Below are 72,089 nucleotides of genomic sequence, written 5' to 3'. Positions count from 1 at the left end.
TAACAAATCTTATGCCAGCCAGGGAGATCAATTTTCAACCAAGTGTACAGATCCTGAACTGGGATTTTGAACATCTTGTTCCTTTGCTTGTAGCTGTTCTCCATCCTCATTTTGCTTCTTCTCCTCAGGAGTATCTTCTCATCCTTTGGTTCTCAGTTTAATCTTTGTTTCTCTAGGGAATCCTTCTCCTTCTTACTAAGCATGGGTCAGGGGACCTTCCTCTGGTGATCGCTCGTAACCTCTCATTGTAACCCTTTTCACAATTGTTGTTATTCTGTAATTATATGTTTACTTCTCTGACTCCTTTTACCAATGTGTAGGTTCTAGGAAGGAGAGGCCATGTCTGTTAGGTTAACCTCTAGCATCCTCAGTGCCTAGTACAAAGCCTACAATCTAACTATCACCAAGTGTCATTAATTGTTAAGTAAATTAATGAGTATTGAGGGTGAGAAAAGAAACGTCCATTTTGTTCTGGTTGGGAAGGGGCAGAGTTTAGGATACATGGCAAATATGATCTTTCCTCATTTAGGAACACAGTTCTACTACCAATGTGAAAACCTGCTATGTTTTTTAGAAATAAGGTAAAGAGCTCAGAATTTAGATTTAGATATAGCCTCTATTCCTTCATCATTCAACACATAGTAACTGATAAATATTTTTAATAAATATGGATGCCACATGTTAGTCAACATATAATTATACAAAGTGGCGATATAGCCATGAGCTTTTGAGCCACTTTGTCTGGATTTGAATTCTAGCTCATTTACTTATGCATGTTACTTAATGCTATATGCTTCAGTTTTCCATCTGAAGAATGGGATAGAAACAGGACATAGCCAGATGCATAGCTCAGGCCTGGGTCACTTGGGGCCAGGAGTTTGAGACCAGCCTTGGCAACATAGTGAGACCCAGTCTCTGTGAATAAAACATTAAAAAAATTAACTAGGTTTGTTGGCATGTGACTGTAGTTTCAGCTTCTTGGAAGGCTGAGGCGGGAGGATGGCATAAGGCCAGGAATTAGAGGTTACAGTGAGGTGTGATTGTATCACTGTACTGTAGCCTGGGTAACAGATTGAGACCTTCTCAATAAATAAATAAATAAACAAATAAATATTTGATTATTAATAAGTATTTATTTATTGCATAGGATTATTAATATGATTTAATTAATATAGGTAAACGAAAGAGCATAGTGAGTGCTTGGTATGTGTTGGCTATCATTATCCACTGAATGTGGGCTCCATGAGGGGAGGGATTTTTGTCTTTGTTTACTGCTGTCTTCAAAGTACAGCTTGTAATAAGTGCTCAGTGAATACTGAATAAAGTGTGCTTTGGAATGGATGTGCATGTTGCATGTCTTGTGCTAGAAATAGGTGACTGAAGGAGAAATGAGATGTTCTTGCTATTTAAGAGGAGTTTAAGTTCTTTTCTGCATATCCCCCACTCCTTAATATTTTTGCTCTGTACACAGTTGGTGGTGTTGCTGTCAACCATCTATGATCATAATGTTCTCTGATAACAGGACATACTCTTCCTCCACTCCATCTAGTAAAAAGAAGAAAAGAATGGGTCCAGTTTCAGAATTGAGGGAGTTCTAAATGGGATGGCTCTTACTTTTTCTGTGAAATACAAATTAAGCTACCCTGATGAGGTGGGTGATGCAAAGAAGTTGTACAAAACTGCTAGTGATTTGTGATACTCATGATTTTCCATCCTTTGTGGACACAGAGGTCCCAGCTTCTCTTATGGTTAGGTGGAACCAGGTATCTGAATTCTAGCCAATGTAAATGTGGGTGGATGTGATGTATGCTGACCCCTTTGACCTTCCTATAGGGATATCTTCAGATTCTCTCTTTCTGTAAATTACAGTCGAAGAGGTGTGTAAACATTTAGAGAAAGTTGTAATCATTGAGCTATCACCTCTCAGTTCCAAACCCACCCTTCTATGCACTGTTTTGTCATCCTGGACTAGGATCTAGCAAACTGCATGTCTTTTTGGCCAGGTGACTCTATTAGGTTCTGCCAATAGGAGACACCAAAGAGAGTCCAAAAGGACACTCAGCCTAAAAGGGAGGAAGACGGGATAAGAAACCTCCTCTTTTACATGCACTTCCTCTCCCCGTTAGCATTACACTACTAGAGATCCTTCACCTTACCAGCAGCAGTTGGTACCAACCTCCATGTTTTATTCCAGCATTTATAGAACAAATCTTTGCTGTGCCTTCTCAAAGGGGCACCCAGAACTGGGTTTCCTCATCCAACGGAGGCCCTGCTCTGTGGCATCTCCCCCAAACTTCTAGATTCTATAATCTCTACGTCTTATCTTTAGTCACCAATTTAGGGGAAATATGTTCTTTTCACTCATACTATCTCTGTATTTCATCACAGTTCCATTACTTTTTCTCAATTTTAGAAAACCTAACCTATTTCTTATACTAAATTCTTTCTGAATTTCTAATGCACCTTATTCTGATTGGATACTGATTCTAAATATGCATTCACAAAATAAGACGTGCCCATATTTTTGAGTTACTGTTTGGAAAAAAATGCTACCTGGAGCATTCACAAATGACAGAAAATTGATTAATTTAAGCGACAAATGGGTGCATTGAGGAACGCAGAAATAGTGTGAAAGTCAAATAACTTGAAAATTTTAGTACGATTATACAAGACCCTGTTAAAATAATAGTAAGTCATACTTTCCTCTGGGTGAATAGTGCTTAGCTGTCCAGATGCATTTGTTGAGAAGGCAGATGGAAGAATTGATCAAAAGTTGTATTTCAGCTGGATGAACGGCACGAAAAGAACGAAAATAATGAGGCATCAAGTTTTCTTTGAATAGTTTACATTTTAATTGAAAATAAATATATCTATTTTCTGGTCTCAGTACATTTCTTTAAATTCCCCTTCCATTCCATGTATTTTATTTGTAGGAAAGTTACAGAGAAAAGTAAAAACTTACTTTTTCAAAATCACATTTCATTTGATACTATTCAATAGTTGAGAGTACAGTATATCATTGTAGTTAGCTTTTATTTTTTTAATTAGGAATATATTTTAGATGAACTTATTTGAAATATAAAGGCAAGTCCTAAAGTATTGATATGCCTGACCAATCACAAATTTTAAGGATTTGTTAAAGCTCTTGAATATTGTGTCTAGGGTCTGTAAAACATTATTAATTTAGTTTAAGTCTATTTTTGTTTTTGTTACATAAATATCTTACTTTGAATTGATTTTAATTAAACTTCATGGAATAATTTATATCATGCCAACAAATTACATGAGAATATTAAAATGCAATTAAAACAAATGACAGAAGTAGTAACCCCAGGAATATTTAATTTTAACTCAGATATCAATTTGTACAGATACTGTGCATGGGAGTTGAAGTTTTGGTCTCTTCAGTAAACCAGATGGAAGGTCATTTTTCTTTAGTCATGAAGCAAAGTTATGAAGCAAAGCTGTCACACAGTCTTTCATCAGCCCATTAAACCACAGACGTTATGCATAATGCAAGACATCTAACCAATCTCATTGCACTGAATTTCATATATTTCAAGGAGAAGGAATTCAGAACATTTTTTGCTTTTCTTATGGCCTGAGAGCATACCAATAGCAATTCAAAGCAATAATCATGTTGTGAGTTGGTAATATATTGTGGATGTTTATATGAAAAAATTCCCATTACAGAATGTCTCCATAAAGTAAATTTTTAACAAATCTATCCAAAAAGAAAATATCCTGCATGACAATTAAAATGAAATGTTTAGAAAAACTCTGCCAACTACTAGTGGCACTAACATTTCTGACCCCTTTAAAAATCAATCACATGGTCAGCTATATTTGGCCATGTAATGATGTATGTTATTTTATATTTAATTCTTTGACAAAGATTAGAGTTCCTTGTAGCTGTTGTATATTTCAAGTATTAGGAACACAACATTTGTTTTGATGACAAAAATATTAACCAGCTAGTAAACTATTTATGAGAAAAAAAGCACAATATCTTTTTAATGGCCAAAATTTTTGCTAAATGTGGGAAGGAACTTGCTTACCTTTCTCAACACTGGTTTCCAAATGCTTAGCCATATGTTGGGGACATAGAATGGTAAATATTTGAGAATAAAAATTGAGCTAAATTTAATATTAAATCATTAGGAACAGTTAAACATTACAAAGTTAAAAAATACTAAGTGTTAAAACGCACACATCTTGATATGCAGTATCTTATATTTTGTAATGAATTCATTACTTCATTCATTTTGAAGTAATTAATTTATTGTATCCATCCACAGTTAAGTATGAACTATTAATGATTTCAGAATTACTTCCCTATATATTTTATATATTCGTTGCCTAACTTACTCTCTTTTTTTTGAGACACAATTTTTTTTTGAGACAGTAATTTCGGAATTACTTCCCTATGTATTTTATGTATTCATTGCCTAAATTACTTTTTTTTTATGCTGCCCTCAGTAGAGTACTGTGGCGTCACAGCTCACAGCAACCTCAAACTCTTGGGCTTAAGCAATTCTCTTGCCTCAGCCCCAAGTAGCTGGGACTACAGATGCCCACCACAACACCCAGCTATTTTTAGGTTGTAGTTGTCATTGTTGTTTGGCAGGCCTGGGCTAGATTTAAACTCGCCAGCTCCAGTGTATGTGGCTGGTGCCTTAGGTGCTGAGCCCTTACTCACTTTTAGGTGCTGAGCCCTTACTCACTTTTTAGAAAGAATTATAATGTTATGTGTTTTCACATCATTATTATTTTTATCATTGAGCTTTTGTGAACTTTCTTCAGGATCGTAGGAGTATTTATAAAGAGGAGAAGGTGGGTTGTTGCATATATTTTAGCTGTAATAAAATGATTATCTTGTTTACCACTAAACATCAGTGTGCTTTAATTACCACAATTTATGTTCTTCCATACATCATCTCAAGAACTCCTAGAATTCCACTGTGTAAGAAAAATATTCCACTTTATAACGTGTGAGGCTAGTTTGTGTCAGACATTGTGCTAGGTACTTTGGGTACATTATCCTTAATTTTCACAACATCTCTGCAAAGTAATTATTTTTGCTACAGTTTGCTATTAAACACACAAATGTTCCTAGATAATGAATATATTGCCCATGATCGCCTAGCTACTGAATGATGGGAACCCTTGTTTGTCGCCTGAGCACAGAGCCTCTTAATACCTTCTGCCTTCCACTTTTGTGACAAATACAAAATTATCCTACTCTTGCTTGTGAGCAGTTCTCTATGCCTTAAGTTGAACTTCTCTGAGAGCCTAAACCATCTTGGGGCATCTGTGAAACAGGAGGAAAATTGACTGGCCATCCCCACTTTGGTGTTTTTTTTTTTTTAATACTGTAACACGAGCACTTGGCAAGGTCTTATTATTTCTACAGTGTACTTAATCCTACTGGAGATTTTGCAGCTGATACTGCCTGGCCAACTTTAACATATAAGAAATTATAAATAGTTTGTGTTTTCATTATGTGATGGCTATCACCAATGACAGAGAGAAAGGGGAATGGAGAGAGAAAGAGAGAGTGGAAAAAAACCGAGAAAGAGAGAGAGATTGTTTGATACAAGGCAAGGTAGTTTAAAATCTGAGTGATCTTGCACTCATCAAACATTTCATTCCCAAAGAAATAAGAGAGAAAAACTTCTTTGAATGTTATTTTGGTTTTCAGTATTATGGAATGGTACAAATACAAGTGGTAACCAATAAAAAAATAGAGGCACACATGTAATGGAGACATTTAAATATTATCTTTCAAGTGACTTTGAATGCAGAATTAGATCTCAAAGTCTTTTTATACTTCATGGCCCTAGAAAGCCCTTCATCAGGTGGGGAGCACAGGGCATTGCTTATAAATGCCTTGTGTCGTTTTGGTAATCTCTTTGGAGACTTACATATGTAACACCATATATAATTCCACAGAGTATAATATATAATTTCACAGAAACTTCTCTGAACTTTGTATATAATTGTTTTTATACCTTGTTATAAAGTATATCCATGCCGAGTATTTTAAAATAAATTTTGACGGCCCCAGTAGATGTTTATAAAAGTGATCATTAACAATCAATGGTAATGACTTTTCTCATTTTTTCTCTTTGAGAAGTAAAATGTAGAAAGCTGTTGTCTATTTGTCTTTTCTACTTCCCAGCACACTTAAATTGGGATTAGAAAAACAAAGGATGTGGGAGGCACCTATGGCTCAAAGGGGTAGAGCGCCAACCCCATATGCCAGAGGTGGCCGGTTCAAACCCAGCCCCCGCCAAAAACTGCAAAAAAAAAAAAAAAAAAAGAAAGAAAGAAAAAGAAAAACAAAGATCCTACTTACAACTTATGGGACTGTTAATTTCTCTATGGGATCAGTTTCCTCTTCTATAAAATGGGGACAGAAATATTAATGCTGCTCAGCTTATAGGTATAGTGGACAGTATTATATTGCGGTCAAGTACAGACTTCTCAGTTAGACTGATAACTTAATAGCTGTGTTACCCTGGTGAATTGTGTAATCCATTGGAGCCATAGTAACATTATCTAAGAAAATATAGTTAATACCATCTTTCCACATCTTTATTGAAAGGATTAAATACAGTGTTTGCTGAGTTCTTAGTGCCTGGCTATAAAACAACAACAATATATATAGGACAAGTTTATAAGTAGTAATGTTTTGTACAAATTTATAACATGCTAATCTTAATTTCTAGTACTTTAGAATTAAATTATTTGGCTTATCAAAATTTTTAGGACTTCCAACTACTATACAAAAAGGAGCTATAATATTGGTTGGATAGTTTGGATAGTTTGGGGAAAAAATCCACTATGTGATCAATGTACTGGTAGTTCAGGACGAAGAAACTCATAGGCAACCAGCCAAAATAAGAGGGAGAATTTGCTTGAAAATTTGGAAATGCATATACTGGGTTGCATAGGGAGAATGTCTTGAATTTTGACTTCAATAGTATTTGTCTTCTCAAGGATAATAATAACCTCAATGGTTTTGTGCATTTATTCAGATAATACATAAATAATTATAAAAGTTTTAAGATAGCCTGTGTTAAGGTCCATTATTTAATTTCCAAGAAACATACTTAACAGCATCCTTTTCGATTCAGCCGTGCAAGGTTTGACTTGCTCACATCATTGATAATGCTGGGAGGGCTCCATTTGTTTCTGTCCATTTAGATTTCAATTTCTTTTTTTTTTTGCAGTTTTTTTTTTTTTGGCCGGGGCCAGGTTTGAACCTGCCACCTCCGGTATATGGGGCCAGTGCCCTACACCTTTGAGCCACAGGTGTGGCCCTTAGATTTTAATTTCTTGATATTTGTGTGTCTGAAAGCTTTTCTAATGACTCACATACATATGAATATCAAGCATGTTCTTGTCCTGTAATAACGACTCAATGGATCCTGTAATAACGAGCAAAATGTATTGCTTTCCTTGAGGATAAATTGCTTAGGAGGAAGGATTATGAATTTTGCTCTCTGATTCCCAAACATAGTACCTTGCCTAGAGCAGATGAGCTTCCTAACAGTTGGAGTTTATTCACCATTAGATATATTATAGTTGTTCAGGCAAGATATTTAATTTCTTTGTTATCTTAATTATTCAGTCATATTGTGGTAAACACCTACTTTGTGACAGATTCTGTGTTATGTATTAGGAACTCTAAAATGACTATGACAAAACAGTTTCTACTTTTACAGAAATAATAGCCTGGTAGAGAAAGCACATAACTACACAATTTATAATACATGTGAGGTAGTTAGATATAGCTTGATGTGGATACATAGAGTGAGTAATATTAAAATTATCAAATTTAAGGGTGGAGCCTGTGGCTCAGAGGAGTAGGGAGCTGGCCCCATATACTGGAGGTGGTGGGTTCAGATCTGGCCCTGGCCAAAAACTAGAAGAAAAAAAGAAAATAAAATAATAAAAAAATATCAAATTAAAATGTCACTCTGTTTTCCAATCTATCAGATACTTTGGGGATGGGAAGTTTACTTATCCCAGTAATTTTTTATTTTTGTTAACATAAAATGAAATACCCAAGATTACTCAAATATATTTATGGGCAAAAAGAACAGCACTTTCTTAGTGATTTCTATTAGCAGCATTAACAATTGTGAATAAAAGAAAACCACAGAAACTTCTGGCTCCTTAGCTGAACACTCCATGTTGTCAATGACTCTCTCATGGTTAAAGTCATTTGTTGTACCCTGGTTTCTTTTATTGAGCTCGAGTTGTTTGTTACTTTACAGTGTATTATTAGGACTACAACTTGCCTCTGTTGGATTTAGCAGAATATAAAATCCTGGTTGGTTTTGATTTATCTTCTTCATACACAAATTCTATTTTTTTTCCATAGGCATTTTTACAAATGCTTTAAAAAAAATCCAGATATACTATTTATACTCTTTTCAAGATACTACTTATCTGACCTGTGCTGAAGAAAATGCCATTGTCCTTTTGGGAAGTATGGAGAATCTTCAAAGAACTCAAATTAGACCTCCCATTTGATCCTGTAATCCCATTACGAGGTATCTTCCCAGAGGAATAAAACATTTTATGATAAGGACATTTTCACTAGAGTCTTTATTGCAGTTCAATTTACAATCACCAAAACATGGAAATAACCTAAATGCTCACCAACCCAGGAATGGATTAACAAACTGTGGTATATATATACTATGGAACACTATTCAGCCGTTAAAAAAGATGGAGCCTTTATAACTTTTGTATTAACCTGGATAGAGTTGGAACACATTTTTCTTAGTGAAGTATCACAAGAACAGAGAAGCAAGAATCAATGTATTCATTTCTAATATGAAGCCAGCAGACAATGCGATACATACACACATAAGAGAAAACGCGAATCAGTTCAAGGTGTGGTGGGCGGAGAACAGAGGCGTGGAGAGAGGGGAAGCATCAGAGACATGTGTGTGCGCCCACTTCATGGGCACAGTGTCAGGGTGTAGGGCACACCTCTTGGGGACAGTACACAATTGTAAGAGGGACTTTACCTAACAAATGCAAACATTGTAATCTAATTCTTTGTATCCTAAATTAATCTGAAACAATTAAAAAAAAAAGAAAATTCCATAGTCCTTTTGAAATATTTTCTTCCTATTTTGAACATTTTCTTAGGAATGATGTTTATTTATTGATACTTTATAATTATAGAAATTTATTTATAATTTTATATTTTTATTAAGTAATTCATACACATTATTTTTAAAACCCAAATTGCTAAAAGTCTTGTAATGAAAAACATTTGTCCCTTCTCCCAACTTTCCACTGCTTAATTCCTGCTTCTGAGCCAAATTCTGTTAATTTGTTTCTGTTTCTTCCAGTAACTTCTTCTATTTCTTAACAAAATGCTTTACTTCTTGATTTAATAGTTTTAAGATTACCTAATAATTTCTACTTAGAATAGTTGAAGATTAACCCTTTTGCAACTACACATTTTGTGGTAGACTGATTGCATTAATGGACCCCAGTTCTGTATCTTGCTATGTTTTGTACCCTTTGGAAATATCTTCCCATGTTGACTCTGAGATTGGCCACATGGCTTGCTCTTATGCTGAGACCCTGGTAGAATTGATGCAAGGAGCAACTTGAGAGACTTGTTGGGACACTCTTACTCCCTCTCTTGGTTCCCTGACAATGCCATGAAAACCAGTCCAGTTTAGCCTGTGAAGGACGAGAGACTTTGTGTATCAGAACTGAGTTGTCATGTGAAGGTCCTAAATTAGTTTCATAGTAGGGGTGAGTACATTGGATACTTTTTCTTCCATTCTCGAGATACTTTACTGAGAAGAATATGTTCCAGCTCCATCCATGTAAACATGAAAGAGGTAAAGTCTCCATCTTTCTTCAAGGCTGCATAGTATTCCATGGTGTACATATACCACAATTTATTAATCCATTCGTGGATCGATGGGCATTTGGGTTTTTTCCATGACTTAGCAATTATGAATAGGGCTGCAATAATGTGGTGCATCTTACAAGGGTATACGTGATGCTTGGGGTAAATGTGGAATGTAAATGTCTTAGCAAAGTAACTAAGAAAATGCCAGGAGGGCTATGTCAACTAATGTGATGAAAATGTGTCAAATGGTCTATGAACCAAGTGTATGGTGCCCCATGATAATATTGATGTACACAGCTATGATTTAATAATAAAAAAAAAAGAAGTAAAAAAAAAAAAAAAGAACTGAGTTGTCTTAGTTACGGCCAATCTTTTTTTTTTTTTTTTTGCTTTGAGCACCATTTTATTTTATAATTGTAATCTAAAATGAAATAAAGACTATATAAGAGAATATCCATCAATTATTCTACCCTTATACTTACCAATCTTGACCTCTTATGCCTTAGCTGACCTGAGAACTCTGTGAACACCCTTGAGTGAATGCAGGTGGTATTAGAATGATTCAGCCAACTTGTGGACTCATGTTCTTAGCTATTTAATCTTGATGTGAAATATACAACCTCCTTTCACTTTCCAAGTATGGTTTTATTATATTATCTCTTCTATTATAGCTCCTTCTTTTCCCACTAGCTTTTTTTTTTTTTTTCTTCTGGATTTTCCTGTCTCATGCTCTAACCTGAAATTTCTGCTTTCTAGCTCTGTGTTTCTTTCAGAGACTTCTACCAGCTCTTCTTCTAGCAAGTAGATAATTCTGTCATTAGAAGGAATCTAAGATCTTTTCCTTGGTTTCCAGGGCATAGTCTCTAATTCCATGAGAGAAAAATGTATATGCAAAGTATATATTCTGAATACTTTAATCTGAAATTATCTTTATTATACATTCAACTCATTTGATACTTTGATTTCCTAAACTATTTTTTTCATGAAAAATTTGAGAGCATTTATCCTATGTCTTTTAGGGCATACACAGCTATCTAGAAGTCTAACTATTATTCTTCTTCTCATTCCTTTGTATATAACCTGTTCCCCAACTCTCTGGAGGTATTTAGAATCAGATTTCTTCATTGTACCATGAAATAATGAACTGAATGCCCAAAATAATAATGTGAACTTGTTTAGGATGATGTTTAGAAAATTAGAACTAGGGCGGCACCTGTGGCTCAAGGAGTAGGGCGCCGGTCCCATATGCTGGAGGTGGCGGGTTCAAACCTAGCCCCGGCCAAAAAACAAACAAACAAAAAAAGCCAACAACAACAAAAAAAGAAAATTAGAACTATCCATGGGCAAAAGAAAGACTGGATTTAGGCTAACACTGTAGACTAGGGTAGAAGGCAAATAAAAGACCAAAATGAAAAACATAAAAATATAAATTTAATAAATGAAAATATAGGGAAAATACTTTGGTGATCTATGGAAATAAGTTCTTAAACAAAAATTCAAAGTAATAAACATGTAAATAAATAAAGTTGAATTTAATCACATCAAAATAAGAAATTTTTGTTCAGTAATGTATCCCATAGACAAAGTTAATAAATGAAAAACATAGAATCTTTGCAATGTATACATGAAATTAGAATATTAAATACCTAAGCAGTCTTGCATTCAACAAGATAATTCAGTAATCTCATCAAGAAATGGGAAATAGTGAGGAACAGATAATTTAATAAGAAAACAAAAAAGCTAATAAACAGATGAAGACATGCTAAAAATTATTAGTAATCAGAGAAACTGGATTTTAAAACTGTAATGCAGTATTACCTATAATTATTGGTATTAGGCCAGCAAAATTGAAAAACTGAATAATGCCACTTGCTGGTGGGGATGTTGGGATACAGTAACTGTCATGTCCCGTTAGTGAAAGTTTAGATTGGAATAGTCATTCTGGAAGCAGTCCAGGTAAGCATGCCAACACTGTTTAATCCAACAGTGGTAGTCCTTAGAATGGTAGTAATTCTAACATAGCTTGACAAAGGAGCTTCAGTAAGATGCCTATAGAGGAATTATTTGTACAGGTGGGAGCCCTGAGTTCCTGTAAGTCTTGATATGCACAACCTAGGATTTTATGTATTGGTTATAAGCAATACATTAAATATATACATTGTTATTTGTGTAAAACTTAAAATCATAGTTTTCAGAGTAAAAAATAGCATTAAATATAAAACAAAATAACTTTTCTTTTTGTACATCAATCTCATCTTATTGCATCTCGTTTCTAAGTCTCCGCTGTTTCATCTCATACCTTATCAAACTCTTTGGAGGTTCTATGTGTCAGAACTTGACTTTAATTTGTGTCTCTTTCTTCGTGTCTCTAGATTGTGTTTCTAAGAGACAAACAGTTTTATTTTCGTATGCTTCATAAAAACCACATTTTATATTTGAGCTTGTAGTATACCATAATGTAAGGCCATAAAAATTTTAATAAATATTTAAGGAGCATCTATCATATACTAAGCACTAGGACAAGGTCTGCAAGTATAACAATCCACAAGATAGGCATAAACTACAGCTTCCTGAAGGTTATGTAATAAATTAGCATGCATATATGTAGGTTGGGGGATTGTAATGAATTCTTATAAATTTATGTTTCCTCAGCATTCATTTTGAATATAATTTAAAATTTTATTTCAGATTAATATGAGGGTACCAATGATTATGTTACATTGTTTGCATTTGTTTGAATGCAAATTTAACTTTCTCATACCAGAAGCAAGACTCAGTCACCCTAGACAATCTTTAGTTCTATCTCATACCTAAATGGCTTAAGCTGGTGGTAAGAACTTAGAGCCATATCTTCTGCCTAGCAGACTGGGTTTCCCACCTGGAGGTGTTTGTAGTGAACTTAACCTGACCCACACCCTATTCCCTTATACAGTGTGGCCATGAAGTTCATGTGCAATTTTACGTTACATACTATCTTAAATTGTGCACAAACTTTATGGCCACCCTGTATATACTGCTTGTTCCCACACCTTTCTCTCTCTCTCTCTCTGCCTGACTCTTCATTTCTGCCTGTGTGGCCTGGGGAGGACGGCTTTTCTGACTCATTATGTTTTCTTTGCCCAGGATCTATAAGTAAAAAATTTTGAACTTGTTTCCTATGGTGGTAGTGTATTGAATTTGTGCGTTCCACCAGAAGAACAAGGGCTACCACAAGCTGGTCGGGTTTCCACAGGTCAGGTTTCCATTGCCAGAGCAATGGTCAGATAGACATAAATTGGACAGAGGTTAGACAAAAACTACAAGGCCATCTGCCATATGACAGGTAGCCTGTGTGTAGGTCAGATAAGTAGGCATCAGGTCATCTGCCAGGTAAAGGAAGTATCTTGTGAAAGGTACACCGTAAACACCCACATCTAGATATCCTTTATTTCCCAGTAGGGCAAATTGCTAGCTGCTATGGTACTAAGACCCCAATTCAGCTGGGGATTCTTAATACAGGGGAAATATAAATATGTAAGCATAGCAACATTTACTCAAGAAATATTTTTAACTATTTAGTATGGTTCTGGCACTGGGTTTACAACAATGAGCAAAAAAGATAGGGTTCCTGCACACTGAGCATCAATAATTAATTGATTACAACTTTTCTTGGTATCAATGAAAGTTATAATCTCTTTCATTGAATTCTTATAGAACTTTATTGGTAGTACTGATATTTCATTTATACTAATTGATACTATTGAAATCACCTTTTACAGATCCGTAGAGGAGTGCAAGCCAAGAATTATGGTAAGGGCCTAAAACTCTGTGAAGGCACAGACTGAGCTAAAAATAATGATAATAATCAGCCACTGCTCCCTCCTTTGCTTGATGATAATTAGTCACTGTCCCTTGTTTGCTTTTCTACAGTTACTACCCTGGAGTCGCACAGCTAGCTGATGGTCACAAAAATTCTTTGTTTTCTTTTAAATTTTTTTTTTTTACAGAGATAGAGTCTCACTTTGTCACCCTCCGTAGAGTGCTGTGGCATCACAGCTCACACCGACCTTCAGCTCTTGGGCTTAGATGATTCTCTTGTCTCAGCCTCCCATGTAGCTGGGACTACAGGTACCCACCACAATGCCCAGCTATTTTTTTGTTGCAGTTTTTCTTGTTGCAGTTTTTTTGTGGGTTCAAACACGCCACCCTCGGTATATGGGCCAGAGACCGACTCACTGAGCCACAAGTGCCACCAGGTCATTAAGGTTCTTAACTTTCTCCACACATAAAATCACTCTTGTGAAACCTAAGGCTAACTTCTCAGATATCTTCCAGGCTCTGCATTCTGGTAGAAGGGATAATCCACCCAGACCAGTGACCTGTACTGAAGAACTGACTCAACTGGTATTGTGACCTCCATCTCCAGAACCAACACAGCAAAGATGACAGTTTCTACACCCTTATGGTTCTGCCCTGAACCCAGCCAATTAGCAGTCCAAATTGCCTAGGCTTTTACCTGCTAAACTGTCTTTAAGAACCCTTTCTTCCAAATTTTCAGGGAGGCGGAGTTGAGAACTTCCTCCTATCTCCCCACTTAGTAATAAGTGAGTAATTAAATACTTCTTCTACTGTAGCATCCACTGTCACAAGGTATTGGCTTCCTCTTGAGCAGTGGGCAATGAACCTGATTAGGTTGCAACACTACAATTATTTGGCTTTTGCAAAACATCTTGATGTTAACTGACATCCATTTCCCTAGGATGGAGACTTGTCTGGACATGATTAAACATGTTTGGTGGACTTGTGAGCTATTGCACACGAGTTTTTGACTATACTCTTGAAGATTCTTGAGAAAGATAATTTAGCTTAAGTATGTAGAGAAACTTAAACAAGCAGACACCCCAAGAAACCTTTATCTATCCTTTGATACATTTGGGGGCATAGACTTAGTATACCCACTAGAGAATAAGGAGCTATACACATTTTTATTACTTTTTCCTTTTTTGAGACATTCCCTGAGGCATCTTCAGTGGCTGATTTGTTGCCAGGATGTCAAAAGCACATCATAAAGTGTGGAAGAGGGTCACTTTCCGTATCTGTTCAGAAATTGTATATTTTCAGCACATTGTGGACTTCAGGAAAGTCTGCCAAAGAGTTGTATGTTGGGCAGCACCTGAAACAAACAGAAATGGTGTTCATTGAGAGCCAGAAATTTTTCTGTTGGAAATGTCCGAATGCATTATTAGTACGCCTGCCTTTTCTGTCCTCATAAGGGGCTATCCCCCTGGGTTATGGGGCATAGAAGAGGGAGAACTTGACTAATGCCAAGTGGTTTTAGGGCTTATTCCTGAGTGACAGTGAGATATTATTGGGGATGGAGAGAGACATCTTATCTTCTTTCTGATTTGGGGGGAGATTGTTTGGAAACTAGAACTTCTTGATTAGGAAGAAGCAGGGATAAGAGCCCGCAATTCTAAGGATATATGTATGGTTTTCCTTCATCTTTCTTGATTGAGGTTTGTGGAGAGTAGCTACTGGGTGAAATACCAATAATGCCAACTTCTGTGTCTTCACTGCAGCATGTAATAGGTATTCAAATGATTGTTGAGTGGCTTTGCATGAAAAGAAGGATCTATTATGTCATAAAGAACATAAGTATACAGAATTTTTTGAAAAGCAAATTTAATCAAATATAAGAAGTTGAAATTTTTTGAGAGAAAGAAATCAAGGAGATATCCTCCAGAAGCAACAAGGAAGTGAGTGAAATTGTGACATAATCTCCCTGAAAAACTACACAGTTGTGTTATACTTGGCCTTACCTGAGATTTAAAATTGTGAAGGATATAAAAAAAAAATTAAACAATTTCTCCATTTTATTCTAGGCCATAATATTAGATCATTAGTTCAGTAGAAAGAAAGAGCTCATTTTAAATAAATTTAAACTCAAAAAATGAAAGAGTACTTTCAGAGACCATAGGTAGTCAGTGTTCAGACTGAACTGAGAAATCTTGAAGAATCAAACACAATAACCTTTTTTTTTTTTTTCTTTAGAGAGAGAATCTCACTCAGTTGCCCTGCCTAGAGTGCCACGACCTCACAGCAACCTTAAAATCCTCAGTTCAAACAATTCTCCTACCTCAGCCTCTCAAGTACCTGGGATGATAGGTGCCTGCCACAGTGCCTGGCTAATTTTTCTATTTTTAGGAAAGACAGGTGAGACTGGTATCAAACTCCTTAGCCCAAGGGCTCCTCCCACCTCAGCCTGCAGAGTGTTAGGACTACAGGAATGAGCTACCACACTTGGCCACAATGACACTTTTTAGAGGACATAGATTTTAAAAAACAAAATTCAATTTTATAATACCATAAACAAGAGTAGATATCTTAGAATAAGGAAAAACAACTCAGCTATTATAATTCTCATCAAAGCTGTTTATTTGGAGCTACCTCCTTCGTATTGAATTTGATAATTTGTGTTTGATAATTGAATCATAAGGAATGATGCTGCTGTGCAATGAGAGACCAGAGGGAAATGCACTTTGTTGGGCAGTCACTATAATGTACCTGTAATTTAGATAAACTTATTCTTACATATATGTTTATTTACAAACTTCTGTGGTAAAACTTTAGAGCTTCTTTAACCTCAAGGCATCCCTATAGTGTAAGAGGAATAAATAATGCCACTTCAGGAGACAGATTCTTTGATATGATCTTTATTTTGTGATGAAATATGATTTCCATATAATATCTCATATGATATTAGACAAATTTTAAGCTAAAATTGGACTGCTTAAATAAATTCTTATTCAGATCCTTCATTCAGAAAAATAATAGGGTGATTTGCAGGAATTAAGGAGGTTAGAGAGACAGAAAATGAAATTAGATATTCAATTAAGGGACTGGCAGTTAAATTCCATACAATTTAGTAAAATAATGAAGGATGGAAGCAAGAAAATTCTGTAATGAAGGTGAAAATGGCATTTACCAAGGTACTCTATGTAATAATGGGATTGTATTCAAAAACCAGGAAAGTGGGATGGATGAGTTAACTCACTCTATTGTCATGAATAAGGACCTTCACCAAATATATGAGAGCTGTCTGGAAGGTCACGTGTGCCTCTATTTTTCTTATTTCATGGCTAGATCCTATCCGGACAGCCCTCACATTTCTATAGATGCCTCTGCTCACACATAGTACAATACAAGATTCTCAGTTTCTCCTTGATACACTGTGGGTTGGATTTTAGCAATTATCCTTTCTATCTAGTAAAAAAAAGAAAAGTATTTTAAAAGAACTTATTCTAAAAAAATGTAAAAGGACCTACTCTTAAGATACACATAATGATTCAAACTACCTCAGTGGATGCCTGCTCCTGAATAAGACTCACTTTAGTGAGTCCTAAACTCACTACAAGGTCTGGTTTCTTGGGTATATGAACTGTGTGCTAGCACAAGTCCCTTTTTGTAAAAATGGTCCTGTACTTGGTTTAATGTTCAGCTGTCTTCATCCTGAAACTCTTAATAATTTTTGAACAAGAGGCTCTGCACTTTAATTTTGCACCGGGCCTTGAAAATTATGTAGTTGTTCTTGTTCACCATTTAATTTTCTAGTATCTCCTTTGATAGAAAGATGTATCTGTATGTTCTTCTGAACTACTGAGAATCATTAGGAAAGAAGGAAGGAAGGAAGGAAGGAAGGAAGGAAGAAAGAAAGAAAGAAAGAGAAAGAAAGAAAATCTTGTAAGGATTAACAATATATTGATGGTGGCATTTCATTACCTATTTTCACTCTGGGTAGTATCAAATGTAATGACAGTATGCCCTTATGTTCTCCTTACAAAGGGGATTTCCCATTTTTTCTCATCTCTCCTTTCTTGCCTCACCAATTCCCTTCTTTGTTTGTGTATTTCATTAAATTTACTAAAATTGCATAAAATCCTACTTCATTATATTTTCATTTATATAAATATTTGTCATCCTGAGAATATTGTATTGCTTGTGAGTTTTGAAAAATGAAGTGATATATATAGTGAGAATTAAATAGTGTAAGATGTTTTTACTCTTAATTCTTTTAGAAAATGACAGCTTTTGAAGTGTACAGTATTTGAATTAATTTTGAAATGCCCCAGAAATATCTGTAGGCCCACACGGTCCTCTTCTTTTCTAACCTCTCGTGAACCATTCTCATTTACACAGCTTTTGTGTATGCTGAAACAATTTATATTCTTGATACGTGTAGTTATAATATTTGTATATACTGAAATAGTAATATTAGTATAATCATATTTTAATTATAAAACTTCTTATAGCAGCAATAATTAGACTTCACTTCCAATTTTAATTTGTAACATAGTGATCACACACTCTTAGTAAACAGTTCTCAGGTAGAGCACATACTGATGCTGTATTATAAATTCACTCTTATTGTAACAGGCCACTAATTTCTGCTTGAACATGAAATGTAAATTATACTCGTGTTTTTTTTATTTTTTATTTTTTTTTTATTTTTTTAATTTTTTTATTAAATCATAACTGTATACAATGATATGATTATGGGGCATCATACACTCACTTCATAAACCATTTGACACATTTTTATCACAGTGGTTAACATAGCCTTTCCGGCGTTATCTCAGTTACTGTGCCAAAACATTTATATTCTACATTTACCAAGTTTCGCAAATACCCCTGTAATATGCACCACAGGTGTGATCCCACCGATTCCCCTCCCTCTACCCACCCCCCCTTTCCCACTTCCCCCTATTGTTAAGTTGTAGCTGGGTTATAGCTTTCATGTGAGAGTCCCAAATTAGTTTCATAGTAGGGCTGTGTATATTGGGTATTTTTTCTTCCATTCTTGGGATACTTTACTAAGAAGAATATGTTCCACCTCCATCCATGTAAACATGAAAGAGGTAAAGTCTCCATCTTTCTTTAAGGCTGCATAGTATTCCATGGTATACATATACCACAATTTATTAATCCATTCGTGGATCGATGGGCACTTGGGCTTTTTCCATGACTTAGCAATTATGAATTGGGCTGTAATAAACATTCTGGTACAAATATCTTTGTTATGTTGTGATTTTTGGTCTTCTGGGTATATGCCCAGCAGAGGAATTACAGGATTGAATGGCAGATCTATTTTTAGATCTCTGAGTGTTCTCCATATATCTTTCCAAAAGGAATGTATTAATTTGCATTCCCACCAGCAGTGCAGAAGTGTTCCCTTTTCTCTGCATCCACGCCAACATCTCTGGTCTTGAGATTTTGTGATATAGGCTAGTCTCATTGGAGTTAGATGATATCTCAAAGTAGTTTTGATTTGCATTTCTCTGATGATTAAAGATGATGAGCATTTTTTCATATGTCTGAAGGCCGTGCGCCTGTCTTCTTCAGAGAAGTTTCTCTTCAAATCCCTTGCCCAGCCTGCGATGGGATCCCTTGTTTTTTTCTTGCTGATGCGTTTGAGTTCTCTGTGGATTCTGGTTATTAAACCTTTGTCAGAGTTATACCCTGCAAATATCTTCTCCCATTCTGAGGGCTGTCTGCTTGCTCTGCTTACTGTGTTCTTAGCTGTGCAGAAGCTTTTTAGTTTGATCAAGTCCCAGTAGTGTATTTTTGAAGCTGCTTCAATTGCCCGGGGGGTTCTCCTCATGAAATACTCACCCAGACCAATTTCTTCAAGGGTTTTCCCTGCATTCTCCTCTAGTATTTTTATAGTTTCATGTCTTAAGTTTAAATCTTTAATCCAATGAGAGTCTATCTTAGTTAATGGTGAAAGGTGTGGGTCCAATTTCAGTCTTCTGCAGGTTGCCAGCCAGTTCACCCAGCACCATTTGTTAAATAGGGAATCTTTTCCCCACTGAATGTTTTTAATTGGCTTGTCAAAAATCAAATAGCGGTAAGTAGCTGGATTCATCTCTTGGTTCTCTATTCTATTCCAGATATCTACTTCTCTGTTTTTGTGCCAATACCATGCTGTTTTGATCACTATCGATTTGTAGTAAAGTCTGAGGTCTGGTAGTGTGATTCCTCCTGTTTTGTTTTTATTTCTGAGTAATGTCTTGGCTATTCGAGGTTTTTTCTGATTCCATATAAAAGGAAGTAATGTTTTTTCAAGATCTTTAAAATATGACAGTGGAGCTTTAATAGGGAGTGCGTTGAAATTATATATTGCTTTGGGTAGTATGGACATTTTGATAATGTTGATTCTTCCTAGCCATGAGCATGGTATGTTTTTCCATTTGTTAACATTTTCAGCTACTTCTTTTCTTAGAGTTTCATAGTTCTCTTTATAGAGATCTTTCACGTCTTTTGTTAGGTAAATTCCCAAATATTTCATCTTCTTTGGCACTACTGTGAATGGGATAGAGTCCTTAACTGCTTTTTCAATTTGACTGTTGTTGGTGTATATAAAGGCTACCGATTTATGAATGTTGATTTTGTAACCTGAGACGCTGCTGTATTCCTTGATCACTTCTAGGAGTTTTGTAGTAGAGTCCCTAGTGTTTTCCAGATACACAATCATATCATCTGCGAAGAGCGAGAGTTTGATCTCTTCTGACCCTATATGGATACCCTTGATCGCCTTTTCTTCCCTAATTGCGGTGGCTAAAACTTCCATTACAATGTTGAAAAACAATGGAGACAATGGGCAGCCTTGTCTGGTTCCTGATCTGAGTGGAAATGATTCCAATTTAACTCCATTCAATATGATATTGGCTGTGGGTTTGCTGTAGATAGCCTCTATCAGTTTAAGAAAAGTCCCTTCTAGACCAATTTTCTTGAGTGTTCTGATCATGAAGGGATGCTGGATATTATCAAAAGCTTTTTCTGCATCAATTGAGAGAATCATATGGTCTTTGTTTTTTAATTTGTTTATGTGCTGAATTACATTTATAGATTTACATATATTGACCCAGCCTTGAGACCCTGGGATAAAACCAACTTGGTCATGATGTATGATTTGTTTGATGTGTTGCTGGATTCTGTTTGTTAGGATCTTGTTGAATATTTTTGCATCTATATTCATTAGTGATATTGGTCTATAATTTTCTTTTCTTGTTGGGTCTTTTCCTGGTTTGGGGATCAGGGTGATATTTGCTTCATAGAACGTGTTGGGTAGTCTTCCTTCTTTTTCTACATTTTGGAACAGGTTGAGTAATATAGGTACTAATTCCTCTTTAAAGGTTTGGTAGAATTCTGACGTGAAACCATCTGGTCCCGGGCTTTTCTTTTTAGGGAGGTTTTGTATAGTTGATGCTATTTCTGAAACTTGATATGGGTCTGTTCAACATTTCCACTTGATTCTGGTTAAGTCTTGGAAGGTGGCGTGCTTCCAAGTATCGGTCTATTTCCTTCAGATTTTCATATTTCTGAGAATAAAGTTTCTTGTAATATTCATTAAGGATTTTTTTGATTTCTGATGAGTCTGTGGTTATTTTGTCTTTGTTGTTTCTGATTGATGATATTAGAGATTTTACTCTTTTTTTCCTGATTAGGTTGGCCAGAGGTTTATCTATTTTATTGACCTTTTCAAAAAACCAGCTTTTTGATTTATTGATCTGTTGTATTATTCTTTTGTTTTCAATTTCATTTAATTCTGCTCTAATTTTGGTTATTTCTTTTCTTCTACTGGGTTTGGGGTTGGAATGTTCTTCCTTTTCCAGTTGCGTGAGATGTCCCATTAAGTTGTTAACTTCCTCTCTTTCCGTTCTCTTGAGGAAGGCTTGCAGTGCTATAAATTTCCCTCTTAGAACTGCCTTTGCAGTGTCCCAGAGGTTCTGATAGCTTGTGTCTTCGTTGTCATTTTGTTCCAAAAAATTGGTGATTTCTTTCTTAATCTCATCTCTGACCCAGCTATCATTCAGCATAAGGTTATTTAACTTCCATGTTTTTGTATGGGTATGCAGATTCCTGTTGTTACTCAATTCAAGTTTTATTCCATGATGGTCCGAGAAGATGCAAGGAATAATTTCTATTCCTTTAAATTTACTGAGGTTAGACTTGTGACCTAAAATGTGATCAATTTTGGAGTAAGTTCCGTGGGCTGATGAGAAGTATGTGTATTCAGTTTTGTTGGGATGAAATGTTCTGTAGATGTCTGCTAAATCTAAATATTGGATGGTTAGGTTTAAATCTAAGATTTCTTTGCTCAGCTTCTTTCTGGAGGATCGATCCAACACTGCCAAGGGAGTGTTGAAATCTCCAACGATTATGGAGCTGGAGGAAATCAAGTTACTCATGTCTGTTAGAGTTTCTCTTATAAATTGAGGTGCATTCTGGTTGGGTGCATAGATATTAATAATTGAGATCTCGTCATATTGAGTATTACCCTTAACAAATATGAAGTGACCATTCTTGTCCTTCCTTACTTTTGATGGTTTAAAGCCTACTGTATCTGCAAATAAAATTGCAACACCTGCTTTTTTCTGATTACCATTTGCCTGAAATATGGATGACCATCCTTTCACCCTGAGTCTGTATTTGTCTTTTAAGTTGAGATGTGACTCTTGTATGCAACAAATATCTGGCTTAAGTTTTTGTATCCAGTCAGCTAACCTATGCCTCTTTTGAGGACAGTTTAAGCCATTCACATTGATGGAGAGTAAGGATAAGTCTGGTGGAATTTTGGGTATCGAGTTTTTCAAAGGTCCAGTGGACATTTTTAATCCTTTCGCCAGTGTGGAAGTTGGAGTTTGATCCGAAGTTTCTGAGTGAGTTTACTTTTGTGGTATAGGATTGGGTTGGTCATTGTGGAGGATAGGTCTGAGAACATCCTGAAGAGCTGGTTTACTTATGGCAAATTTTTTCAACATATGAATGTCATTGAAGTATTTAATTTCTCCATCATAGATGAAACTCAGTTTAGCTGGATACAAGATCCTGGGTTGAAAGTTTTTTTGCTTTAGGAGATTAAAAGTTGATGACCAGCCTCTTCTTGCTTGAAAAGTTTCAGCAGAGAGATCTGCAGTTATTCTAATATTCTTACCTTTGTACGTTATAGTTTTCTTTCGCCGGGCTGCTTTGAGAATCTTCTCTTTCATGTTAACTTTAGTGAAGCTAATTATGATATGTCTGGGAGATGGCTTATTGGGGTTGAATCGTGCTGGGGTTCTGAAGCTGTCTGCTATCTGAATTTCAGATTCTCTAGGCATGTCTGGAAAATTTTCTTTCATAATTTCATGTAGAAGGGCCTCTGTGCCCTTGGCTGCCACTTCATCAGTCTCCGAAATTCCTATAACCCTTATGTTATTTTTTTTCGAATTATCTGAGAGCTCTCTGAGTGAGTGATCCGTTTTTGCTCTCCATTTCTCTTCCTCTTTCAGAGATTGGGAGCGTTCGAAGACTTTATCTTCAATGTCAGAAATCCTTTCTTCTGCTTGCTCCATTCTGTTACTGAGGGATTCTACTGTATTTTTCATATCTTTGAGGGCTGTAAGTTCTTGTTTCAGTGTGTCTAAGTCTTTGGTGGTTTTGTCTTTAAATTCGTTAAATTCTTGAGACAGTTTTTGAATTTCTCCTCGAATTCCTAATTCCATTTTATTAATCTTGTCTGCAAACCAAATTCTGAATTCGACTTCTGACATCTCAGCCAGTTGTTTATGAATGGGATCTTCAATCACATCTGCCGTATCTTTTCTTGGGGGGGTTGATCTATTCTGGTTATTCATGTTACCAGAGTTTTTCCGCTGATTCTGCCCCATGGTTTACTCCCTTTGGTTTTTCCCCTGGGGTTTTATCGAGGGCCCGTACAGTGTTGTGGCCTGAGAAACTGGGGCCCTGTCTGGTGTGGTGGAGCAAAGTGGTTCTGTCTTGTTTTCAGCTGGTTTCTGTTCGATCCTATTGCAACTTCTACTCTGGCTTGAAGTCTCAGCTGTGTGGAAAAATCAGCAATTAAGTCACCCCGACTGCCCACCTCTGGCCCCAGTTGGAAAAGGAGAATCAAACCTTCCTACAATCGCACACCCAGGGCACCACCTGAAAAGTCCTCAGTCTATTAGCCCAGTTCAAAAGGTCCGAATCAACTGTCTCAATCGGCACTTGTCTCAGGTGGAAGGGTTCAAGAGGTCTCTGGGAACTGGATCACAGGGGCCTGGTGACTCCTCTGACACGGCTCACCCCAGTGCAGCGTGGAGTCAGGAGGAGCCACCCCGCAAACAGAGCAGTCTGGGAAGGTTGATGTCTCCTTCCCCACTTTGCCCCTCCATCGGACCCAGTCACTGGTATCTCTGCAGATGGCTAACCCAGTTGCCTGCAGTGAACAGACACTCCAGGGGTTTGCACCTGCCTGAATCGCAAGGAAGTCTGCCAGGCCCCCGCAGACTGCCGCTATCTAGCAGGAGGAGATGGGGCCTGACATCTTTGAGTGTTTGATGCAGGTGATGGGAAGGAGGTGTTCACTCAGGCTTAGCCCCGTCCCTGATGCATGCTGCTAACAGAACAGACAACTTTGTGAGGTTCTGTCTCTGTTCCTGTCGTCGCCTACAGGAGACGGGCTGTTTTGAGTTCAAACGTCTTTGCTGCTGGAGAATTGCGTCTGAACACCTCTCTGGGTCGGCCCCGCCCTGGAGGCTTCTGGGTTTGTGAGCCGTGTCACCGGTGGCCTCCTCTGGTTGCCCAGGGAGACAGGGGGTGTGGCCTCAGAATATCCAGAAGTGAGCGTTCTGCCGTTAAAGAAAAAACGGCTGTTGATCTACCTCCAGGGAACTGCTGCTCTGGTGTGGGCACTCAGGCGACCCTTTTCTCCTCTGTCCCGCGCCCCAGAGTCAGCACTGAGCGGCCGCAGTTTATGCTGGGTCCACACCCCTTAAGAGATCCCCCAAGAATCAGAACTCTTGGGGGATGGGCCCCCAGACCCGGATTGGGAGTGGGGCGGGGGGAAGCTAGAGTTTCATTCAGTTTCACGCAATACTACGGTCCGGGGAGGGCTCCTGCACTGCACCGCAGGGAAGTGCCGCCAAGGCTTGATTTCCCCTCAGCGGAGTGCCCTCTCTTCGCTCACGTGTCCCAGAGTCAGCGCTGACCTGACGCAGCTCAGGCACTGTGCACTCCCCTCGAGAAATCACCCAAGGAGCCGAACTCCTGGGGGATAGGCCCTCAGACCCCGAGTGAGAGTAGGGGTTCTCAGCTCTCAGCGGGGAGGCCAGAGTCTGATTCAGTCTTGGGCCCCCTATGCCCGGGGAGGGTTGGTGCACTGCACCGCAGGGAAGTGCTGCGAGGCGTGACTCCCCCTCAGCCCGGTGCCCTCTCCTCACTCGGCGCGCCTCAGAGTCAATGCTGACCAGTCGCAACTCGGGGACTGTCCACTCCCCTTGAGAAATCACCCAAGGATCCGAAGTCCTGGGGGACAGGCCTCCAGACCTCAGTGGGCGGGAGGGGAGCGCCGGGGATTCAGGGTTGCCGGCAAAGGATTCCCAAAGTTTTATTCAGCCCTATGTCCGGCAGGAGAACGCCACGGCACCCCAGTAGGGGAGGTAGGTCCAGTTTTTAGAAGGTCTCTCCCGTGGAGTGTAGTGGGAGGGGCTTTAATTTCTGCCCGCTTGTTCAATTGTGGGGCTCTAGAGCCGGTCTCATGGGGGGAGGGGGACTCCCGTCCGCTTGGTGGTGGATTTTGTACCTTTTGTTTGCGTCCTTGTGATCACAACTTGCCTCAGCGGTGTTGATGTGCGTTCTTCAGCCTTCTCTCTTGGTGAGGCTCAAGTCCACCAGGATACTTACTAAATTCCTGTCCCTTAACTCTCCTTCTGGATGGGAGCCTTTGTTGAAAGCTGGCTTCAGTCCGCCATCTTGTCTCCCCCTCCTATACTCATGTTTTTAAGATTGAACTTTTAATTTCAAATCTATCCTATCTCTTAGGGTAATCATGAGGGATGTGGACTCTGCTCTTTTCCCCTTCTGTAGCCCCATACTTCCCTGCTCCATATAGAACATTAATGCTGATATTGAGTGTCACACTTCCTGAGGGGGCAATTCAGCAAGGCTTATTAGTTAATTGTTTTCACTTGTACTTATTCTCCCCTTTATTCTCATTACTGACATTGATAAGCTATTTCTTCAATTGGTTTGGGTGTAGATTACAATGGATAGTGTGAGCAACACCTAAAAGTGTATCAACATCTAAATATTTGAAGTCTATGAAATGAAGATTTGGCTAATTTATTTCTATGATTTTCCAATAATGATAATTATATTTGTGCTGAAGCATAACAGTCAGACACATTTAAAATCCCTGGCCTTGAAGTTCTCAAAACTTCTGAGCCGTCAGAATCTGATCTGTGGGTACCATAAAATTATAAAACAGGTGAATTTTTTAAATCTGATCTGTGGGTACTATAAAATTATAAAACAGATGATCTTGGTGAATTTTCCATAGTTAAATCTTTTTTACCTTATAGCAGGGGGGCAGAACAAAATAGTGAATGACAAACATGTCCTTTGCAGCCACTGTGGTGAGATCAGGGAGGGAGGAGTCCAGTCACCTCTGGCTGGGGGGCCTTGCACAGAAACTTCTCTGCTGCAGCAGCAGGGAGGCAGCAGGAGATTCCAGGGGCCAACAAAGAGGTTGGGAGGAATGGAGAAAAGGTACAGAAGGTGAGAGGGCTTGTGTGCGAGCAGAGGCCAGCCAGTTTGACAGTGGATTTCAGAGACAGAAGGCCCACCCTGGAGGCCTTTTTTTTTTTTTTTTAGATCTGAGAACTTGCTGTAATTACTTTGAAAGAGCTTGGGTGAGCAAGTGATCTTGAACAGTGGGATTGAGCCATGGAGCAGAGCAGATCTCTCATTGTTCAACTGCTGTCTGGTTGCAGCCATTGTAGGAAAGCTGCCTGAGAGGAACAGCCCACAGGGTGCTAGCGCAAGGCCAGTTCTGGTATACCTGCTGAGCTAGACAGCCACCTGTGGGGAGACATGAGCAAAACCCGCTTTCCTGGGAGAGCCACTGCAGGGCCAAGAGACACTGTGTAGAAAGGTTGAGGCATGTGTACTAAGTAGGCTAATGAGAGCTTCAGATTTTTTTTTGAACTTATGCAAATGACTGTATTGTCAGAAATTAAGAATACTTACAAATGGCTTTCAAATTCTAGAAAAATCAAGGAGAGAGAAAAATACATGTTTCAAACTCTGCTCATAAGTACACACATTGCGCGAAAAGCTACAAATAGCTCAAAAGGCAGAAAATTATTTCTTGACTTCTGGAAAACAGAACACAGAAAGAATCAACAATATTTCGAACAAAAAGCCATTACAAACTAGTCCAGTTCCATGTAACTGATTTCTGTTTTTTTTTATGAAGTTAAGTTAGTAATACTTATAGACATGTTATCTTTTTAATGAAAGTTCTAAAAATCTGCTTTTAGTCCAAAGGTATTCAATATTTTAAAACCATCAGTAATTTGAATTCGAGAGAATTCGTTGGCCTCTCTTAATATTTCTTTTCTTTTTTAGGACAAACTTTGGACTTGGTCGGTTATAAAAAACACTTTTTTTAGGTGAATTAAAATTATTACCGATAATATATGTTAGGACACATCAATGTCTTATATGTTAGGACAGACCAATGCTTTATACATTGGAACATATGTAATCCACACAAAATTAATTACCATTTCATATTTGACAATGTTTCTTACATATTTTTAACAAATTAAACTTGTTAAGTCATTTTCTCATGACTTTCAGTGGTCTTAATATTTCAAGAAGACCAAATTTAAAGTTGTTGTTGTTGCCCTGGGCCAAGTTTGAATCTGCCAGTCTCAGTGCATGCGGCTGGCATTGCAACCACTTCTCTATGGGCACCAAGTCCCAGATTTAGAGTTTTGATTTTGGAAGGTTTATCAAGTATCAAAGGCTTAAAACATTTTTTCAAATAAAATTAGAAGCCAAAAGATTTTAAAGGAAATACATAAGTCAACTGGATCATATGTAAAACATCTTCACAAATTCCCTTTTATGAGCAATTTAACCTTCACAGACAATCTACAAACTTTCTAAACTTTCTTTAACTTTTGCCCTGCCTTTCACTTCTTTACACAACCATTCTGTTTCAGGACAAAGTTTATCACACAAGATTCTTTCTTTACACAATGCCATTCTCTTTTCTGTCTAATTTCTCTAACTCTCAAAAACTCACTTTCTATAAAACAGGATCCCAGTTTACCATGAAGTCACCCATTCGTTCAGCCAAACTGATAAGTAGAAGGTTTAAAAGGCAAGAATCTTATCTTTTGACAAAGATTCAGTTTGTATAAATATTTTTCTATTTATACAAATTGATAATGGCAAAGGGCTAATAATAAAGGCCCTTTATTGTTTTTTTTTTGGCCGGGGCTGGGTTTGAACCTGCCACCTCCGGCATATGGGACTGGCACCCTACTCCTTGAGCCACAGGCACCGCCCCGCTTTACCCAGGCATGGAGATTCTGGCAGCAACACTGTAACACTTGGGAGGCGGGCCGCCCTGTGAAGGGCGGGGTCCGGAGCTCTTTCCTCCCCAGGCCTTCTCAGCCATCCTGGAGCTGCCCGGCCACAGGCGGTCACCAGCGGGGGGTGGGGAGTTGGGGGGTGGGGAGTGGTGGGGCGTGAGGGATGGGGGGATTGGGGGGTGGGGAGTGGTGGGGGGTGGGGCGCGGTTCCCCACCTCAGCTTTCAAGCGAGTCCCTGACTGTGCACGTGTTAGACTTCTTGGTCCCTGTTTCAAGAGGGGTGGGGTGGGTAGCCTACATGTCCACAGACTCCTGTGCTCGCTTGGCTTTTTTTTTTTTCCGAGTGGTCCTTGCCCTCTGCCAGGATTTTCCTTTGGAACAAGCAGAGATACCACTGGTCCATATTTTTGACATTCCTCTTTTACATCTTCACATTCTTCCTCATTCTCAAGATAATCATCATCCAGCATATTCAGCAGTCTTAGCACTGGAGTAGGAAGCATCACCAGATCTTCAATATGAGGGGCAAAAGGAATGCTAAAGAATGGGCTGCACAATGCCATTTCAGCAGGAATTCTTCCGCTTGGATCATCATGAAGCATGCTTTTGATAAGGTCTCGTAGGTGATAGGCTGGAATTGCGGCATTCACCAACTGCTTTACTGGCAAATATGTGATCAATGATAGCAGAACTGTTTGCCTTCCATTCCTGAGATCTGACTGTATGTTTCAGTTTCATTCCTGAGAACATCTCCAGTAAAATGATCCCTAGGCTCTATAGATCAACAGCTGAGGTACATTCTGTATCATTCTGCAGGCCAGCCTGGGCCAAGCAATTCTGCAGTTCTGCTTCTGGAGCCCAATACCCGTCTGTCTGAATATACTTTACATCCTGATTACCTTCTTTGACGCTAAGTCCAAAGTCAATGAGTTTAAAACATTCATTCTCTGCACTCCACGATATGTTAAGTGGTTTGAGGTCTGCGTGGACGTAACCGTCATGATGAAGAAAAGCAACAGCTTCCAGAACATCTCTGGCACAAGGCTGTACCGTCCACATGGAACAACCCTGGTGACTGGAATATAAAAGCAATTCCGAAACACTGACTTCCAGGAGTTCAAGCAACAGACACCATGATGGCACATTTGGAGAGAAATGAATGGTAAAGACTCCATACAAAGTCATGATGTTCCTGTGACCCTGCAACTGCTCCAGCGCCGCCCTCTCTTTGCCGAAACCATACTCTGTGGCCGAGGCCACAGCCCGCATAGTTCCTGGTGGCAAGAACGGCTTGAGGGCGCCAGGGGGCCAGCCGGGGTTGCCGCAGCAGCGCACCCGATACACGAGGCTGAGGAGCCGCTACCCAGGCGGCTCTGAACCTGCCACAGCTGCCGGAAGGCCCCCAGGCGCAGCTGGATCCCGCCATCCGTGCGAGCAGAGGGCACTGACACCAGAGCTGACGCGACGCCCGAGGCAGGCCTGCAGGACCCGCGGTCACACCCCGCCCGCCGGACCAGCGGCTTCGCAGGGAGGGGCCTGCAGCCGCCTCACCGAGTCCCGGGACCTCACGCCGCCATGACACCGGAAGCCGTGAGAGCTTCAGATTAAAAAAAAAAAACACACACACACAAAAAACCCTGCAGGGATTGAGGGCAAAGAAATCAGAAGATGAGGTCATGGCTTAATTAAAAAGCACCTACCCTGTTTCTCCCAAAATAAGACAGTGTCTTATTTAAGGTGTGCTCCCAAAGATGCGCTAGGTCTTATTTTCAGGGGATGTCTCTTTTTTTTTATTGTTAAATCATAGCTGTGTACATTAGTGCAATCGCCTGTACCCATTCTAAGATGCACCATGGATGTGGCCCCACCCATTACCCTCCCTCCACCAAAACCTCCCCCCTCCCTTCCCCTTCCTTGGCCCTTTCCTCATAGTCTTGTGCTATAGTTGGGTTATAGTCTTCATGTGAAAGCTATAATTTAGCTTCATAGTAGGGCTGAGTACATTGGATACTTTTTCTTCCATTCCTGAGATACTTTGCTAAGAAGAATAAGTTCCAGCTCCATCCACGTAAACATGAAAGAGGTAAAGTCTCCATCTTTCTTTAAGGCTGCATAATATTCCATGGTATACATGTACCACAATTTGCTAGTCCATTCGTGGGTCGATAAGCACTTGGGCTTTTTCCATGACTTAGCAATTATGAATTGGGCTGCAATAAACATCCTGGTACAGATGTCTTTGTTATATTGTGACTTTTGGTCTTCTGGGTATAAACCTAGTAAAGGAATTATAGATCGAATGGCAGGTCTATTTTTAGATCTCTAAGTGTTCTCCAAACGTCCTTCCAGAAGGAACATATTAGTGGGTATTCCCAACAGCAATATAGAAGTGTGCCCTTTCCTCCACAACCACGCCAACATTTTTTATTTTGGGACTTTGTTATGTGGGCTACTCTTACTGGGGTTAGGTGATATCTCAGAGTAGCTTTGATTTGCATTTCTCTGATGATTAAGGATGATGAGCTTTTTTTCATGTGTTTGTAGATCTTGCGTGGGTCTTCTTTAGAGAAGTTTCTCTTCAAGTCCCTTGCCCACCCTGAGATGGGGTCACGTGTTCTTTCCTTATTAATACGTTTGAGTTCTCTGTGGATTCTGGTTATTAGACCTTTATCGGAGGTATAATGTACAAATTTTTCTTCCATTCTGAGGGCTGTCTGCTTGCTTTACTCACTGTGTTCTTGGCTGTGCAGAAGCTTTTTAGTTTGATCAGGTCCCAGTAGTGTATTTTGGAAGTCCTCCTCGTAAAATATTCACCCAGGCTGATTCCTTCAAGAGATTTCCTTGCACTTTCTTCAAGTATTTTTATAGTTTCATGTCTTAAGTTTAAATCTTTAATCCAGTGAGAGTCTATCTTAGTTAATGGTGAAAGGTGTGGATCCAGTTTCAATCTTCTACAGGTTGCCAGCCAGTTTACCCAGCACCATTTGTTAAATAGGGAATCTTTTCCCCACTGAATGTTTTTAATTGGCTTGTCAAAGATCAAATAACGGTAAGTAGCTGGATTCATCTCTTGGTTCTCTGTTCTGTTCCAGACATCTACTTCTCTGCTTTTGTGCCAGTACCATGCTGTTTTGATAACTATGGATTTATAATACAGTCTCAGATCTGGTAGTGTGATTCCTCCTGCTTTGTTTTTATTGCTGAGTAATGTTTTGGCTATTTGAGTTTTTTTCTGATTCCATATAAAACGAAGTATTATATTTTCAAGATCTTTAAAGTATGACAATGGAGCTTTAATAGGAATTGCATTAAAGTTATATATTGCTTTGGGCAGTATGGACATTTTAACAATGTTGATTCTTCCCAGCCATGAGCATGGTATGTTTTTCCATCTGTTAACATCTTCAGCTATTTCTTTTCTTAGAGTTTCATAGTTCTCTTTGTAGCGATCTTTCACGTCCTTTGTTAGGTATACTCCCAAATATTTCATCTTCTTTGGCACTACTGTGAAAGGAATAGAGTCCTTCATTGTTTTTTCAGCTTGGTTATTGTTGGTATACATATAGGCTAAAGATTTATGGGTGTTGATTTTGTAGCCTGAGACATTGCTATATTCCTTGATCACTTCTAAAAGTTTTGTAGTAGAATCCCTAGTGTTTTCCAGATATACGAACATATCATCTGTGAAGAGTGAAAGTTTGATCTCTTCTGACCCTATGTGGATCCCCTTGATTGCCTTTTCTTCCCTAATTGCAATGGCTAAAACTTCCATTACAATGTTAAAGAGCAGTGGAGACAATGGGCAACCTTGCCTGGTTCCTGATCTAAGTGGAAATGATTTCAATTTAACTCCATTCAATACAATATTGGCTGTGGGTTTGCTGTAGATGGCCTCTATTAGTTTAAGAAATGTCCCTTCTATACCAATTTTCTTAAGTGCTCTGATCATGAAGGGATGCTGGATATTATTAAAAGCTTTTTCTGCATCAATTGAAAGAATCATATGGTCATTATTTTTAAGTTTGTTTATGTGTTGAATTACATTTATAGATATACGTATATTGAACCAGCCTTGAGACCCTAGGATAAATCCGACTTGTTCATGGTGTATAATTTTTTTGGTGTGTTGTTAGATTCTGTTTGTTAGGATCTTATTGAATATTTTAGCATCTATATTCATTAGTGATATTGGTCTATAATTTTCTTTTCTTGTTGGGTCTTTCCCTGGTTTGGGCATCAAGGTGATATTTGCTTCATAGAATGTGCTGGGTAATATTCCTTCTTTTTCTATATTTTGGAAGAGGTTTAGTAGTATAGGTAGTAGTTCTTCTTTAAATGTTTGGTAGAATTCTGATGTAAAGCCATCTGGTCCTGGGCTTTTCTTTTTAGGGAGATTTTTGTATAGTTGATGCTTTTTCAGAACTTGATATAGGCCTGTTCAACATTTCCACTTCGTTCTGGCTAAGTCTTGGTAGGTGGCATGCTTCCAGGTATTGGTTGATTCCTTTCAGATTTTTATATTTCTGAGAGTAGAGTTTCTTGTAGTATTCGTTAAAAATTTTTTGAATTTCTGAGGGGTCTGTTGTTATTTCATCATTACCATTTCTGATTGATGAAATTAGAGATTTTACTATTTTTTTCCTGGTTAGGTTGGCCAAAGGTTTATCTATTTTATTGATCTTTTCAAAAAGCCAGCTTTTGGATTTATTGATCTGTTGTATAATTCTTTTGTTTTCAATTTCATTTACCTCTGCTCTGATTTTGGTTATTTCTTTTCTTCTACTGGGTTTGGGGTTGGAGTGTTCTTCCTTCTCCAGTTGCTTGAGATGTCTCATTAAGTTATTAACTTCTTCTCTTTCCGTTTTCTTGAGGAAGGCTTGCAGTGCTATAAATCTTCCTCTTAGGACTGCCTTTGCAGTATCCCAGAGGTTCTGGTAATTTGTGTCTTGATTGTTGTTTAGTTCCAAAAATTTGGTGATTTCCTTATTAATCTCATCTATAACCCATCTATCCTTCTGCATAAGGTTGTGTAGTTCCATGTTCTTGTATGGGTATGCAGGTTCCTGATGTTATTGAGTTCAACTTTTATTCCATGATGGTCTGAGAAGATGCAAGGAATAATTTCTATTTTTTGAAATTTGGGGGTATTCGAAAGCTTTGTCTTCAATGTTAGAAATCCTTTCTTCTTCTTGCTCCATTCTGTTACTGAGGGATTCTACTGTGTTTCTCAGATCTTTGAGGGATGCAAATTCTTGTCTCAATGTGTCGCAGTCTTTGGTCATTTGGTCTTTGAATCCGTTGAATTCTTGAGATAACTTTTGGAATTCTAATTCGATCTTATTTGCTATCCAGATCCTGAATTCAATTTCTGACATCTCAGCTATTTGTTTGTGCATGGGGCCTTGTGCTGTTTGTGCCCCATTGATCCTTGGGGGAGTTGATATACTCTGATTATTCATATTGCCAGAGTTTTTCTGTTGATTTCACCTCATGATTGTTTTTCACCATTGCCTCTGGCCATCCTCAGAGTTGGGGAGGTGTCTCTCCAAGATTAGACTCCAGCGGGATCACTCTATTGTTGCTGGATCTTTGTAGGGAGTTACTCTGTGTAGTTCCTCTGGGGCTGCTCTAGTTAGGGAGTTCTGGTTGTGGAAGCAGCTCCGGTTTGTGACACACCCGGATCCAGCAACAGGGCTGGGAGTGCTGCGCACAGTTCTGGGAGTGCCAGGCGTCCAGTGACTTTGGCACAGAGAGCCCAAGGCTCAAGCAGTGTCTGGCCAGGAGAAGAGCTCTGCGCAGAGGCAGCGAGGGCTCCAAAGGTCATGCAGCTACCAGAGTCCCTATCCAGATGAACAGGCTCATGTGGAAGCTGGGAGGACATAGGAGGGAGGATGCAGGGTTGCATGGCTCCTGCAGTTCCTGGTCAGGGAATGTGTAGGTCCAGTGGGTGTGGGTCACTGGTCGGGGGTCTCTGCACAGCTCTTATGGAGGTCTGGGCGGCACCAAGCCCAGGAGTTTGAGGTTGCTATGAGTTGTGACGTCACGGCACTCTACCCAGGGCAACAGCCCAAGGCTCCAGTGTGCCAAAACCGTCTCACTCTGCCCCTAAGGATTATGGCCGTAAGGCAGCTCAGTCCCCACCTTTAGGCTGCTCAGTCAGTAGGTTACTTTGACCCACCCAATCCTTGCTCTGAGACCCTGAGGGCGGAGCTTGCCAGGGCAGTTCTTTCACAATGGCTTCCTGCGCCCAGCTCAGTGGCTCAGTTTGGGGCCCCAGACAATGCCAACAGTTCTCTACACTCCTGCTCAAGCTCTCCCCAAGGCAGTTCAACTGAGTGCCAAGTCCAAGAACACTGAAACAGTTCACAGGTAAGGCCTTTCTGGTTTGCAGTCTCACTGCTGCTTGTACTTACGGTTGCCAGCGTGATTAGGTAGATCAAACACACGCAACCACTTGCCAATTTTCCACTGTTTTTGTCCTCCTCTTGGGGCCCAGAAGTCCCTTGCTGGCTCCCTGTATCCTGAAAGGGATGATTATAGGCAGATCCCACTGGCCAGAGATGCCTGGAGTCTTGTCTCCTCATACTTGCTGTTCCCAGTTGCAGGGAATCTGTTACTTGGCCGCCATCTTTAATCTCCTCCTTCAGGGGACATCTTATCTTTCCTGTAAGTAGGTCTTATTTTTGGAGGATGTCTTATTTTCGGGGAAACAGGGTAGATACTGGCTTCCAGCCCCCGTTTTATACAGCCATGTTAGCATAGTGATTAGCATCTCATACCTCAGAATGTCACCTGTTGTCCAAGAAATATATTGGAATATGTATTTTTCCCTTTTTAAACTTTTCCCCTATTTTTTTTGTATTTATAATTTTTTGACTGTGTTTTTCTTTAATACTAAGGGCTCCATTTTTGCTATAGTTTTTCTGCTCCTTTTATTCTTTTTCTCCCTGTTTTGTCCCTTAAGTTTTCTTGTTTGTTTATTTGTTTTGATTTGTTTACATTTTACATTTTTAGTTTCTTCAATAATAAGGGCTCCGTTTTTGCTATAGCTTTTCTGCCCCTTTTATTCTTTCTTTCTTTTCCATTTCTATCCTTTTCTCTTTTTTTTATTTGTAAAAATTTTTCTACTTATCTTTCCCACATAAATTTCTCAAATAACAACTAAGGTAAACTCCCTATTTGGTTATATCTTATGTAATTTTATATTCAATTTTCTTTATATATTTTATTATTTTTTTTTTCATTTTTTCTGATCTTTTTTATTCTTTGTTGATCTCTATTCCATTTATGGGACAGAGTTTCACTCTGAGGCCTGGGCTGGGTTGCCACAGCATTGGCCTGGACCAAGGTGACCTTGGTCCCCTCATCCAGGGGTCCTTCTACATTTGGCCTTTGTTAGGTTCCCACTGTAACCTACTTATTTTTTAAAATTCTTCTCTATTTAGTAGAGGTGGGGTCTTGTTTTTGCACAGGCCAGTTAAGAGCTCCTGACCTTGAGGGATCCACCTATCCTGGTGCTCCAGAGGCCATGAATTGCAGTTATGGGTGCAAGCACCTTGTTGAACACCCCTGCTACTCTTGTCTATCTCTCTGTTCTTTTTTTTTTTTCTTTCTTTTCTTTTTTGTGTTTTGAGACAGAGTCTCACTATGTCACCCTCGGTAGAGTGCTGTGGCATCACAGCTCACAGCAACCTCAAATGCTTGGGCTTAAGTGATTCTATTGCCTCAGCCTCCCAAGTAGTTGGGACTACAGGTGCCCAGCACAGTGCCGGGATATTTTCTTGTTGTTGTTGTCATTGTTGTTAGCAGGCGCAGGCTGGGTTTGAATCTACCCCTTCAGTGTATGTGGACAGTGCCCTAACCACTGAGCTATAGGCACTGAGTCTCCTTTTTTCTTTTAGTCAGACTTTCCTTCTACATCCTTTCTCCTTCTTTTTCTGTCTTTCCTCTCTTCTTTCCCTTCACTCTTTTCTTCATTTTGGCCCTATGCAAAAAGGGCACTTCAACACCAGATAATTTAAAAGAGACAAGATAATTTAAAGAGAAGCAGGAAGTTAGAGGGGAAAGTAGGGGAAGGTAGCAGACAAAAAGAAAGCACTCACGAGTAGGAATGAACAGAAAAATCCTGGCAACATAAAAAAACAGAAGAGAGCAACCTCAGCCCCCCACCCCCGCCACCAAGGGATCATGGGGGTACATACCACACAGGATTCCATCTATAAAGAAATGCTATAAAAGACAGAAAGGGAATTTAAAATATGGATGACAAACACAATGAAGGGAATTGCTGAGGAAGTAGAACATAACCAAAAGGAATTCCAAAAACAGAAACAATAAGGAATTAAATATATGAAGAATATACAAAGGATACAGCAGAACTTAAGGAATTGAAGCAGTCAGTTGGGGAATATTAGGTGCAGTAGAAAGTATACATAACAGATTAGACCATGGAGAAAAGAAATCTCAGAGTTAGAGTCTTGAGCTAATATAGGCAGTTAAGTGGGCAGAAAAGAAGAGGGAGAGAGCAGAACATTTGCTCGAAGAATATGGGACTTCACAAAACATTCACATAAGTTGTAGGTATCCTAGAGGGGAAGAAGAATGCCACAGAGGAATGGAAACCCTACTGAAATGAAAATTTTCCAAGTACCACCAGAGATTCTGACACAATCCTTTCAAAGGGATATGAAACCCTGGGTCATCTCAACTCAAACATAGCTTCTTCAATACGCATTGTCAAGAATCTGCCCAAACTTAAGATGAAAGAGAAAATTATACAAGCAGCCAGAAGTAAGTGCCAATTGACCTACAGGGGCAGATCCATGAGTGTTACAAAAGACTTTTCAACTGAAACTTCAACCCAGCAGAGAATGGTCATCTACCTTTAACCTTCTTAAACAAAACAATTTTCAGCCAAGCATTCTATATCCTGGTAAGCTAAGCTTTAAAATTGATGGAGAAAACAAATATTTTACTGATATGGAAACATTGAGAAAATGTGCCACAACAAGATAAGCCATGTGAGGATACTTAGACCTATTCTCCACACCAATGATTACAATGGACCATCAGCAAAGCAAACACATAAAAACTAAGGAAAAAACAGCTTCCACAATGACACAAAGGATAAAGCTAAGCAATGGATTTTTAAGAAATAAGATGGATTGAACTCCACTACACTTATTAATTCTCTCAGTAAATGTTAATGACTTGAATACCCACTGAAGAGGCACAGGAGGGCTGATTGGCTAAAAAAAGCACAAGCCATTCATATGCTGTCTCCAGGAAGAAGCACAAAACAAGATTCCGTGTGAATGCTTGGAAAACAATATTTCAGGCAAATGGAAATCAGAAAAAAAGGGGGGAGTCACAAGCCTATTTTCAGGTATAAGTGACAAAGGTGAATTTAGTGCTTATAATGGTGGCTCATTTACTCTCTAGTCTTTGTGGCCTGACACTTTCCCAGATTATCATAAACCAGACAGCAGAATGCCACCATATTAACATGGATTATCTCTAAGGAATCAATCACATTTAAGCTTTTCATGTTTTTGGAGGTTTAGAATAAAGCTGTGAAGGCTCCTGAGAGGGTTCATATTTTATAGTACATGATATTTGTTTGCTTTTGGATTAATGTGAGGGTACATATAATTAGGTTACATTGTTTCCATTTGTAAAGTAGAATCTGAGTTGCAGTTGAGTCCATCTGGGTAATACACAAGATGCAAACTCTCCATAGCTAATGGCTGAATGGCATTCCATGGTGTAAATATACTACAGTTATTAATCCTTTCATATGTTAATGGGCACTTGGGTTGTTTCCAAATCTGTGCCATTGTGAATTGATCTGCTATAAACACTAGAGTACAAATGTCCTTACTATAAAATGATATTTTTTTCTTCTGGGTAGATACCTAGTAATGGCATTACAGGATCAAATGAAAGATCTACTTTTTGCTCCTTGAGGATTTTCCATACTTCTTTTGAAAAAAGCTCTATTCATTTGCAATCCCACAAACAGTGCATAAGTATTCCCTTCTCTCTGCACCCATGCCAGCATTTTAATATTTGGGATCTGGAGGTGGAGAAATATGGCAGCCGAGTAACAGCTTCCCTGCAACTGGGCACAGTGAGTCTGGGAAGATAAGACTCCAGGCATCTCTGGCTGGCGGGATCTGCCTATAATCATCCCTTTGAGGATACAGGGAGTCAGCAAGGGACTTCTGGACCCCAAGAGGAGGACAAAAATAGTGGAAAACTGGCAAGTGGTTGCATGTGTTCGATCGACCTAATCCCACTGGTAGCCGTAAGTACAAGCAGCAGTGAGACTACAAACAGAAAAGGCCTTACCTGTGAACTGTTTCGGTGTTTTGGACTTGGCACTCAGTTGAACTGCCTTGGAGAGAGCTTGAGCAGGAATGCGGAGAACTTTGGGCATTGTCTAGGGCCCTAGATTGAGCCGCTGAGCCAGATGGAGCTAATAGTGTTCAGCTGTGGACTGCAGGGAGCCATTGCGAGAGAACTGCCCCGGCAAGCTCCACCCTCAGAGTCACAGAGCAAGGATCGGGTGGGAGCTAGTAACCTATTGACTGAGCAGCCGAAAGGCAGGGACTGAGCTGCCTTACAGCCTTAACCCTCAGGGGCAGAGTGAGACTGGTTTTGGCACACTGGAGCCCAGGGCTGTTGCCCTGGGTAGAGGGCCCTGGTGTCATAGCTCATAGCAACCTCAAACTCCTGGGCTTGGCGCCACCTGGACCTCCATAAGAGCTGCGCTGTGACCCCCGACCTGCGACCTGCACCCGCCAGGCCTCCACATGCACTGACCAGGAACAGCAGAAGCCACACAACCCCACGTCCCCTCCTGTACCTTCACTGCTTTCACATCGGTCCACTCATCTGGCCAGGGACTCTGGTAGCGATGTGCCCCCTGGAGCCCTCCCTGCCTCTGTGCAGAGCCCTTCTCCTGGCCAGAGACTGCTGGAGCCTTGGGCTCTCTGTGCCAAAGTCACTGGGCGCCAGGCACTCTCAGAACCGTGCGCACCACCTCCTGCCCTGTTGCTGGATCCAGGTATTACACTCCAGAGCTGCTTTCACAACCAGAACTCCCTGGCTGGGGCAGCCACAGAGGAACTACACAGGGTCATTCCCTACAAAGATCCAGCAACAATAGAGAGATCCCGCTGGGGTCTAATCTTGGAGAGACATCACCCCAACTCTGAGGAGGGCCAGAGGCAATGGTGGAAAACAATCATGGGGTGAAATCAACAGAAAAACTCTGGCAATATGAATAATCAGAGTATATCAACTCCCCCTAGGAACAATGGGGCAGAGACAGCACAAGATCCCATGCACAAAAAAATAGCTGGGATGTCAGAAATCAAATTCAGAATCTGGATAGTAAATAAGATCGAATCAGAATTCCAAGCAGTAACCGAAAAGATCTCTCAAGAATTCAACAAATTGAAAGACCAAATGACCAAAGATTTTGACACATTGAGACAAGAAGTTTCAGCCCTAAAAGATCTGAGAAACACAGTAGAATCCCTCAGTAACAGAATGGAGCAAGCAGAAGAAAGGATTTCTGACATTGAAGACATAGCTTTCGAGTGCTCTCAATCTCTTAAAGAGGAAGAGAAATGGAGGGCAAAAACAGATCACTCTCTCAGAAAGCTCTGGGATAATTCGAAGAAAACCAATTTTCATCTAATAGGGATTACGGAAAGCAATGAAGTGGCTTCAACAAGGCACTGAGTCTCTTCTTCATGAGATTATGAAGGAGAACTTTCCAGACATGCCAAGAGATTCCAAAATTCAGATAGCAGACAGTTTCAGAACCCCAGCACAACTCAACCCAAATAAGACATCCCCCAGACACATCATAATCAATTTCACTAAAGTTAATATGAAGAAGAAAATTCTCAAAACAGCCAGACAAAAGAAAACCATCACCTACAAGGGCAAGAATATTAGAATACCTGCATATCTCTCTGCTGAAACCTTTCAAGCTAGAAGAGGATGGTCATTGACCTTTAATCTCCTAAAACAAAACGACTTTCAACCCAGGATCCAGTTCCCAGCTAAACTGAGTTTCATTTATGACGGAGAAATTAAATACTTCATTGACATTCACATGTTGAAGAAATTTTCCATAACTAAACCAGCTCTCCAGGATATTCTAGACCTATCTTCCTTAAAGAGCAGCGTAATCCTCCACCACAAAAGTAAACCCACCCAGAAAATTTTGATCAAATTCCAACTTCCACAGTCGCAAAAGGAATAAAAATGTCCACCGGACTCTCAAAAGGCTTAACAATATTCTCAATTAATGTGAATGGTTTAAATTGTCCTCTAAAGAGGCACAGGTTGGCTGACTGGATACAAAAACTCAAGCCAGACATCTGCTGCATCCAAGAATCGCATCTTACATTAAAAGACAGATATAGACTCAAGGTGAAGGGATGTTCATCTATACTTCAGGCAAATGGAAAGCAAAAAAGGCAGGCGTTGCAATCCTATTTGCAGACACAATAGGCTTTTAAACTACCAAAATAAGGAAGGATAAGGATAGGCACATCATAATTGTTAAAGGCAATACTCAATATGATGAGATCTCAATTATTAATATTTATACACCCAACCAGAATGCACCTCAATTTATAAGAGTAACTCTAACAGACATGAGCAACTTGATTTCCTCCACTTCCATAGTAGTTGGAGATTTTAACACCCCTTTAGCAGTGCTGGATAGATCCTCAAAAAAGAAGCTAAGAAAAGAAATTTTAGATTTGAACTTAACCATTCAACATCTGGACTTAACACACATCTACAGAACATTTCATCCCAACAAAACTGAATACACTTTCTTCTCATCAGCCCACAGAATATACTCTAAAATTGACCACATCCTAGGCCACGAAGCTAAACTCAGCAAACTTAAAAAAATAGAAATTATTCCTTGCATCTTCTCAGACCATCATGGAATAAAAATTGAACTTAATAACAACAGGAACCTGCATACCCATACAAAAACATGGAAGCTAAACAACGTTATGCTGAAGGATAGATGGGTTATAGAAAAGATTAAGAAGAAAATTACCAAATTTTTGGAACACAACAACAATCAAGACACAAATTACCAGAACCTCTGGGATATTGCAAAGGCAATCCTAAGAGACAAATTTATAGCACTGCAAGCCTTCCTCAAGAAACTGGAAAGAGAGGAAGTTAATAACTTAATGCAACATCTCAAGCAACTAGAGAAGGAAGAAAACTCCAATCCCAAACCCAGCAGAAGAAAAGAAATAACCAAAATCAGATCAGAACTAAATGAAATTGAAAACAAAAGAATTATAGAACAGATCAATAAATCCAAAAGTTGGTTTTTTGAAAAGGTCAATAAAATAGATAAACCTTTGGCCAACCTAACCAGGAAAAAAAGAATAAAATCTCTAATTTCATCAATCAGAAATGGTAACGATGAAGTAACAACAGACCCCACAGAAATTCAAAAAATCCTTAATGAATACTACAAGAAACTCTACTGTCAGAAATATGAAAATCTGAAAGAAATCGACCAATACTTGGAAATACACCACTTACCACGACTTAGCCAGAATGAGGTGGAAATGTTGAACAGGCCTATACCAAGCTCTGAAATAGCATCAAGTATACAAAATATCCCTAAAAAGAAAAGCCCAGGACCAGATGGCTTTACGTCAGAATTTTACCAAACCTTTAATAAAGAACTAGTACCTATATTACTAAACCTCTTCTAAAATATAGAAAAAGAAGGAAGATTACCCAACACATTCTATGAAGTAAACATCACCTTGATCCCCAAACCAAGGAAAGACCCAACAAGAAAAGAAAATTATAGACCAATACCACTAATGAATATTGATGCCAAAATACTCAATAAGATCCTGACAAACAGAATCCAACAACAGATGAAAAAAATTATACACCACGACCAAGTGGGATTTATCCCAGGTTCTCAAGGCTGGTTCAATGTATGTAAGTCTGTAAATGTAATTCAGCACATAAACAAACTAAAAAATAAGGACCATATGATTCTTTCAATTGATGCAGAAAAAGCTTTTGATAATATCCAGCATCACTTCATGATCAGAACACTTAAGAAAGTTGGCATAGAAGGGACATTTCTTAAACTAATAGAGGCCATCTACAGCAAACCCACAGCCAATATCATATTGAATGGAGTTAAATTGAAATCATTTCCACTTACATCAGGAACCAGGCAAGGTTGCCCATTGTCTCCATAGCTCTTTAACATTGTAAAGGAAGTTTTAGCCATTGTAATTAGGGCAGAAAAAGTGATCAAGGGTATCTACATAGGGTCAGAAGAGATCAAACTTTCACTCTTCCCAGATGATATGATCGTATATCTGGAAAACACTGGTGATTCCACTACAAACTTTTAGAAGTGATTAAGGAATACAGCAATGTCTCAGGCTACAAAATCAACACCCATAAATCTGTAGCCTTTATAGATACCAACAATAACCAAGCCGAAAAAACAGTCAGAACTTTATTCCTTTCACAGTAGTGCCAAAGAAGATGAAATATTTGGGAGTATACCTAACAAAGGATGTGAAAGATCTCTACAAAGAGAACTATGAAACTTTAAGAAATAGCTGAAGCTGTTAACAAATGGAAAAACATACCATGTTCATGGCTGGGAAGAATCAACAATGTTAAAATGTCTATTCTACCCAAAGCAATATATAATTTTAGTGCAATTCCTATTAAAGCTCCATTGTCATATTTTAAAGATCTTGAAAAAATAATACTTCGTTTTATATGGAATCAGAAAAAACCTCAAATAGCCAAAACTTTACGCAGCAATAAAAACAGAGCAGGAGGAATCACGCTACCAGACCTGAGACTGTAGTTTAAATTGATAGTGATCAAAACAGCATGGTACTGGCACAAAAACAGAGAAGTAGATGTCTGGAACAGAATAGAGAACCAAGAGATGAATCCAGCTACTTATCATTATTTGATCTTTGACAAGCCAATTAAAAACATTCAGTGTGGAAAAGATTCCCTATTTAACAAATGGTGCTGGGTAAACTGGCTGGCAACCTGTAGAAGATTGAAACTGGACCCACTCCTTTCACCATTAACTAAGATAGACTCTCACTGGATAAAATATTAAAACTTAAGAAATGAAACTATAAAAATACTTGAAGAAAGTGCAGGGAAACCTCTTGAAGGATCGGCCTGGGTGAATATTTTATGAGGAGGACTCCCCAGGCAATTGAAGCAGTATCCAAAATACACTACTGGGACCTGATCAAACTAAAAAGCTTCTGGACAGCCAAGAACATAGTAAGTAAAGCATGCAGACAGCCCTCAGAATGGGAGAAAATATTTGCAGGTTATACTTCCAATAAAGGTCTGATAACCAGAATCCACAGAGAACTCAAATATATTAGCAAGAAAATAACACATGATCCCATCTCAGGGTGGGCAAGGGACTTGAAGAGAAACTTCTCTAAAGAAGACAGATGCATGATCTACAAACACATGAAAAAAGCTCATCATCCTTAATCATCAGAATAAGGCAAATCAAAACTACTTTGAGATATCACCTAACCCCAGTAAGAGTAGCCCACATAACGAAATCCCCAAACCAGAGATGTTGGTGTGGATGTGGAGAAAAGGGCACACTGCTGGTGGGAATGCACACTAATACGTTCCTTCTGGAAGGATGTTTGGAGAATACTTAGAGACCTAAAAATAGACCTGCCATTCGATCCTATAATTCCTTTACTAGGTATATACCCAGAAGACCAAAAATCACAATATAACAAAGACATTTGTACCAGAATGTTTATTTCAGCCCAATCCATAATTGCTAAGTCATGGAAGAAGCCCAAGTGCCCATCGACCCACGAATGGACTAGCAAATTGTGGGACATGTCTACCATGGAATATTATGCAGCCTTAAATAAAGATGGAGACTTTGCCTCTTTCATGTTTACATGGATGGAGCTAGAACACATTCTTCTTAGCAAAGTATCTCAGGAATGGAAGAAAAAGTATCCAATGTACTCAGCCCTACTATGAAACTAAACTGTGACTTTCGCATGAAGGCTATAGCCCAACTGTTGTTCAAGACTATGGGGAAGGGGCCAAGGAAGGGGAAGTGAGGGGGGAGGTTATGGTTATGGTGATGGGTAGGGCCACACCTATGGTGCATCTTGGAATTGGTACAGGAGAAACTTACTAAAGGCAGAATACAAATGTCTACATACAATAACTAGAAAAATACCATGAAGGCTGCATTGAACAGTTTGATGAAAATGTTTCAGATTGTATATGAAACCTGCACATCGTACCCTTTGATTGCACTAATGTACACAGGTATGATTTAATAATAAAAAAAAAGAAAGAAAATTTGGAATCTCATGATGTGGGCTATTCTCACTGAGGTTAGGTGATATCTCAAGGTTGTTTTACTTTGCATTTCTCTGATGATTAGGGATGATGATATTTTTTTCAAATGTTTGCTGGTCATTCATCTGTCTTCTTGGGAAAAGATTCTGTTCATGTCTTTTACCCAGTGATTAATCAGGAGGTGTCATATTACCAGCCTTCATATTATACTGCAAATCTATAGTGATCAAAGAAGCATGGTATTGGCATAACAAACAAGGGCATAGATCTATGAAACAGGACTGAGCACCTAAGGTGAAACAAGCCTCATATTGTCATCTGATCTTCAATAAACCAAACGAAAGCATTCAATGGGGGAAAGAATCTCTATTTAATAAATAGTGCTGGCAGAAATGGTTAGCCACATTTAAAAGACTAAAACTGGACCTGTCCCTCTCACCACTCTCAAAAATTAAGTCATGCTGGATAAAAGATTGAAATCTAAGATACTAAATGACAAAATGGTGATAATAATAAAGGCAGGGATTTGTGATGGACAATTTTAATCTATGTGCACTTATATCATAGTTACTTATCCTTAAATTTTATGCTCAGATCTGACTTTTTACTTGAATGCTTTCCATAAAACTCCACAGAGCTTTATGTCATCCTTTCCAGTTCTCTAAATTTATTTAGTTACTCCAAAATATCTGTTAGTTAGGGTTCCAATCACAAACAGAACCAGCAATTATGCTTCCTATAGCCAGAAAATCATGCTATTAGAGTGACTTATCTAGGCTACAATTCCTAGTTCAGTTGCCAGTGGACACTTACTGCCACAATATGCATTGCTCCATGGCACTGGACTACATCACAGTAACCAGTGTGAATAAACTCTTGATTGAAAATGACTTTGTGCCACTCTCTCAAGACTCAAATTCCTGAATGGGAGCATCTGCTTGACTGTGATTGGAGGACATATGATTTCAGCTGTGCTGTCCAAGGATGTAGTTACTAAAGGTAACTACAGGCTATTGAGTACTTAAATTGAAATAGGATATAAGTGTGAAATATACACCATATTTTGAAGATAGTCCACAAAGAGAGAATGGGCAATAATGTCTCAATAATTTGTGTGTGGCAGCATATAAAATAATAACTTGAATATACTGGATTAATATTTTAACATGTTAGTTAATTTACTATAAAATCGTACTAAGATTACTCTTACCTTTTCCGCTTTCCTTTACAAAATGTGGCTTATAAAACATTTAAAATTACATATGTGTCTCACAGTTGTGGCTTGAACAGTATTTCGATCAAATGGTGATGCTCTAGCTGCCTCGTTTTTACAGGAGATAACACCAGTCCTTCTTGGGGGGGATTTTTCCTCATAGAAAGAGGATTTACATCCACCCACAATCACTTAAGCTTGTTTGTCTAATATTTTAACATTCTGGTTACCTCTTTCTTCCTCTCTGGAACATGAAAACATTGGTGCCTAGGTTTTCTCATTTATACAAATCTTTTAATGTGTTTTCCAGAGCAATAATGCAACATAGCCTCATTGAATATTTGTTGAATTTGCTAGCTTTATATCTATAATTTTATAGAATTACCCAAATGTTTTGGAATTTATAATTGTGATGAGGATAATTCAAATACTGCACTGAAATGAACATTTATAATCTGAGAAATAAAACTGTCCTGAGAAGCCAACATGTCTGCTATCCTTATTTCTGTGTCTGTAGTGGAGGATTGAGGAAGGAGTGCCAGGTCTGCACAGGGCAGTTTCACTTATAATCTGATGTGCTTAACGGTCTCACACAGGTCTTGTCATGCCCAATTTACATGTCAGTTAATGAGGAAGTTCACTAACTTCCTTGAAGTTGTTAAATCCTTTTGTGCTTCTATAACAAACAGGCTGGGTAATTTATAAACAATAGAAATTTATTTCTCTTAGCTCTGGCAGCTGAAAGTCTAAGATCAAGGCTTCAGCAGGTTTGATTTCTGGTGAGCTCTGTCTAATTCCAAGATGGTACGATGCTGCTGCACCCTTAGGAGCCGATGAGAGCTTTGTCTTCACATGGCAGAAGGGATGAAATGGGCAAACCCACCCTCTCAGTCCCTTTTATAATCCAGTCATGAGGGCGAAGAGCTCATGACCTAATTATCTGGTAAAGGCCCCATCTCTCTTAATGCTGTTGCATTGGTGATTAGATTTCAACATAAACTTTGGATGGGCCAAACATTTATAGCACAGCAATTGTATCACCCAATTGGCAAGGCTAAAGTTTAAATACAGTTTGGTAAGACTTTCAAATTAGACCCTTTTCACTAAACTAAGTACCCATAAGAATGGAATTTAAATCTCTGCTATTCATTTTTTACATTTTTTATGGCTAAAGCAGGTTACTTTTGAAGGAAAATTCATGTTCATATGAAACACTACATAACTGTGTTAAAAATTTCACTAAGAAACTTTTTTTTAGTAAATTAAATATATATAGCCAGAAATGCAATATTTTTAGTTTCCTTGTAAATTCATTTTAGACTTAGGACAAAAGACAAAGGAAAATATACTTTATGTATTATTGAGCCTCTAAAGTCTGAATGTATCTTGAAATTTATCGAAATTTTGAAAGGAAGCTGGGTAATAAACCTTGGCATAGTTTATTTTTTTTTAAGTTACTCACACCTGGTTATATTTTCAATATATTAGGTTTGTAGATTGATTTTTCATTGAAAGCACTTATGCCTCATCAAATTTATTCTACTCTAAATGAAGAAATCCCTAAGGTTCATAGTGAATATGGCATCATAGCAATGGTTTGTGCTCTGATTAAAGTAAATTATTTTTATATGACATCCATTTAAATAGTATGATATCCATTTCACGTTCTGGAAGTAATTTTTAGTGAGGTTTTGTCATGTCCATTAATAATGAAGTAATGGAAGACACCAATGGAGACTAAAACATTTCTGGATTCAAATTTCTCAATAACATGGTATTTTAAAGATAGATAGCACTACACTCGTTTGGTGAGGGGGGATTTCTTACTATGTCTATGAAAACTCATTTCCATGCTTGCAATACATAAATACAGGCTTATGCTCTTATAATAATTTTTTTAAAAATGTAGATATAAAATTAAAACCAGCATTTCCAAAAGTGTATTCCTTTACTTGTTAGCATTTTGTGCATGTTGTTTTTTCCCCAAGTGGTCTATTGTTAGTTTGAAACCCTTGTTAGCAAGTGACAAACTATTGTAATAAGGAAGGGAAGAAATCAACAAGGGACTCACAACCCCTTTGATTTTTCTGCCTTTCTGGTCTTTGCTTCTCTTTGGTTTTGTTTTCCACATTCTCTCAGGACAGCTTGAATACAATGGTGACAGCAAGCTCCAAATTTATATTCTTGGTATTGACAACCAGCGAAGGTAAAGGGCTCTTTCTCATCAACTCAAGGTAGAAAATGTGTTGAAGGACTTTGATCCAGCTTAGATCAGAGACTCTTTACTAGACCAATCCTTATGCCAGGGACTATAGAAATATATTCCCTCCTAGAGTTGCAACTAGAAGTAACTTCTGGGAAAGCAGAGTTAGCAGACAAATCTCAAACAAATTAAAACATTTGAACAGATTTCTGCACTGTCGGCCATCTCAGAGTCTCCGCTATGCTAATATGAATCATGAATCTGTATACAAGGAGGACATTTTATACAATATTTTTAAACATTTAAATATAGATTTTGAATGGAAAATTTTGTGAGATTAATGTGTTACATGCCTATAGATTGACTCACACAGCTTCCTCAGTTTTTGTTATTGATCTAACAGTCTTCGTAAACTCCTTCTGCTGAGGACCTAACTATGGAATTTATTCATAGAATGAATGAGTGTGTGAGGGTGGGTAACTTTAAATGCCAATCAAAAATATCTCATTTTTTTTTTTATTTTTAAATTTTTAATAGTCTTTTTTTTTGTCTTTCTGAGTGGAAGGTTCAATTAGCTAAACTACCCCCCCCCTCAAGTTGGCATCTTGCTACATGGTTAAGGCTGGGGCTGTTCATATCATCTCTTGGCAATGAGTCTTCATGCTTTTGTTCCTTGATTCTTGCCTGCCTCTACTATGAGATGTCTATTCTGTCTTCCTAGTTTCTTTCACTGGAATTTGCTGAGGTATGGCTGGTGATCTTAGAATTTATTATTTGGACAAAATAGGGCTTTTTGGATGCCTTCTGATAATTGGCTCTACCTAGGCTTTTGCTAGCACAGACACTCATATGACATCAAAATGTATTACAGTTAGTCCTTATCCCAAACTGTATTTTCCGTAAGAGGTCATTTCTCTCTTATCCTGGTCACTTCATGGAAGGGTCCTTGGTTTTTACTCAATTACTTTTCACATATTCCCCACCTCAACCTCCCTCAGAACAAACAGGTAATTCTGGAGCCTTTTTTCTCTAGATCAGAATTGAAGTTATTTGAAGATTGTAAACTCAGAACTTCCCCTTTCTTAACTATACGTATTGCTATTATCTGCCCTGATGCTTCGTCCCCATGTTGGTAAGTCAGGGAAGCTTTTGACTTTTGCACTCCTAAGTGACCTAACAAAGAAATGCAGCCTGTAGAATACTACGCTTCAACTAGGTGGGTACGATAACACACATGTATGTATCTCTTGTCTGCTTTAGCTGTTTGAACCCTTTCCTCTTTTCTCACTCCACAAGCTGTAAGGTACTTTTCTTATTTTACATCTTCCCTCCCTCCCTCCCTTCCTGTCATAGTTATATATAGTTTGGGTGTAATGTGATTATTTTGATACAAGTATGCAATGTGAAATGATCAAATCGGGGTAATTAGCATGTTCGTCACCTTAAACATCTTTTATCTACATTCTTTTGTATTGATGTGTAATAAAAAGCACAAGGTTTTGAAGATAATTATAATTTAATTCATATAATTTCTAAAGATCAAATCTATATACTTGGGATAGACATCTCCCTAACTATTTGGTTTGTCTTTAAGCCAGAATTATCAGAATTCCTCTCTTCTAGAAATTTTAAAACACACAACAGATTATTGAAAACTATAGTCGCCCTACTTATCTGACACTGCATCTTATTTGTTTTAACAAACCATATATTTGTACCCATTAATCAACTTCTCTTTATCTTCCCCTCCCCTCTACCCTTCCTGCCTCTGGCTATCACTAATCTACTCATCACTAATCTACTCTAATCTTAATGAGATTCACTTTTTTAGCTCCCACATGTAAGAACATGTGGTATTTATCTTTCTGTGCTTGGCTAACTTAACATAATGGATGGAACTGGAGGTCAAACATTAATTTTTTCTTTGTCCTGGGAAGAGTATAGTTCTTCTTTGCTGGAGTTTTAAAATATATAATAAATTATTAAGTATAATACTACCAAATACTAGAACTCATTCCTTCCATGTGTGTCTAACTGTATTTTTGTGCCCATTAACCAACCTCTTTTCATCCTTCCCACCCTTTTTCCCTTCCCAGCCCCTGGTGATCAACATGCTGCTTTCTACCTTCATGAGTTCTGCTTATCTTAGCTCCCACATGTGAGTCAAAGTGTGCAATATTTGTCTTTCTGGGTATGGCTTACTTCACTTAACACAATGACCTCCAGCCCCGTCCATGTTGCTGAGAAAGATAGGATTTCAGTCTTCTTTGTGGCTAAATAATATTTCATTGTTTATATATACAACATTTCCTACATCCATTCTTCTGTTGGTGAACACTTATGTTGGATCATATCTTGGCTATTGTGAATAGTGTTATAATAAACATAAAAGTGTGTTTTCATATGCAAAATAAGCTTTTGAAAATATTCTCATAAAGAATATTTATGTTCTGTACAGTTGTCTTGAGATTGCTTTGATAAAAAATTAATGAAGCCAACTTTGTGACTCAAACCCAAAATAGGACCATGTAGTTCAGTTCTGGGTACAATCTATTCTCACCCTCAAGAGACCAATAATTTTGACTCAGTGGGTTAGAGAATACACAGCCACCTCACATTTATATGTTATGAAAGCATATTTGAAAATATTTCAAAAGAATATTACCATCATTGTAAATTTGTCATTGCATATCCTTGGGATATGCCAACATAGTTTAACTTATTTTTATTTTATTTTTTTATTGTTGGGGGTTCATTGAGGGTACAATAAGCCAGGTAGTTTAACTTATTAATTAATGAAAAAAGATAGTTCAAGACATATGTTTTGATTTTGCAGTATCAGATAGGTTTTCCAAGGGTTAGAACTCAAATCCCTTAATGCCAGTTCATCTTGATTCCTACTTACCCTTTTAAATTGTCTTTCATAACATTTTGAATTATTAGTGCAATATAGATATTAACATCTATGACTTTTTTTTTTTTTTTGGAGAGACAGAGTCTCACTTCATCACCCTGGGTAGAGTGCCATAGGGTCACAGCTCACAGCAACCTCCAACTCCTGGGCTTAGGTGATTCTCTTGCCTCAGCCTCCCGAGCAGCTGGGACTGCAGGCGCCCACCACAACGCCCAGCTATTTTTTTGTTGCAGTTTGGCCAGGGCTGGATTCGAACTCGCCACCCTTCGTATATGGGGCCGGCACCCTATCAACTGAGCCACAGGTGCCGCCCAACATCTATGACTTTTATTAAGATTATAACTGAGAAAAGACATGGAAAGGAATACAGAAACTGAGAAGCCTTTCTCTAAATAATAATAGCTAATGATTTAAAAGCATTTGTGTGTAGATGATGTTTTGTGTTCTTTTTTATTAACTCAATAATTTCTCACAACAATCCTAGGAAATAAAAACTATTATTAGTCCACTTTTACAGATAAGGAAATTAAGGCAAAAAGAGACTGAGTTACACATAGCAAGGGAATGATAAAGTGGAAATAAACTTGAAAAGACCTGTTCTAGAATCCATGCTTTTCCCATTACACGTAGTGCTTCTTACAGAACCATCTCAGACTGCCTCTTGTCTGTTTTACATTTCTCAGGGATCTTCTGATCCAAAAGAAGGTGAAATAAACAATGGCTATAATTAGACTCTTTATTCAATTTTGGAATCTTCTGATAACTCAGGCAGGGAACTAGTGGGTTCTCAGTTCAATATCATAAGGACTTTTTTTTTTTTTTTTACTTTATGGACTGTCATTTAAGCTGCTTTTAATAAAACTAGATTTAGGAAATAGAAGACAATATTAAAGGAGAAGCTGAACTGCTAAAACATAAATTCTCTCCTTTGCTTCTAGTTTGTGATAGTGTTTTAAATGTCCAATATCAATGTTGAAAAAAACATCCCGTCTCCACCCTCTGGGATTTCCCAGTCCTGGTATTTCTACATGGGTAGTAAGTTCCATCCAAGGAATGGAGACAATTGAGATCTTCCAAGTAAACACCTGTCTGCAAACTTACCGAATACTGAATTTCAGTTGTGGTCAAATGTTAAAGCTTAAGGAAGCAAGTCAATTACAGGTTCTTAACAGTATGGCGTAAGTATAATTTATCATTCTCTGAGTCATGAGCTCATTGCCTGAGATGCCAGAATTGAAGCACAATTTTCTTCTAAATAACCATTTCTTTTCTTTTCAACTTCTATTTTGAAAGAGCCTGCCAACAATGGAGGTAGACATAATTCCATTATATATTATGAAATATGATATGAGAAAAATTAATGTAGACATGATAAGATTAGATTGAGCAGATTTGCTTAGATTTGCGTAGACCTGATAGAAATGCTAACTCTCCATCTTATTCCTTATGTTATGCCATAGAATCGCACTCTTCATCTGCAAAATGGAAATAATATCTACCTCTCAAAGTTTTTTGAGAATCAAATGCAACAATATTGAGAAAATACCTTCAATATGTTAATTTTTACTTTTGTTATAAAATATGACAATTGGGATTAATTGGGATTATAAGAATTTTATTTGGGATTATAAGAATTTTATTTTGTTAAAGCTAGAGTCACTATTAATAGCCTAAAATGTTGGAATGATGTTGTTTGAATAATGGAATAAAAAGTCTCAACATAAACTTGTATGTAATGAAAATAACTATATAGTCACTGATTTAACCAATCAACTTTCATTTGGGTAGCTCATAGTCTCAGAGCTATTTTTCTACATTAAAAACTCTTCAAAAGGGACACATGCTTTCAATCTTTGTTGTTCCTTTTTTTTTTTTTACTTTTTCCAGTGCCAAGAGTAGGCTGTGACTATATTTTGGGTGTTTCACTGTTAGAATTTCTAGAATATTTTCAAAGCAGTAGTTTAATGAACAACCACATGAAATTTGTATTATGTCAGGAAGTAATCTCAAATTGCTTATGACAGCTAATTTAATAATTTCCTAATTTTTTTCCTCTTCTTTAACTTTTCCTTGTCATGACATCACGTAACATCTACTTTTTAGTCATAACTATTTTAGTGTTTTCTTTTGAGTACAAAATCCTATCTTATGCTTGATGTAGAGTGTCGCAAAAGTGTTGCTTATTGAGAGAAGACAATATATCCTCAGGAGCCTGTATCGTCTGTCTATCTGCTCTGCTAGCTTTATCTACTCTCCAGACTGAGCCATGGGCCCTTTCTGCATCTGTCCTATCCTATGTAACTGCACTGTTTTGTTTCTGATGCAGTTCAATTTATTTCACTAGATGCGTATTGATTGCCTGCATATAATTTATAGTGGTACATTCTGGGACAAAGATGAATAAACATTGTCCAGGCCTTTGAGGAATCCTTAGTATTGTGAGAGATAAAAAGGGAATAGCTAATCAAAATTCAGTCTGCATGTACATACTACAAGCATTTTTTGTTTTGGTTTGCTTTTCTTTCTTTACTACTGTGGCACCTAATTCACCTGGTTCTATAGTCCCTACCCTTTAGAATTTCCTGGGCTGATGAGGAAAACAGGCCAAATAATTGCAAATACTTTCTAAAATACTTACCAATACCCTATGTGGTATAAAATTGTCGTCCCTAATCCTAAATCAGGCCATGGATTGGTACAGGTCTGACAGCCTGAGGTGAGAGGCAGGCAGGCAGCAGAGCTTCCTCTGTGTTTATAGAGGCTCCCTGGTGCTGCAACCACTTTCTGAGCTCTGCCTCCTGTCAGATAATCGGGCTGTTAGATTCTCATAAGCTCTACTGTAAACTGAGTGTGAGGGATCAAGGTCGCGTGCTCCTGACAAGAATCTAATGCTGATGATCTCGGGTAAATGTAATGTGCTTGAATCATCCCTAAACCATCTCCCACCCCTTCCCTCAGTCCATGGAAAAACTGTCTTCCATGAAACCGGCCCCTGGTGCCAAAGAGGTTGGGGATCTCCGCTGTAAAATGGAAAAAAAATAGCAGATATTAAGTAAATAATTGCTTAAATCAATTACATTTTAAACAATAGAATACAAAAGACCATAAGTAGTTGTTTGCCCATAAATTTACTTCTGATTGAATTTTACCCTCGACAGCTAACACATTAATGCTAAAATAGTTTTTTTATTGAAAACATTAATTTTTACTTAATGTTGAGTATATAAAATTGCATGTATTTTCTATTTAAGTTCTGATTAAATGTTTCCTTTTTTTATTTTTTTTTAAATGTTTCTTTTTTTTTCATGTCACAGACACATTTCATTGGGTCCATAAATGCCATAATAAGCTTATTTTCCTTTATAAAGTATTACTTCTCTCAGAATGATATGGTATCTGTAATTTATTAACCTTTTGATTAAACAATAAGGAAAAAAGTATTATTTTCAGTTCCCAAGTAGTAGGGATCGTGCATAGTAGATTTTACTTATTTTTGAAAAATTATACTCATCCTATTCAACTATTATTTTCTCTATGTCTTTTATTTCTAATAATGTTAGGCTTATTTTTAGATTTTTCTATTTTTTTATTTTGTAAACAATAACTATGTTTTTCTGTATAGTTATTGTCACCAACTTTTATAAATCTTCCGTTCTGTGGAGCTTACCATTTCAGAGTTAGGTATGCTTTCACAGAAAGTGTTGGCTTTTGTTTCTAAATTGACGTTCAAGTTTTAACTCTTCCACTTACCAGCTGTGTGATTTCAAGCAAGTCAATTCTCAGGACATCCGTTTCATCATCAGTAACATGAAGATGGTTATTCCTGATAAATTGAGTTGTGTTTATATTAGAAGATTTGTAAAGTCAGGTATGTTGATGGTTATTTTCTTTTGTCATGATCATATTATCTATCATATCATAAGAATATACTTGGTTCCCACATACAGTGGTGTGATAAGGAGTATTATTCTTTTGCCTGCAGAAGGGGGCACATTTCAATTGATTTTTATCTGCTGTATAATTTTGGCAAAATTTATAAGTATTCTGAAGTGGTGATAAAGTTTTCTTAGAAATATATCATTACTGGGTCATAATGGCATAATGGAAAATGCAAAGATAAGTTTGGATGGACATTGTGATTCCTCTCTTTTTGCCTGCCTTCCTTTTCTCGCTTCTTTTCCATTTCTTCATGAAGAAAGTTATTTTTTACATCAGCATCCATAAGTTTCACAAGCCAGTCTTTTAGCCATGTTTCCAAGAGAAATAATTCTTTACAAGCAGTCTCTTGTAAAAGACTCCTTGGTAGCTACTAGCGCATAAACTCTTATTAATCCTAAGTATATAAAGTAATGTATAAAGAAAACATTTATTATTGTACATTTGCAATTTAAAAATACATAATATTACTACAGAACTTTGGAGATGAGAAGAAACAATCATCCTTACTCCACTACCCTAAACTAAACAATTATTATAAATTTTGTGTGTCTTTCTAGAATATACATGGATATATATATATAATTTATTTTAAGCATAGTTTACATAAAGATATATAATTGGATTTTAAAATATCTGTATATAGTGACCATTTCAACATACTGCTATATACATACTTTTTAAAATTATCAGTTTGTAGCTGAATGTTATTTCTTTGGGTTTGTACCAAATTATATTTAAGTGAAGTCAATTGTGTTGTTATATTAAAACCACTTTTTCATAAATCTTTTGTTATTATTTTCATAAAACAAATTCTCAAAATTTAATGTATAGATCTAAGACAAAGAACATATTATTATGATTCTTAATCTATGTTTTCAGAGAATCTTTCAAAAGTGTTTAAATTATTTTTCTGCCACCGGCAATACAATTTGTCTTTTCATAGCAGCTTTATTCAACTTTAGTATTAATAATTAAATTACATTTTACTAATTTTAAAATATTAGAATATTTACAACTATGTAAATAGCTAGATACAGAAAACAATCTGAAACTTTTTGAACACTGTCAGTTATTCTTTGAGCACTACTGGTGATGAGGATGGTTTCATCATGAGGAGTTTAAATGTAAAAATCCCCATTGATAAGAATCAGGTAGTGTTTCACTAAACAATAACTACTTGAAGTGGTCATAGAATGATGAGAAATATTTTGCTGCATGGGAAAGTACTTATTCAGTAAAGGCTCTGTGAATTCCACTGTAAATAAGCTACACACTAAATATTTGCATGTTATACATATAATATGTAAACACTCTAAGATATGCATGTATAATAATATACATGTATTCTATATATAGTATAATAATATATTAATATATTTTTATTCTAAACATATTACATAAAGCTGTTATTTTTATGTTGTTATTATTGCTGGGAATTATGATGTTAAAGTATATGACTTCACAGCTACCTTTGAGAAATATATAAGATGTTTGGAGACACCCTCTATGCATGAGACAGCTAAATAGGATAGAGCTATATAGTTTGCATGTTTAATAAGTGAACCATTCTAGATAATGCAAGAGTAGAAATTAAGGGTCTGAGCTTTGAAACAGAATTCCTGGGTATGAATTTCAGTTCCTCTGCTTATTAACTAGGTTATTTGGTGACAGTTTACTCCATTTTGTGTTTCAGTGTTTCAGCTGTAATGGATAATAGAATCTGCTTCACGTAGTTTGTGAAGAGTAAATAAGTTAAGAAAATGCTTGGAACAGTGGCACATAGTAAATCCATCAGAAACATTCGTCGTTATGTTGTTATAGTAACTTAGAATGGAGAGCATTACGGAGTGGATTGGTTAGGAAGGTATTTTGGAGTAGGTGAGAATTTTGCCTGGCATTGATAGTTAGGCACTGTTCAAATAGGAGGGGAGAGAAAGGCATTTTAGAAGTGTGAGTAAGTGTGATTTGGCTGCTGACACTGTTTTCTGATGTTATTTCATGTCATTCCCCCCCACCCCACACACACACACCACCGTACCCCAGCAGCTCTGGCTTTGTGAGTCCACTGGATTCACCAGGATTGCACTTGCCTCTTGCCCGTGGTCCTTCCTGGTCCTTCTGTGCTGATTGCTCTTCTGGCGTGTTTCCCCATTGCTAGATGTTTCCCCATTGCATTACTAGCCTGTTCTTGTGTTCTTTCCTCAACTTGCTTGTCAATCATCAGAGGCATTTCTTAAGAGAACAAATGAAAATGATACCACTCCTCTTCCAACCTTCTCAAGTACTGATTTTCTTTCCTTCCTTAATGCCCTATTTAAGTTTTTATTTCTTTAATATTTTAGGGACGTAGCAGTTGAGCTTTTAGAAAATTTACCACTCAACACTAATAGAAATTTTTGGTATGAGAGAAGAGTTAAAAAGCATGGATGTGGCATCCAAGCATCCTGATTTAGCCAATTTTTAGTTTTCTTCTATAGACTATGTTATTTATCCCCTCCATGTCTTACGGGGGTCCTCAAACTCCACATGAGGCAGTGTGATTGTACGTGTTCCCATTTTGTTTTTTTTTACTTCAAAATAAGATATGTGCAGTGTGCATAGTAATTTGTTCATTTTTTTTTCAAACTATAGTCTGGCCCTCCAACGGTCTGAAGGACAGTGAACTGGCCCCCTGTTTAAAAAGTTTGAGGACTCTGCTCTATAATGTATATAATTATAACTACTTCTAGAGTAGTTCTAGAAGTCTAAACTTCCTTAAAGTTCTTTTCTGTATTCCCAGTACCTAGAATAGGGCCTATCACTTAATAGGTGCCCTGCAAACACTTGTTGCGTACACAAAAATGAATGAGTGGTTTTTAATATATCAGAGATCAAGACAATTGACTACTGAATTCTGAGAGAATTGCCTGGATTATTTGTGAAGTCGGGTTCTTTGAGATAGCCCAACTAAATATTTGCTCTCTGTTGACTGATACTGAGCCTCTGTCTGAAAACAAACCTAGGCTTATAGCTTGATTCACAGTGTGGCTTAGTTAAACATATTTTAGCACTGAATTCTCAATTCCTGGAGTTTGATTGTTGGCACTACTGCATGTAAGTTGCTTGAAGATTTTCAAGTTATAAAATTGCAGTAAAATGATAATACAAATTCCTACACAAAATTAATTGAGAAAATTGTCCTCGTCACAATGATTGATACTTCTCTAAGGAGGATTGAATAAATAATTTCAGATAGAAAAAATATTCTGCTCTTTAAAAATGTACTATGAAAGGAATAAAAAAACTCTCTTAAATTACCCAATCTAGTGCTTAATCATCCTCTCTGGAAATTCTTTCTTCTACCTGGAGGGGGTTTTGGCATATCCGTTATCCAAGAAGTGTTTGTTTAGTAGACCACCCTCCGTGTGTATGCTCTGAGAAACCCCAGGACAGGATTTTTGTAAATTCAGAGGGATGGTGGCGTTTTTTGAGATATGGAACCTCTTTTAAGAGTGGAGTTGACCACATTCCCTTTAGCGACCATTCATCTCCCTCCATTATCAAAACTTACATGTTTTTATATAGAACCAAAATCCACCAAAGGCAATTGAAACCCATTTCCTGTGGTGTATTTCATTAGGGATGGAGAACAGCTGGTCACCTTTTCTATAAAATAAACCGTTGTCTATGTTTTAAGATAGCTTCAAATTTCCTCATCTTTTTCTAAGTAAGCTCCAACTTTACTGGTCTTTACTTCGCACTCTACCCATCCCCTTTAAGTTTGCTCTTTTTTTGTTTCCTACTTAGTAAGCTAGATGTGTTTAGTCCTTCAATATTACCGAATGTGTCATTAACTGAATATAATTTTTGAGATTCTTATTTCTGTCCCCCACAGAATATAATGATAAAGAATGGCTTTTACTAAAATATTGTCCGTAGAGTTTTACTTTATGAAGTAGTTCTTTTCTACTTTGGGTATTAGTAGGCAATAATACAGATTTCACAGGGGGCGTAACTGTTGTACTGAAATCACGATGTACAATTAGTCTTTCTTGCCTGTAAATAGTAAGCACAGTAATGTAGCACTAGCAAGTCTGAATGTTGACAATAGTTCTTATTACCTTCCATTATAATATTCCCCCCGGTAGTGAATACTTTCTTATTGTTAGTGCTATGGAAAGCACGTGCAGTGAGAATTAGATGGAGTCATTCAGCCCAGGGCAGAGAGGACACAGCCAGTCTGGTGGGTTTAGGCCCTGCATGACCTTCACTTTGTGTTTCCCATTCTTGCTGTTTTGTAAATTCAGCTTTGACCTAAAAGTTCCTATCTTGAGTAGCTGAGGGCAGTTCATTTAGAGATTAACTTTCAAATTGAAATGTTGTTTTGGATTGGGGTGATACTGATTATTGTTTATTATAGGTCATGGATATGCCAATTATTGTTTAAGATAAAGATTAATATGTTTTTTACCTTAAACTTTGATATATAAAATTATGATTTTGAAAATAGAAAAACAGCACTGTCTTGAAGAGCCTACTCTCACTGTTCTCCAGAATCTCTAGCCTTCTGACAAAATTTGGTAGACCTATCCCCTTCTCTACATATTGTCTGACAGTGCCAGGCGGCCAGACCCTCTTGATCAGGTGACATTTCTGGCAACTAGGCGGGAACCCCTAGACTGTTCTTTTAGGTGCTATCAGGGAAGCCTAGCAGTCACCTGGATAGGGGTGCCCTGGGTGCTGGGCTTGAATCCTCCTAGCAGTGCTGCTGGGAGATTCTCCTGGGAGTCTTTGGCCTCTGCTCCCAGGCCACCATCGCTGTCGCTAAAGTCCACCTGCTTTATTCTGGTTGCACGCTGAGCTTTGGTTTCTGGCTTTGTTCTGAAGAAATTTGGTGTTTCTGTAACTAATCTGTATTATGGGGGTTCAGGCCTCAATCCCAAATGACAATCCATTGGGGCATATTCTGTCTGATTGGTCTCAGTATGGGTACCCACCTATAATTAAAAAGCAATAAAATTTTACCATAACATGGCCAGGCCAATATCGCTACTAATTGCAAAAGAAAGGATGGGATTAAAACCATAACCATTTGACAACCACCACTGGTATAATCATAGGCAAGTGGTTGCTAAAACTAGAAAGTGAAAGTTTGATGAAAAACAGGCTATTCATATAGTTTTAATAGCACCTCCTAACAGGATACACATTATTAAAAAAAAAAAAAAACTTGGCACAAATAGTCCAAACTGTACAGAAATCTTAGAGAAGTAAATGATTTTCTCTTTCCTAATCCTGTAGCCTTTCCATTTATTTCCCCAATGCCTTCATTAGTTTTAGAATTCTCTCCCCATGCTTATTTTTTGCACAAATGAATAAGTATGTGCATATTTCCTCATCTTCCTTCTTATCTTACCTTTTCTCTTTTTTTGCCATTTTTGCTGCATTTGTTTGTGATTTTTTTTCTATACAGGGAGCTTAAAAATGTTATTTAGCCAAATACATCCATCTTTTCTTTCATTGATTCATGTTAAATAAAAAAAGGTTTCTAGCCCTCCATATTTAAAAAATTCTTAATTTTTTCCAAAGTTCTTTAGTTTTCATTTTTATATTAAAAACGTCAATGCCTTTGCAATGTACTTTGTGGCTAGTATTACACTCAAAACTTTTTCTTTCTTCCAGCTTTCTTTTTCCTTCTCATTCTTTTCTCATTCTCTCTCTGTCCCCTCCCATCTCTGTCTTTCTCTTTCTTCTGTCCTTCTTTCTGATAGCCATAATTACACAAGCAATTGTTGAATAATCCCTAATCTTTGTACTGGCAAGAAATACCATCTGCTATGATCTTAATGCTTGTGTCCCTGCAAAATTTATGTTTAAATATGTTAAACCTTGCTGCTATGTAGATTGGTAGAAATCTGAGCTCCCCTGGGAGAGGACAGGGGCAGGCCACAGGCCTCCATCTTGGTACCTTCTGCCTTAATTGTGTCCGAAACGATTGCTCACACCTGGAGAGGGGGACCATCCTACCAATCTACCAATCATAACTTAGTGTGCCAACTGCAAAAGGATGTAGAAAACCTGCTAAACTAGCAACAGATACAATAGATACTTTTTTTTTTATTAAATCATAGCCGTGTACATTAGTATGATCATGGGGCACCATACACTTGGCAATAGATAGATTCTTAAAGGTGATGTGTAACAGCCTTATGACTAATTATCATGATATTAGCTTCAATCTGCACTGTGGTCCACACCCCCCATGGGCTCTCAGAGAGGGTGACGGGAGTTCTGCATGTACAATTAAGACTCAGGTTTCAAGGTGACCCCTGAATCATGAGGTAGCCTAATCCAAACAGTATAAAAGAGAATCAGTGGCTGTGACCCTGATGTCTTTTCTTTCTTATGATAGTAAGGGCCCAGCTGCTGTCCATAGAGAATCTATCTTGCATTCTCTGTAAACCTATCTTTCTCTTTCTCAATAAACTTTGCTTCATATTTGCCTCACTTTACGGAGTCTGGTCATGTTTTGATCAAGAGCACTCAATGAACCAAAGACCCAGGCAGCTGTCTGAAACACTGAATTTTTTGGATGTAGGAAACTCCCTTATAACCCAACACTACCTGCCAAGGTAATGGCATTAAGAGGTGGAGCCTTTGGGAGGTGATTACATCATAAGGGCCCCGCAGATAGTTTGACCTCCCCAAACTTGAGTGCTTATGCAATTTATACAGTTTTAATAACAAATTTCACACATAAAAAAGAGTAATTGTGAAACTTACTAAGTGTAGAATATAAATGTCTTAACACAATAACTAAGAAAATGCCAGGAAGGCTATGTTAACCAGTATGATGAAAATATGTCAAATTTTATATAAAACCAGTGTATGGTGCCCCATGATTGCATTAATGTACACAGCTGTGATTTAATAATAAATAAATTAAAAATTAAAAAAAGAAGAATTTTTACCTCTTAATATTTCCGGAATTTAATCAATTAAGACATGTAAATGAAAGCGACTATTATATTACCTAGCATACAAAAAATACTGAAAATGTTAGTGTGTTAAATGAACTTTAATCTAAAATAGCTAAGGCAGAATCTGCATGATAAATAATTTGTAATTTGATTAAAATTATCGGTCACATTATTTTTCCTTGTCACAAACCATATAACTCAAAGGACAGGAGGAGAGGCAAGCTTTGAACACTCTATAATTATAAGAAACACCTGTAACAGCTCAGTAATATAACACCTTGGTGATAAGGGGATGTGGAAGGGTTCAGCTCTCCTTAACTAAGAGCACGAGTGTTAGTGTTTGGCAGTCTCCACACCTGTGGTGCAAATAGCCATGAGATCACTTCTTTAAGTAGCCACAGGAGTGGTTAGTCCAGATTCTCATTCTTTCATGGACCTCCTCACTCTGACTCTTTCATTCCTCCTGCTCACAGAGTGCCTGCAGGTGCCCTTCTTCAAAGACTGCTAAGATTCACTCTCCTACTAAGACTGTTTCTCTACTAAGACTGTCTCTCTCCCTCAAAGACTGTTTCTCTTTCTCTTTGTCTCTCTTGCTAAGATGAATTGCCCTCCGGCACCTAAGGGGATTTGGTCCCGAGCAAGGTAGCACAGTGGTCTGCATCCAGACAGTTAGCCAGGCCAGGGCCAGAGACCTGGCCAGTCCCAGCCCCAACATTTCCTTCTAATAACAAAACTACTTGTTAATTATTTGAGTGTTTTGATATTTTAAGCAGTTGCATAAGATTTTGGGGTGTCATTGTGTGAAGAGGGTTAAGCTGCCTGTCCCTGTCAACCAAGATATAGAGAAGGGGATAGGTCTACTAAATTTCATTTGTCAGAAGTCCGGTGATTCTGGAGAACAATGAGAGTAGTATTTTTAAGACTGTTCTGTTTTTCTGTTTTTTAAATCACAATTTTGTATGTAAAACTGTAAAGTAAAAATTATGTTACTCTTTATTTTAAATAACAATAATTGGTATAATCTATTATTTTTGTTTTAAAGTTTTTCAGCACCCAACTCTCACGGATTAAAATTAGTATTCTTACAATGGAGAAGTTTGGCAGATACCACCTAGACAAAGTGATCGAAGTTAACATTACCAGTCACTAGACATATAGATATCAAATGCCTCTTGATATGTTGTAGTGAGGGCATGTCACTTCTATGGTTGATACTCCTGCTAAAATTGCATAAGTCATGCTTAATCATGTGGAAACAACATGGAGGGGAATTGGACATTATCAGTATATACATGAAATGTATGTACTCTTCAAAAATGTCAAGATCATCAAAGAAAGACTAAAGGGCATTTCTAACTTAAAGGAGATGTAACAAATTATGTTTAATTGACCTTTTAATTTTGCTATAAAGAAAAGTAGTGTGACAGTTGCCAGAATTTGACTACTATCTGTAAGGTAAATAATTTTACTCTATTGATTACATTGTATTAGTTTGATAATTGAACAGTGGCTATATCAGAGAATGTCCTTATTTGAGAAGTGAAGCTCAGGCGAGAAAGAGCATGATGTCTGCAACTTGCACTCAGAGATCTAGACTTTTAGTCTTTCTCTTCCTCCTAATGAGGTAAACAGGACAGAATGTTTAACATTTCTAATACATGTGGAGAAAGTGAGTAAAGTATATATAAAACTTCTATCTAAAAAATTATTTAGGTCTAAGATTGTTTCAAAATAAAAAGTGAAAATGTATTTTATATCTATTATAACATACCAGACTCTATTAGTATTCCATCATAAACCATGAATTTCCCTCCTATACCCTGAAGGCTGTTTACTGGTAACACCTGTAGCAGCCCGTATAGCCTATGGCTAGGAGGAGTGAGAGTTATAAGAAAGACCTGTATAGCTCAATAATGGAACACCTTGGAGAAAAGGACATGCAGAGGGATTTAACTCTCCTAACAAGCATGAGAGCTCGCGAGATGAGAGCAGTGGTGAATTGGCAGTCTCTACACCTGTGGTGTGGAGAGGCACGAGATCAGCTTTATATTAGGCTGGAGGAGAAGGCAGTCGGGAGCATGCACATTTTACCATGGACCTGCTTAATCTGACTCTGTCTCCGTCTCCTCTCCTGCCTGCAGAATGCCAGCATGAGTCTGCTGAAGATTACCAAGCTCTGCTAAAGACTAAGATCTATCTATTCTAAGAAGACTGCTTTACTCTCTCTAAGACTCTCTTTCTCTAGCTGAAGTAGATAGCCCTGAGGCACTTAAGAGAAATTATTCCTGAGCAAGGTAGTTTAGCGGTCCCATGTCCGGAACCTAGTTAAGCTGGGCGGAGACCTGGCCAGTCCTAGGTCCTGACAAGCGGTGGCAGCGGTGGGCTGTGACAAACATGTGCAGGTACTTTACTGAGGATGGTTGTCTAACTGCAGAAGCACTGTGGTCCATCTGGAAGGAAATCCAAAAATATCTGAAAGGTAATAGCCCTGGAAAAAGTTCTTAACTGATGATGGATGGATATATGTGATGGATACATATCCTAGTTTTCATCCAAAAATATCTGAAAGATAATAGCCCTGGATAAAGTTCTTAACTGATGATGGATAGGCACGTGTGATGGATACATATCCTAGTTTTTTTGTCCTTTGTTGTGATAAATGTGAGGTGGGTTCTCCACTGCCTTCTAGAATTCACAAGTGGAATTAATTCCACTTGCCCACAGTGGTAAGTTGCTTAATAATGTGTCCTGTACTGGCTTCCTTCCCTGGTTTAATTCCCTACTCTTTGGCCAGATTTTGGGGGCATCTTCCCAAAATAAAGCCTTGGACTTGAATCTCTGTGGAAGGGTTTGCTTCTGGGGAAACTAAAGTAAGATAATTAACAGATGTGGTATGCATATGTCCTCAACATATACTCTGAAATTTGGATCACATTTTTGCCTGGTAAGTACAAGTACCCATTACTGATGGTGATTGTAGTAAAAGTAATTTTTGGCACTATATGATCATAATTGCTAAGACACTTTAGTCAATTGGGATGACACATAGGTGGTGACAGGTGATTCACTGGTTTAGGCACTATGTATAGCATTTGATGGACCTGGAACAATAATAATCAGAAGCACCGTTGAGTGGATTTGTTATTAACTGACATTGAAGCACCAAATAAATATAATGGGATTAGAATAATCAACTCTCAATGTAGAATATAGTCCAAAGGTTTTTTTTTTTTTTTTTTTTGCAGTTTTTGGCTGGGGCTGGGTTTGAACCCACCACCTCCGGCATATGGGGCTGGCGCCTTACTCCTTTGAGCCACAGGTGCCGCCCTCCAAAGGTCTTTTTAAAAATTTTTAAATTTCTTTTTGCGTGTTTTAATTTCAGAATATTACAGGGGTACACACATTTTGGTTATACCATTCACTGTTGCACATTTTAAGTCAAAGTTACAGTGTTCCCTTCACTCAGAATACATCATTGTAGCAGGTGTAAATTAGCCCAACCCTCTTCCCCTCCTATCTACTTGATTCCCACTGAGTTTTACTTCCATACATACACACGAGGGTTGATCAACTGGTTCCGATTTTGTACTGAGTACATGTGGTGTTTGCTTTTCCATTCTTGATATGTTTTACTTAGAAGAATGGTTTTCAGTTCCATTCAGGTTGTTACAAAAATGATCACCACTATTTCTGGCTGAGTAGTACTCCTATGGTGTGTGTGTGTATATATACACACACATATATATATCATATTAATCCACTCATGTATTAATGGGCACATGGGTTGTTTCCAAAACTTTGTGATTGTGAATTGTGCTGTTATAAACATTTAAGAGCAAGTGATTTTTTTTCTTTTATCTTCTTTTTCCTTTGGGTAAGTACCGAGTAGTGGGACCGCTGGATCAAATGGTAGGTCTACCTTTAGTTCTCTGAAGTGTCTCCACATGACTTTCCATAGGGGTTATACTCATTTGCAGTCTCACCAATAGTGTAAGAGCGCTCCTTCCTCTCTGCGTCTTCACCAACAATTGTCTGGGGACTCCACCCCCCCACACACAAATATTTAAATATTAAGTTAATCATTTGGCATAGGATTTCTCATGTTAACATAAAATAATTCAGTTATGGTAAAACAAACAACAACAAAAAACCAACCCTGCGTACATGGAGAAAGATGGCGCAGTGTCCTCACCTGGCTGCTGCGCTGAGAGCGCAGAGCTGCGTGGCTGAGACCCACAGTTCACACATTACTCGCTATTGAGAAACAAGACACAAAAACACGACTCTACTGCCCTCCAGAAGAGGTTCTACAGCAGGGAGAAGAAACACAAACCTTTGTGAAACCAAAGTGCTCCCCTAAGGACTTTACTCTGGGGCAGGTCACCAGGCGGCCCCCTCAGGACAGCCCCTTGCCCCACGGGAGACAGTCATAGAGCGCAGAGCAGAGGGAACGAACAGGGAGCCCATGGGAGCAGACAGGGTGCAGACCCTCTGAACAGGGAGCTCAAGGGGAAAGACAGGGCGCAGATGGTCTCTACAGGGAGCTCACGGGGGCAGACCGGGCGCAGACCCTCTGAACAGGGAGCTCAGGGTGGGCAGACAGGGTGCAGACCCTCTGAACGGGGAGCTGGGGTGGAGGGGCAGACGGGGCGCAGACCCTCTGAACAGGGAGCTGGGGTGGAGGGGCAGACGGGGCGCAGACCCTCTGAACGGGGAGCTGGGGTGGAGGGGCAGATGGGGCGCAGACCCTCTGAACGGGGAGCTGGGGGGTGGGGCAGACGGGGTGCAGACCCTCTGAACCGGGAGCTGGGGTGGAGGGGCAGACGGGGCGCAGAAGGTCTGAAGGGGGAGCTCACGGGGGCAGACGGGGCGCAGACCCTCTGAACGGGGAGCTCAGGGTGGGCAGACGGGGCGCAGACCCTCTGAACGGGGAGCTCGGGGGGTGGGCAGACGGGGCGCAGACCCTCTGAACCGGGAGCTCGGGGGGTGGGCAGACGGGGCGCAGACCCTCTGAACCGGGAGCTGGGGGGGGGCAGACGGGGCGCAGACCCTCTGAACGGGGAGCTCGGGGGGTGGGCAGACGGGGCGCAGACCCTCTGAACGGGGAGCTCGGGGGGTGGGCAGACGGGGCGCAGACCCTCTGAACGGGGAGCTCGGGGGGTGGGCAGACGGGGCGCAGACCCTCTGAACCGGGAGCTGGGGGGGGGCAGACGGGGCGCAGACCCTCTGAACCGGGAGCTGGGGGGGGCAGACGGGGCACAGACCCTCTGAACAGGGAGCTGGGGGGGGCAGACGGGGCACAGACCCTCTGAACAGGGAGCTCACGGGGGCAGACAGGGCACAGACCCTCTGAACAGGGAGCTCACGGGGGCAGACAGGGCGCAGACCATCTGCTGGTCACTGACCCCATGGACGCGGACGCTATGCATCAGCCTTCTGCCTCCGACCCTCAAGGAACTGGGCTAATCACTGGCTTTTAAAAATACCCACTTTTCCCCCTTTTCTAATGACCTCTAATACTGCAGGTTGTGGGAAGCCAAAGTAAGCTGAAGGCACCTGGACTAGGTAGAGGGACAGGAGCTTGAGACGGCGAGTGGGGGGCGGCAAGTTTCCTTTGTTGCATTCGAGAGGCTTCTTACTGTGGAGCTACCACCTGAGTCTCCCGCCTAAGGTGAGCCCAAACTTGTCTGGTCAGGGCTGCCCTTCCTGCCGCCTCCACCCAGCACTGAGGGACAGCAGGCGCTGTGGCCCCTCCCGCAGCCCAAACCTGCTGCTGCTGGGAATGCTTCCTAACATGACCCAGGGAAGCTTCAACCGGGAACGCAAAGGTGTGGTGCAAAATATAAAAAATAGTGTATATTTGTCCCTGTTTATATACGGATACAGTGTTTGCTCTTTTAAAAAAACCACACAACTATGCTATGAAACACTGACTAAACCTGGTCCACCCTCTTGGGGCCTCAGCCCTGGCGGTGTTGGTGCGGGGCAGCCTGCAGAGGAAGGAGGGTAGGCAGAGGGGCCCATAGGAGGCTCCAGTAGCTGGAGGGTCCAAGTAACTAACTGCTAGGGAGACACCAGCACCTTAGGTCTCCCTCCCCTTGCACTTGCAGCTGCAAAGGGAACCCAACCTTTCCTAGGCCTGGTTAATTTCATGTAAGTTTCCTAGGCCTGGTAATGAAAGGTATTGTAACCATTAACTGAATTGCAGCTAAATGTATCGTTAGAGGACCATGCTTGCTAAATTTAAGAACTGAGTTCTGGCTAAATGACCCCAAGTGACTATATATACCCTGGACAAAGAGCCCAGAAAGAGACAGAGAGAGGAAGCCAGAGAGCTTGTTCCCTCACCTGCGTTCTCTCTGCCAGGAGCTTTGGTGTTTTTTTATTCTTTTCTTTTCTGTAAATAAATCCTTTCTTACCACTGATCTGTGGTCTGTGGATTCATTCTTTGAATCACCAAGACCAAGAACCTACTGAAGATGAAATTCTGGCATCAATATCATGGCATTTTAGCCTGGCAACAGAGAGTCTGTCTCAAAAAAAAAAAAAAAAGGGAAGGAAGGGAGCGAGGGAAGGACCAATTAAAAAAAAAAAAATCAGGCAAAAGATAGAACAGAAACTTTTCAAATGAAGATAGCCCAAAAGTCTTTATGGCAACATTTATACAGAGTGGGTATCCTCAAAGTGCAGAGTAGAATATATTGAAAATAATGCTCAAAATCTGATTTGGGGGTAATGAGGTTACATAGAAGTTTGAATTCACTCTCATGAAGCCTCTTCTGCTAATATTAGGGAAAAAGACTAAGATAGGTTGAGAATATTCAGTGAATGTTCTTGAGAACTTTGAATTCCTAGATTCCACTGAACATTCTGGGTTTTAACGCATCTCCTTCCCTTTAGGGCAAGATAACATCCCCTTGCTAAAGGAAAAGCAGCTTTTTCTTAACTAGAAAAAGCTTGACTATATGCAAAGTCCTCACCTGATTTTTTTATGAAGGGCCAAACAGCCCACCAGGTGACAATGTTCTCCCAGGATATTCTTTCACTACAGTGATAAGAAATTCCCTAGTGAGGGGGTAGAGATATTGTTGGGAAGCTCTATGGTAGCTATATCCCATAGACCGGTGTTACCAGTAGGCATTTGCCGCTATACAGTTGTCTTAGTTCATTTGGCTACTATGTATATATAACAAAAAATACTTTAGACTAAGTAACTTACAATTAGCAAAAAAGTATTTCTTATGGTTCTGGAGTCTGGGAAGTCCAAGACCAAGGTACTAGCAGATTGAGTGTTTGGTGAGGGACTGTTCTTTAGAGATGGCATCTTTGTGTCAGTAAAGAAGAGTAGAGGCTCTGAAACTGCCCTCCCCTACTCTCAAGTCAAGGCTATAAATCAGAAGCACTAGTGTATCCCTGGTAAAATCCATCCTTAAAAAGTTAAGAAATTCAGGAGTTATGGTCCACGTTATGTTCCCGCTTAATTCACCAGTACAGATTCTGCAAAATAAGAAAGATACTGGTGGATTACAGTGTATTACCGTAAACTTGACTGTGTGGTGGCTTTAATCACAGGGCTAAATATATCTTTGCTAGAACATATTAAAATAGACTGGCTTTTTATTTGCCAAATGTTCTATAATATTTACAATTTCTATCAAGAAATATGATCAAATGCAAAGAGAATGGATGTTACATGTTCTCACCAGAAAATGATAACTATATGAGGTCATGTATTTGTTAGGTAGCTGAATTTGACCATTCTAAAATGTATTATATATACTTAAATATGCTTTGTTGTACATGATAAATACATAAAATGTTACGTGTTAATTTAAAATAAGATTACAAAAAAGTAAAGAGAGACCCAGAAACACCTCATATTCAACTGACAAGAATTGTACGACACCAGTCATTATCTTGGTCCAGGGCTATGTTAACATCACAGCATGTTCTTGCTCATTATATCGATAACATCATGTTAAGAGGGTCTAGTTAACAGAAAATTGCAATTACTCTGAATAATCCAGGGGAAACCTGCTTTCCAGAGGTTGGGAGATAAACCCTACTAAGACTCAGGGCACTGACACTTTGGTAGAGCTGTTGGGTGTCCACTGGTCTGGGGCTTGCCAGGACATCTCCTTCAAAGTAAACAACAGTGCTACACATGGAACCTCCTACTGAAGATGTTGACAACTTTGGGTCTTGGAGACAGCCCATGTACCTCTTTTCTCTGTCCCACTTATCAAGTTATCTAGAAGGATGCCAATTTTGAGTATGCCCTGCAATTGGTTTAAGTTATTGTACGATATCCCTAATGCTTATGCCATTTCCTTGGTCAGTTCCATGATGCTGGACATCATCAAGCACTAACAAGAAGAGCAGGAGAATGAGACCCGAGAGTTAGATTTTTGCAGACACTGTGGCCATCCCATAGTTTCTGAGCATTTCTCTAGTAGCACTATACTACGATCACCTGCAACTCTTACCTAATGACTTTTTTCAGGGGAGTGTTCAAGAGCAAGAGTGCCTGATGTACCGGGAGTGTAACAACTGTCTGAGAGTAGAGAACCTGGAAAGGACCCCTCCCTGCATGGCAAAGGCAGATAATTGAAGGACAAATACTCTGGCTTCCGCTCGCCATCAATTGGGATAAGCTTGAGGCATATTTTGTACTGTGTCCTAGTAAGATTAAGCCTCAGTTGTCCATAGTTGTAACATTTTGGTTATACCCATATTGGCTTCTTTCTTCATGCATATCATTTTTAGTTTCCTATTGGTGTGTTTTGGAACCTCCTTCCAGATAAACTCCTTGAACTTGAATTCCTTTCTAAAGTTCTGTTTCTGTGGGAACTCAAGCTAAGACTTGTAGGAAGAATTAATCAAAAGTGGAGAAGATCCCTACATGGAAAAACAATACAATGTTCTTAAAAATTTATGAGGAAGACCTAAATAAATGAAAGTGAGTACCAATTCATGGATTGGAATACTCAAAATTATAAGGAATACTCAAAATTATAAAACATATTTTATTCCTAGAATTATTCATAAGGTTTTTTTTTTTTTGTGGTTTTTGACCGGGGCTGGGTTTGAACCTGCCACCTCTGGCATATGTGACCGGCGCCCTACTCCTTTGAGCCACAGGCGCCACCAACTATTCATACATTATATGCAATCTTAATTAAAATCCAACAAAACACTATTGAAGATCAAAGTAGTAGAAATCACTGTACTGCACACCAAGACTTTTAAAATGTGGTATAGGGAACAAAGACAAATTGAAAACATAGAAATGGAGAGCCCACGATTGGCCTGTTGCTGTAATTTATGACAAAAATTGCAACGCAGAATAAGAAAAAAATATTGTTTTCAATTGACCTTTGCCTCACTGTATGCATTAAAAATTGTATATTTAAACTAATTTCACAGTTCATTCTTATATCTAAATTTTATATATAAATGTAAAAGGAAAACAGAGTTTCTATGATTATATGGAAAAACAGTTGCATGACATCACCAAGGGAAAAATTTACCATAAAAGGCCAATCATGACCTCTGGGAAATACCGGGGCAGTAATTGGGAGAGAGAAGAAAGGAATTATTCAGAATGATGATGAATCTTTATTTGTGTTTAAGGTGGTGGATATTTGGAAATTCAACTCATGATAATTTTATTCTATATAATTTTTTTGTTCTTGGTATACATTTCATATATGTATTATATAAATGAAACAAATAAGACCAAAAATGAAACAGACAAAAAACCCAAAGGCATTTTCATGCACCCAGCAGCACTCAAGCCACGCATGGTTCAGAAGAAGACCCTAAAAATACATTGTTTCCATCCACATTTCAATTCTTTGAAATGTGACATGTGCTGAGACCAAGGGCAAATTCCTAAGAAGACATGCAATATCATCCATGCTTTATTTTTCATCTATAATGCACAAATAAATTGACTTTATTTTCATTTTTTAAGAGCCCGGTGTTGAGTACTGAGTTCATTTGTCTCTTGTGAATGAATTAGGAGGGCTTTGGACAAATGTTCCTCTTGACTTTATTCTTCTAGCCAATACAGAGTTAAGAGGAATAAAAGACTATTTATGAACCCAGTTTTCCTGGCTCTCACTTCAATTTCCTTTC

At 38.5% G+C, this 72,089-nt stretch overlaps 1 pseudogene; it reads right to left on the bottom strand.

Annotated features, from left to right (window-relative positions):
* Window positions 1-28,277: 28,277 nt before the first annotated feature.
* LOC128564559 (serine/threonine-protein kinase Kist-like) lies at window positions 28,278-66,197 on the bottom strand (annotated as a pseudogene).
* Between the last annotated feature and the right edge of the window lie 5,892 nt (window positions 66,198-72,089).

This window comes from Nycticebus coucang, chromosome 14 (genome assembly GCF_027406575.1).
Source record: "Nycticebus coucang isolate mNycCou1 chromosome 14, mNycCou1.pri, whole genome shotgun sequence".
In the NCBI taxonomy this organism is placed as follows: domain Eukaryota; kingdom Metazoa; phylum Chordata; class Mammalia; order Primates; family Lorisidae; genus Nycticebus; species Nycticebus coucang.
This window is presented reverse-complemented; position numbering and strand designations above follow the sequence as displayed.